This window comes from Cyprinodon tularosa, unplaced genomic scaffold (assembly GCF_016077235.1).
Source record: "Cyprinodon tularosa strain WSP-4 unplaced genomic scaffold, ASM1607723v1 ctg118, whole genome shotgun sequence".
Classification (NCBI taxonomy): Eukaryota; Metazoa; Chordata; class Actinopteri; order Cyprinodontiformes; family Cyprinodontidae; genus Cyprinodon; species Cyprinodon tularosa.
The window spans coordinates 632999-705087 of record NW_024037981.1 but is presented as its reverse complement, the minus strand read 5'-3'; the positions used below and the strand labels follow the sequence as shown (position 1 = coordinate 705087).

Here is a 72089-nt window from a genome sequence, read left to right as displayed (position 1 = left end):
GAAAGGATTATCAGCTGGAAGGAATGGAATTTATTTAACGTGCCAGAGAGAAAATATTAGCCCGACTCTTCAGACGGCTGTCTGCAAAGCAACAAATTGTAAAAAGGAAAAAAAAAGTTCAAATAGTTTGGTAATATGCTGCAGGTTGCTGCCTGAAACAAGCATCAATAGAGCTTAAAGACTAGTTTACATGAACCTGCAGAGGCCATTCTGGGCCGATGACTTCTGTTTTTTCAGCATTTACATTTCTAAACAGTTTATTTAAGACAAGAGGCTCTAAAAAAAAGAAACTCTCTGCATTTATTGGGATGTTAGATGCTTCATAAAGCCTTCAGCAATCAGTCAGAGATGTGATGTCTGTTTCTAATCTCTAAGACCGGATGGAGGATGGAGGACACCTGTGGACATCAATTCTCAGGTCTTAAAGCTGATTCTTAATAAAGATCAGGCCTAAACTTTAACTAGACAATTCCAGCATATTAATCTGCTTTAATTTAATCACAGCATTGAAACTGGTTGGATTTTATCTTCCGTAGGAATGTGAGCCTTTAACATTGCCTCACGTCTTTCCCCTAGCTTCTTTAATAAAAGCGGTTGAGTGTTCAGTGGGATGTCAAATCAAAGCAACAGCCAAAAATGGCAGTTATTACACATTCGGTGTGGATTGGGAACCTTTGGGAAAAGCTGGTTTCTGCTACGACCGGTCCCTGATGGTGTATTGCAGGCATCCCCAAAGTCGGTCCTTGAGGGCCGCTGTCCTGCAGGTTTTAGAGGTATCCCTGCTCCAGCACAGCTGATTTTAATTGAAAGCTGATTAACAGGCTTTTGCTGAACTGCAATCATTATAATCAGCTGTGCTAAAGCAGGCAAACCTCTAAAACCTGCAGGACAGCGGCCCTCGAGGACCGACTTTGGGGATGCCTTGTGTATTGTATTATTGACTGTTATGGCTGTTGCTACAAATTTGCAACGTACCTTAATTTCTATTTATAGGAACACACTGAAATGAGTACAAATATACATAGAATGTATAGATTTAGGCATCAAGGGGTTCATTCTCTCCCACTCTAATTTACTTACCTAAAGGTAAAAATGTCACAAAAATGTAACATGCATTTTTATTAAGCACTGAAAAAAAACTTAAACCATGTGTAATAACTATATATACAAATACCTATTTATATAAATACCCATTTATTACCCTGTGCAGTAACCCTGTGCAATAATAACCCTGTTAAATAAGAGACTTCAGCTGTTATATATATAAATATATGAAAATGCACTCTATATATTGCATATACCCCATGTACCTTTTCCTCCTTTTAGCACCTTCTTGCTAGCCTGTGTGCCTTTCCGAATTTAGTCCCGCCCACAACATTTGAGGTCGGGAAGTTCGGTCTGGCATTGCTCAATAGTAGCGCGAGTATGCTCGCACAATATCTGGCGGGCCAATCAGATGATCAACAGTAACGTAATCAACCACGTCACCAAAGCGCGCTTGGGTGAAAACAACAATGGCTGCCGCTGGAGAGTTTAGGTGAGTAGATTCTGCTATTAGGTCTGTTCTAGAAGATATCGACAGCAAGTTAATTTTAAAAGAGGAACAGAGAAACGCGATCAAGGCTCATCTTCTTATTCTTGGCGTGCAACTGCACGCTTTGATTTTTGTTGACAACAACTATGCGTCGCTTAACATACGTCACGCACTCCATTGCTCTAATTGGTTGTAGGTCTAACTCAGGAGAATCCTTCTGGCGTATAGCAAAGGTGTTCTTAAAGTGGGGGCTGGGACCCAATGGAGGGTCTCAAGATACCAAGTGGTAAGGTCACGAGATAGTTTTCACAATCACCTTGATGTGATCCTTAAAGGTATATGCAGAGGTGGGTGGTAGGTAAATACATTTACAAAGTTACACTTTGCAGCCGAGTGTGAAGCAACCGGGATGAGGATCAGTGCCTACAAATCTGAGACCATGGTCTTGAGACGGAAAAAGGTTAGAATGCCTTCCCCGTGTTGGGGAGGATGTTCTGCCCCTAGTGGAGGAGTTTAAGTATCTTGGGGTCTTGTTGACGAATGAGGGGAAGATGGAGCGTGAGATCAACAGGCGGATTGGTGCGGCGTCTGCTGTAAACCGGCACTCTGCCGGTCCGTTGTGGTAAAGAGAGAGTTAAGCCAAAAGTTCACGATTTACTGGTCGATCTACTTTCCTACCCTCACATGAGCTTTTGATCATGACCAAAAGAATGAGATCCTGGATAAAATCGGCCAAAATGAGTTTTCTCCATACTGTGTCTGGATCTCTCTTCAAGATAAAATGAGAAGCTCTTTCATCCAGGGAGGACTCAGAGTAGAGCCGCTGCTCCTCCACATCGAGAGGAGCCATTTGAGATGGCTCAGACATCTGGTTAGGATGCCTCCCTGGACGTCTCCCTGGTGAGGTGTTCCAGGTACGTTCCAACCGGGAGGAGACCCAGAAGGAGACCCAGGACACGCTGGAGGGACTATGTTTCTCGCTGGCCTGTGAACGCCTTGGGATTCCCCCGGAAGAGCTGGGCCAAGTGCCAGGGGAGAGGGACGTCTGGGCCTCCCTACTGAAGCTGGTACCCACGCGACCCGACCCCGGATGGATGGATGGATGGATGGATGGATGGATGGATGGATGGATGGATGGATGGATGGATGGATGGATGGATGGATGGATGGATGGATGGATGGATGGATGGATGGTTACACCTAAAATGTTTTAGGAGTAGTTGTACTTTTTCTCTATGCTTTTTCCTTGTACTTAAATAGTACTCTTGTGATAATATCACTAATCTTACTTGAGTAAATTTTCTGGTTACTCTACTCACCTCGAGTAAAAATACAGTAAACAGTTTCTTGACATATATACCTTACATAATATAAATATTAGTTATGTAAGTTGATGTTCATAAAATGATGTACTGTAGAATATATTCCTTCTAAACAACATCAGAAGAATAATGTTATTTGTATTTTATTTATTTTATACTATTAAATACCAGAATTTGCACATAATTCTGTCTGATTAAATAATTTTTAACATAAATTTTAATTTAAGTTAAGCTACCAGCTATTCAGTACCAATTTTTCCAAGTGTTTTTTAAATTTTGCTTGGGAACATTTTTGTGTGATTACATTCCACTTTTACTTGAGTAAAAAAAAAAAAGCTAAAGTAGTGCTACTCTTACTTGAGTATAATTTGTGGTTACTTGTTTAAGTCACAGGTATAGCACACGTGACCTACTTTATGATATTATGTTGATATGTTTTTAAGTAAGGCAAATTTTTCTTTAAAATCTTCTATTTATTCTTGATGATATTCAAATTTTCAGAAAAATTGAGGTGTACATTTTTATTAGTAGTAATCTAACCATTAAAATAAACAGAGATAAAAGCTGCGTTCTGTATCTGACTTACTCAAATAAATATTTTTTTTGGTGGCATTCCAACATAGATGGCACATATTTTCCATGGGCGTATGCATGAACAGTACTAACTGTGTTTTTATTATTTCCCTTAGCTAAACATCCCATAACCACAAATGTCATAGAAGCCATAGTGATCTCATTGTGTGGTGAGAAGTGGAAAAAAAACATGTATGAAACTAGATTTTGTCAGCAGTCGTGTCATCTAAACGCTCTGCATGCAGCTGCATGCCCGTCTAAAGCCAGCTGCTTGTCCTCTTGCCCAAAGCTCTCCCTCTTCAGCACACAAGTGCTCCATCATAAAAAAAAATACCCTGCATGGCTCTGTCTAATGACTGGCAGGTATCCTCCTGAGAGCTGTGTCGCTACGTGTGTGTGTGTGTACTCGGTGGGGGTTGGTGTGTCAGATAGTATTAGCCACATCACTTGTTTTTTTTTTCTTCTTTTTGGATCATTGTTTTTTTTTTCTAAACCTTTATTTGCTTCTTCAGGCATTTGCACAGGTGCGTCTGACACATGACGGTGCAGCTAGCTTTTATCACAGACGTTTATTGCTGTTGTTGCAGTGACTGTGCAGAGCTTGCACAGACAACATGAGATGTGGCATGGTGAATAATTTAGCCCGGAGGGCAGGTAGACGCGCTCTGCTGTGCGTGGCAGAAAAACACACGGGAAGGGTCACTTACATGAGCTCTGAGAAATGCACACATTGTATTATTGTTTCATTCAATTGGACAACACAGACACTTTAATGCAACACAAAGTAGATAGTGTACAGCTAGTACAACTGGGGCCCCTGAAAGCTATTAAATAGTCATTAACATCTGATAAAAAGTCAACATACTCCAAAGAAAAATGTTGTTATTGTGTCCAGTTATCTGCTTTTCTCTCTAGTGTAATGTGACTTGTTAATATTACCAGGTATAAGGTGTGAATGGAGCAGTTGTGTTTAACAGGACAACAGGCTGTGCTGTGGATTATGTAAACACATCTTGCTTGTATCTAGAGGTTAAAGAGTTAGAGTCAGCATGCCAGTGCACAAGAAAGTCTGCAAGCAGTTTGCTGAAGACAAGCATAGTAAGAAAGTAGACTACTGGAACTACCTCCTCAGGTCTGATGCGACCAAGATAAACTTTTTCGGTTGCGATGATGTCAAGCAGGTTTGGTGGAAACCAGGTGAGAAGTACAGGGACAATTGTTTCTTTCCTTAAAGGTCCCATATTATGCTAAATTTGAAAGTAAAAAGAGATGTTTTTGCAGCTTGTACAAGGATATTACTCTCAGATTAGGCAGGGAGCCTTCACCAAAAATCCCCTCATTCAGCCCTCTTTTAAATGAGGTGATTCTTTGCTTTCCACACCACAATCTGCAACCATGACAACCAGTCAGAGTTCATAAAGATTGACTAGGAGCGTGGAATAATACATAAAATGCAGGCGGGAGTTTGACCACTGGGCTGCTACAGACCACTTTAGACAATGTTTGTCCCCATATGACATCATAAAGGGCAGTATTTTCAAACAGAGAGAACACATTACCTAAGAGGTGGAGAATGGCAACGATAGAGGTGAAATTATTTTTTTCAGGACACATATGGCAGTTAAAAAATGTTTACAATTTCGCACATTATGGAACCTTTACGAACATGATGGTGGTGATGAAGGCGATGGTTTGGGAATGCATGAGTTCTACCTGCTGTAAGGAGCTACAGTTCATGGAGGGAATGTGGAATGCTGAGATGTATATGATGGCAGAACAGTTTCTGACATGGAGTCGAAATCAATGATAATAAATTAACTTAATTGATCTCACATTGTTGAAATTTACCTCTGCTTTTAACCCATCCCCTTGGGGAGCAGTGGGCTGCCATTGTTAGGGGCCCAGGGAGCACTGTGGAGTTAATGGTCCTGCTCAAAGACCCAGAGTGGCAGTCTGTGGGAGTGGGGCTTGAACTCAGAACCTCAGGATTCCAAGCTCTATGCCCTAATCACTAGGCTGCCACTCCCCACAAGGCCACCACTCCTCACTAGGCCATCACTCACCACAAACACGCCTACGAGACAATGTTGCCAAAAGACAAAGGGTGAGGGTCTGGACCGACCAAGCACGATTCACGATATAAATCCTTTATGAGCTTAAAGTTTGGTCTACAGAATGAGGTTGCTGTACAGAAGCCCTTTCTTCCAAAGGCATAACTAAAATAGTTTTATACATTTTGACACAACAGTGAAACAGAGCAGTGGCTGCATCATGCTGTGGTGTCCAGTTTCTTCAGGTGGAACTGGTGTGTTCATCAAAGCTGACCAATTTAAAAACAGTTCTAAATACCAATAAATTCTGACCTGAGGTCTCTCATAGAACAATAAAGACAAAGATGACTTATTTCTTGCATTCACAGAAAGTCTAACTCATTTGTCCAAGTCACCACCAGATAGGCCTCATGTGAAGAAAATTGACATTTTTGTCTGGCTTAGCTGGAGTCCTGTAAAAGACATGATTACTGCATAGCCAGAGCTCACCGGATCCTCACTGCCCCCACCCACCTTGGAATTTTCTCCAAGTCGGACAGTAGGTTCTGCAGCATCTGGTGCTGCAATTACACTTAGAAACATTTAGTTCCATTTAGCCATTAGACCTCCCAGTGATAATTAAATGTACTTGCAATGAAGAGCAGGAAAATGTTGCCTTGTTAAGATGTGAGATAGACTCCTACCAACTTTCTGTTATAATTATGGAGCTATTAAAAAAAAAACATAAGGATAAAGAGAAGTATGAAATATATACATGGGGATGTAGGGTGATGAATTTACACGAAGTGCAGCTCATGCTAGAGCAGCCTATGAACAGACATTGGTCATATTGATTTTCCTCAAGGTGATCGATTGCCTTCACAGCTTGGGGAAAGAAACTGTTTCCTGAGTCTGTTTGTTCTGGATTTAATGCAGCTGAATTGTCTTCTAGGCAGTAATGGGAATAAAAGCTCCTATCCTGGGTGGATGGGATTTGTTTTTCAGACTCATGTAGCACAAACCGATAGATCAGGCAGATCTTCCTCTGCAGAGCCATGCAGCAACCATACCACACTGTCATGCTGAGACACAGTAGGGTTTCTGCTCTGTTAGCTGAGCAGAATTGGTTTAACTTCCTGAGAAGGAAGAGCCATTTGTGGGCCTTTCTTCACCAGGTGGGACAAGTCTGTTTGCTGAAATTAGGTCGACATATTTACCCCAGATAGTAGATTTTATATTTTACAGCTGAGATGTACATGTATTTACAGATTCCTGCATTGCAGTATGCATGGTTGTAAGAGGACATCTTTATTTAGTATGAACCATTTTTTATCCCCAGGGAAAAGGTGAGCCGGCCCCCGGCTGAATTAATGAATGCTGCCCCCCCCTCCCCAACATGTTGCCCCACGTGAGTTAATGCATCCACACGACTGTGGGGTGGGGGGGGGGGGGGGGGGTGGGGGGGGGTGGGTGAATTCAATAGCCTATCCGCCTAATCAAATCATTTCCCTGATTCTTTGGCTGATAAGATGCAATTACCCTAAAGAGGGGCCTGCGCTTCTATTCGGCAAGCCGCGGAGCTGAAGGTTGATGTGAGATACGGTGTTCACCTGAAGATAAGGAAAAAACAAGTCAGGTGAACCACTGCTCACAGTCAGCACAAATACAAATCCTTTTGATGGAATTTAGTTTTAAAATGATTGCCTCAGCAGCGCTGTGGGTCTAAAACTGATGGTCTGTCATAGGATCCGCTCATGTGGTTAAACTGCGAGCAACCTTGTGTATAAATGAAAGAAAACGTAGCCTACTGTAACGCCATGTGACTGGTTATAAACCAGGGGGAGATTTGTCTGTGAGTTTATCCTGCACTTTTATTGTCTCCATGCCGAGCGATAAACCCTTGCTTTGTACTTTACTCCCTCATCCTGAGCGACCCAATGACTGAAATTACATTTCACGAGCTTCAATGAAATGACTTTACAGTCAATGGTTCCTGGAGACATGGACTGATAAGCATTTTTTTATTAGATTATCATAATGACACATTCAAATCAAATCAGTTTATTGTCCTTTTATATAGCCTAACACAAAAGGAGGACCTGTTTTTTTTTTTTTTTAGAATATTAAACAGTGCAGAGTAAAAAATGAAAGAAAAATATATTTGGGCAGGATGTAGGAATAGAAAGCTCTGGTTTCCTGATATATCATATTTATACATTCATGTATTCTGATTCAGATAATCTGCTCTGAGAGAATGTCGATGCAAACTCTGAATTATAGATGAGTGAGATTATGACTCAGATGTAAACTAATTAGTTCAACAGGTCCAGCCCAAGGTTAGGTAGACCAAGCAGCTTAAAAGTTGTAGCAGATTAAAAAAGCAGTCAGATTAAAAATGTATTTTTGGGGTGGTCTTCTTATTTTTTTGTTTTTGTGAGTACCAGTTAAATGTTAATTGTAGCCCTGCTGGTTTTAAGCTCCATTAAATGATCGGGAATCCAACACAGACATGCAATCTATTTATTTAATCTAACCCTCTGCTAAACCAGTAATAATCTCAGATTTTTATAAGAAAACAATATATTAAAATTTAAAATTTAAAAACACCATTACCATTTATTGGTAAATCATTCAGCGCATAAACTAGAATGTCATTAAAAATGCCAAATAAAGTGGAAATGTGTAAAGTAGAAAATTACAGACATTAAAAATAAAAACCAGTAAAAAGTAAAAAAAATAAAATAAAATAATAAAGATTTTAAACATATTGTTGGGAGGTTTCATTCATGATCCCCCATGGTTTTACAGCTTATCCATGACAGTTTTTCCACCCACTCAACTTTCCAATAATATGGCTTTCATACAGACTTCTATTTCCTTAGCTTCTTCAGCAGTGACCTTTTGTGGCTTACAGTTCATGCAGAGAATGTTGACGACTGTCTGCTTGACATTAAAGATGTAGTCTGCTGACCACCACATGTGTAGGTCATGATGTAAGCACAACATTTTATTTTTAAGTGTTTTTTTCCTACCCTTATCTTATTTTATCAAAAACTGAATTTGGAGTTTCGTTAGCTCAAAACCTGTCAATGATTTGTTTTATAATAGGTATGTATATTTTAATTGAAGTATCTAAATGATTTTTAGATATTTAAATGTATTGCGATGGACCTGTAGAAACCTGTACCCCCCTCACTATCTTCTGCAGGGCTTTATGGAATTATAAAGGTTAATGAAACGCTTGTAAAGATGGCATATTTCAATCTGCAGCCTCAAATGAACGCTGCGTGTTTCACATGACAAGAAAAAAAAAACATTAACAGAAAACGAAAGGGGTGAAAGCTCCCCCATCTATCAAATAGGGAGGAAAGAGATCAACAATGTGGCACTAATTTGAAGGCATTGTTTGAATTCGCAGTCCAAACGATTTAGGGGACAAAAGGCCAGCTTGACCCCCCTCTCTTTGGCACCAGCCGGGGACATCACTCTGATCTCCGCCTGGTAATTCCCTCCTCTGGTCCCATCAGGGGTGAGAGGGGCGGCAGACAGGTCAAGCGACCAATCATCGGAGCTTGTATCGGTGCTCCGCTCTGATCTTTGCATAAAGTGAATTTTTTTTTGTTTGTTTTTGCAGTGCGTTTGCAGCAGTACCGTCCTGCAGTGCTACTTCACTGATCTGCTGTGCTCTGCTAAAGCACCTCCTGTCTTCTATCAGGGGGTCGCCTTGAAACAGGCAGGCTGCATAAGGAGGGACCTGCAAAGGAGGGGGCGTCTTGAAACAGCCTCAAATTTTTTTAATCTGCATTTTGTAAGAATGTAATGTGGTGTGGTGAAGTTCTGATGGATTATAAAAACTCCTCTGACCATGCAGTCAACAGTGAGGTCATGTAGGGGGAATTTAGGACCCCCAGTCCTACACCCAATGATTCCTCCCTCCTTTCAACCCAACCATGAATTTTAACATAATGCTTTTAAATGAGTAGGCTACAGCAGTTTTACTCCTCTTCTTATGCAAATGTCCGTGTGTTTGTTCCCCCTGAGGACTTGGACCCGGGGCTGGAGGTGCCCAGCCTTGTGTCATCTACAGCTTGCAGGGTATTATTTTTCTTCTTTTTGCATTTGCATACTCAAAGCCAGGCTTTATTCCACCCTGAGAGACAAGTTCAGGGAACCAGAGAGAAGCCTTGACTATTAAAGTTTCTTCTCAATTCCACCGATCATCTTCTGAGACTTTTTCGTTGTGCTGTCAGTAAGGGGGTGCAACTTAGCAAAACAGTTTTAATAAAAGAGCTGTTCAAAAGAACAAATAATTGTGTATGAGTTATCTGAATAGATTCACTTTCCTTAACCAATTCCTTATGTTTCAGGGTAAGATGAAGACAGTTTAAGACAGTAGTAGGGGGACTTCCTCCAGGTACTGATGCTGCCTCCATGTGGTGTGGTAAAGATGATCCTTAACACTTGTAAAGTAGAAATTATCAGCACATTATCAGCAACTGCTTTTGTTGTGGTAGAGAACAGAAACATGTTGGATACATGATTATTCTGGGCAAAACAGTTAGACTTCCTAGTTTGATGCATCCTCTTCCTAGAAGAAGAGGATGCATCAAATGCATGGACCAAATGCTAGAGAGCATCTGATTAAATCAAACAATAACAGGCATTTCAAAATGACGAGTGTAAATGGTGATATATATATATATATATATATATATATATATATATATATATATATATATATATATATATATACACTATATTGCCAAAAGTATTTGCTCACCCATCCAAATTATTGGAATCAGGTGTTCCAATCACTTCCATGGCCACAGGTGTATAAATTCAAGCACCTAGGCATGCAGACTGTTTTTACAAACATTTGTGAAAGAATGGGTCGCTCTCAGGAGCTCAGTGAATTCCAGCGTGGAACTGTGATAGGATGCCACCTGTGCAACAAATCCAGTCGTGAAATTTCCTCGCTCCTAAATATTCCACAGTCAACTGTCAGCTGTATTATAAGAAAATGGAAGTGTTTGGGAACGACAGCAACTCAGCCACGAAGTGGTAGGCCACGTAAACTGACGGAGCGGGGTCAGCGGATGCTGACGCGCATAGTGCGAAGAGGTCGCCAACTTTCTGCAGAGTCAATCACTACAGACCTCCAAACTTCATGTGGCCTTCAGATTAGCTCAAGAACAGTGCGCAGAGAGCTTCATGGAATGGGTTTCCATGGTCGAGCAGCTGCATCCAAGCCATACATCACCAAGTGCAATGCAAAGCGTCGGATGCGGTGGTGTAAAGCACGCCGCCACTGGACTCTAGAGCAGTGGAGACGCGTTCTCTGGAGTGACGAATCGCGCTTCTCCATCTGGCAATCTGATGGACGGGTCTGGGTTTGGCGGTTGCCAGGAGAACGGTACTTGTCTGACTGCATTGTGCCAAGTGTAAAGTTTGGTGGAGGGGGGATTATGGTGTGGGGTTGTTTTTCAGGAGCTGGGCTTGGCCCCTTAGTTCCAGTGAAAGGAACTCTGAATGCTTCAGCATACCAAGACATCTTGGACAATTCCATGCTCCCAACTTATTGGGAACAGTTTGGAGCTGGCCCCTTCCTCTTCCAACATGACTGTGCACCAGTGCACAAAGCAAGGTCCATAAAGACATGGATGACAGAGTCTGGTGTGGATGAACTTGACTGGCCTGCACAGAGTCCTGACCTAAACCCGATAGAACACCTTTGGGATGAATTAGAGCGGAGACTGAGAGCCAGGCCTTCTCGTCCAACATCAATGTGCGACCTCACAAATGCGCTTCTGGAAGAATGGTCAAAAATTCCCATAAACACACTCCTAAACCTTGTGGACAGCCTTCCCAGAAGAGTTGAAGCTGTTCTAGCTGCAAAGGGTGGACCGACGTCATATTGAACCCTATGGATTAGGAACGGGATGTCACTTAAGCTCATATGTGAGTCAAGGCAGGTGAGCAAATACTTTTGGCAATATAGTGTATATATATTAAATGTATGTCTCGGTATTGTGTAGGCTATAAACTTTACAGGAGAGAAGGCCTAATGATGCAGTATTCACCATACAGAATCATTTCGGCCACTCAGCTGAAGTTAGTTTAAATGTAATGTCAAACTAACAGATAATGTTAGCTTAATCAAACTGCAGGCTAAAAGATAAAGTTAGTTTAATGTAACTGCAAGGTGACATAAAGTTAGCTTAATGTAACTGCAGGCCAAGGGCTAAAGTTATCCTTAATGTAACTGCAAGCTAACAGCTAAAGTTAGCTTAATGTAGCTGCAGGCTAAGAGCTAAAGTTAGCTTAAAGTAACTGCAAGCTAACAGCTAAAGTTAGCTTAATGTAACTACAAGCTAAGGGCTAAAGTTAGCTTAATGCAACTGCAAGCTAACAGCTAAAGTTAGCATAATGTAATTGCAGGCTAAGGGCAAAATTAGCTTAAAGTAACTGCAAGACAGCTATCGTTAGCTTAATGTAACCGCAGGCTAAGCGTAAAGTTAGCCTTAATGTAACTGCAAGCTAACAGTTAAATTTAGCATAATGTAACTGCAGGCTAAGGGCTAAAGTTGGCTTAAAGTAACTGCAAGCTAACAGCTAAAGTGGGCTTAATGTAACTACAGGCTAAGGGCTAAAGTTAGCTTAATGCAACTGCAAGCTAACAGCTAAAGTTAGCTTAATGTAACTAGAAGCTAAGGGCTAAAGTTAGCTTAAAGTAACTGCAAGCTAACAGCTAAAGTTACAGGGGCTAAAGTTAGCTTGGAAAAACTGAAAAATTCCCAGCCAACCTACTGTGTGTCCACAGTAGGTTGGCTGAACCTACTAATACTGAAAGTAAGTGTTTCTCAGAGAGCTTTCTCTCCTGTGCTTCACAATCAGTGAGTAGTTTGGGACTGTGATGGCAAAGATTTGCTAATATGCCAACTGCAGGATCCAGCCCAGTAGTTGTTTTTGATCTCTCAGACAATGTTGCTATGGTAACAGATCAGCGTGTAAACAAGTTACAAGTTAATTCTTTGGAATTGGTGCAGTATTCTAATACTACCGATGTAGTCACTTATTTACATTATATACAACTGATTTATGACAAAGGAAGCAGGCGATCAATTATGTCAAGCAGTGATTTTACATAAAATATATATTTTTTCAGTCATATTTTAGAAATCGATTTTTTCCCCACATGTAGTAATTCTTTTGATCTAAAATTTGTCACAGTGTGGTAATTTTTTCATTTGTGCTGACTGGTTTCCTGTGGCCAGAACTTCAAAATAAGGCAAGGGAGCTGCCAAAAACTGTTCAATCAACCATAAAGGTACATAAAATATACTTAAAGCTCTTTAAATTGTACACTAAATATAACTCAGTCAATACTATGGGGTAATATCACTATCAAAATAAAGTTGTACATAAAAGCACAGTTGTGTACATATTAGTCAGAAGTTGTGCAAACAAACATATGTGAACTCAGAATATTTCAAATCTCTTGCAAAACTATTTAAACGATATGTTTTGCATGATATTTCAAATATTATGAGTTTACAAATGTCTGTTTGCACAATTCTTTTCAGGGTTTTAACTGTAACACAATAAATGTATTCCAATGAACTGAGGGGAGGGGGCAGCAGAATGTCCAAGGTGTGGTTATTGCTATTGAATGTCAGGACTGCTCCGGACGCGTGAAAAGTTTTTGTCTAAAAGGGAAATGAAAAGCAAAGAAAGTCATGCATTAATCAGGTTAATCATTAATTATTCACTCTCCTATGATGAGAACTGAGCGCTCCCCCCCCCGTAAAGACCCTCTCCTTGTTTTGGTCGCTCAGTCTTGAAGGGAGAGGGGACCTTGAAACTGCACTGCCTCCTTGCTCCATAATTGGTTTTATAGAGCTGGCGAACAGCAAGGGTGCTTTTTTTTAATGCACCAGGGACATTGATTGACATCCACTGTGGCCAATGAGAAGGCAGCTTTTAGAAACGTAGAGCGCCGCGCGGCGGTGAAGGAGGTGGGCGGGGCTTGTAAAAACAATGCTGTGTTTCATTGCTGAGGAGGACGCGTCAGGGGCTTTCTCTCCCCCCCAGTTTACCTTCGGACCAGCTTGTAATGGACTACTCCAGTTTTTCCAGCAGCCTGGATGAATTTTGAGAAAGGTTTGCTTTTTATTCACCTCTCTTCCCCTTTAATCGTCCACACAGATATAAGCGCTCGCGCTGTCTTTTTTTTTTTAAGTTTGTTTTTAGTTTTTCTGCTTTTTCTTCCTTTGGGAAAAAAAACGTTTTAAAACCGTTGTTTTTTAATTAAAAAGGCGCGGAGGAAGGGTGGTGTTGTTATTGCGCTCGAAGTGTTTTCTCCCCCCTTCTCCTCCTTTGAAGACGGCACCTCCCTGGAAGTTTCCCTGAGTGTTTAATGGAAGCGTGAAAAGTTTGAAACGTGGCTGAAACGCAGAGCTCCTCCGCCCGCTGCCGCTGCCTTCGCCGCCGCCGCAGTGCATCCACCCGGAGCTGGAAACGAGCTAACCCACCTTCACAGGCATTTCCAGTGACATTAAAAACAAAGTTTGTACCTTATGTGTTTCCTTAAAAACGTAAAAATACAGATTACTCTCTTTTTTATCTTTTATTTGATGTTTTTTTCGTCTCGGCGAGGCGCTCTTCTGATCCCACCCGCCTGGATATCACGAGTCGCTGCTATATATATATTATTTTTCGCAATTTTGCAACCTTTAAAGGTGAATTTAGTTACATTTTAAATTAAAACCTACCAAATAATTATTCGTTTGAACTTTTTAATGGTGATTAAAATGGTAACATTGCAGCACAGTGTTTGGAAAGCTTTATTTCAACATTTTAAAAGCCAAAAAATATAAATATTTATAAATGGAAATAATTTTGAATAAAATCAGATCCTACAAAAATTTCGCTATCACTTTACATCTTTAAATCCCATCATCAGGGTCCGTTTATTGCTTCAGAGTGTAAATAAAGTAACATAAATGTTATATTTAGATTTCATTTCCAGTGATAAAAGCAAATCGTACTAAATCTACATGCCTCCGCGAGCAACAAAACACCACCTAACCCCTGGCTTATTAAAGATGCATGCGTTTTTTTTAACCTTATTTATTTTTAAACCGTTTGAAATGTATATTTGAAGCGCCCTTCAGTATTTATGGGGAGTTTTTTTTGTTTATTTATTCATCGCTCTCTCTCTCCCGATACTTGTGCGTTTCTTTAAAACAGTCGGATCGATGTAAAAAAAAAAAGCTTATTTGTTGGTGTAAATAAAAGGTTTTGCGTTTCTTCATCGGGATCCGATGTTTTTTTCCCCCTCCGCGGTGAGCGCAGAGCAGCTGGCCGCTCCTGCAGAGCTCCAGCTCGGCATGCTCGGCGGTGGGGGGGGGGGGGGGGGGGGGGTGGAGCACCGTTTAAAGCATCGAAACGTTAAAATTACACGTACATGTTGAAGTGCTTTTCTAATGTGTAATTAGAGCACAGCCGGGGCAGCTTGTTCGGTCATGCTTTGGGGTCCAGCTGTTATTGTGAATGTAGTTTTTGAAATGTTTTTCTAAACTGCGTCATCGCTGCTATGGGCCGCCTTTTCACAGGAAAAAGGAAAGAAATCCTGAATCTAAATCAGGGCTCTGCATCGAGTGATGTTTACCTTGTTGTGTTTTATAGGTCAACAGAATGGCTCAAAAGGAGTCCGAATCGCCTGGGAAACTAAAGACACTATTATAGCCAGAATTGGCTCTATTACCTTTTTTTTATTTCCTCCCGGGGATTTATCCGAACGGACGCATTGTATTTTTATTTTTTTCTGTAACAACTTTCCCATCTGTGGATAATGGATGGCAGAGATTTCGGTCCTCCTCGATCCGTCCACGTCCCCCCGCCGCTGTTGGCGGGGCTCGCCATGGAGCCTCACCGGATCAGAGCGGTGGCCGCGGCCGGGAGGCTCCCTCCCTCGCCCGGCCATCCGCCCCCTCTGCACTCCGGCAAATTTCTGCCATCGGCCATTAACCTACATCCACATCACAGTAAGTGCTCCATTTAAATTAGTAATCAATATAAACAGTGAGTTAGGATGAAGGCTGATGAAACTGTGGCAAGTTTGGATGTAAACAGACCATGTGAAGGATCGTCAGCCGCTGCAGCGGAAAATTACTACAGTGAGCAGCTGTCCTTGCAGACACAGATAGGAGTGTTTTGGTTTGGCTGCGGGTGAGGTGGGCTTCTGATTGCCTGTGGATCATTAGGCTGTTATTGCTCAGAGAGAGAGGGATGTTGCGCATAGTGCTCTGCAGAGAGTGGGAATGGTGAAGTGGTGTTACCTTATAGAGAAGGATGATGGAGCACTGCTGACTGAAATGGCCTGAGTGTTTGTGTGAAGGGAGGAATGATTGTTCTTATGCTTTTTTTTTTTTTCCTTCTGCTTATTCAAAATCCCAGAGGAATCTTTGAAGAAAGAGTAGGGATACTGTGTTGTTGACTGTAAATCAAATCCTGTTGATGTTTCTCTGGTGATTTTCTTCTCTGACTTTCACTAACCAGAGCTGTCATTTCTATTCCTGATATCAGTGCTGGGTGCCGTTTGAAGGAAGAGAGCATAAAGGGACTGCATGTTTGCGCAGTTTTGTGAATGCATAATGAAAGTGAGGGTTACAGTAGAGTAAATATATGTTAGGCAGATTGAAGGGACAGCTTTTGGGAAAAGAAAAAAGAAAAGGAAAAAAAAGTCCTGAGTCATAAAGCTAAACAGGAAGGAGACTTGGGTTTGGGTTTGAACTTTGGGTTTGGGTTTGCAAAACAGCCAAAATTGTAAGTCATAAGAGACTAACAAGAAATGCACCATTCAGCAGAGATCATAAGTGGCAGTTTATACACGTTTATGTTATTGTTGTCTGTTCTTTTCCCCTTAAAAGCTCTCAAGTTTAATATTGAAGTGCTCAAAGCTAAGAACTTCAACTGCTTTCAGTCTATAAATGCATCAACCTGCAGCATGTGCTTTAAATGCATTTTCTGGGTTTAATAAAGCTCTCGTAGCTCCTCCATATCTCTTCCCCACTTTTTATTTTTCACCCTGCACTGCTGGTCAGCTGGCTGAAAAACCTCTACTATGCTTATTGCTCAGAGGACAGATTCAGCAGTTTGGAAATATTTCAAGGGGTAATATTTAATGCATCTACGTCAAAAAACCTACTACTTTTTCATCTTTTCTGTAAAGAAAAGTAAAGAAAATAATGTGTATTTTTAAGTAACATTTAATAAGTTAAAATGTTTAAGGTCCAGCAGCAGTTATTGTTGCTTTTCTGTTTCTAGATCGGAGCAATTGATTTTTAAATTCTTTTCTGAATAAATCAGACCTCCAAATTGTAGCATTTTAGGTCACAGTGCTTCTGAAAATCGAAAGAAACTTTGGTTTTCTAAATATTTAATGAACCCCAAACTATAGTCATTTGAAATCACAGTTAGGACATTAAGATCAGAGTGTGAGAACACCAGGTTTTGTTTTTATCAGATTTTTTATCAGATCTTGAACTGTTTTCTCCCGGAATACGATGACTGTGGAGCGAGAGTGAGGCTTCCACTAAAGTCAAGCAGAGCTCGGAGGGCACGGCTCTGATGAAGCATTAATTAGACGCCCTGACAAAGCCCACACACTCGACTCACACACAAACAACAAAAAGGTGTCAGAGATGAAATCATCTCACACTGAGGGGTGTTACGATGATTGATGGCCGCATTGTTGCAAAGAGCAGAACCAGAGTGGGGCGTTTTGCAGTTTCCACCAATGAATCTTAGCAGTCCTCCATGAAAATGTAATATTTGCCGTCAGAGGAACACACATGCCACGTCTATTTAGAAAAACAAAACGCTGTCCTGTAGAAGCCTGTTTCAGTTCGGTTGAATCCATGTTCGCCCTTTTTATTTTCTTCTCCCGTGGCTCTGAAACGAGCTGAAAACTGCTTGTGGTGTGTGTGCAGACATGCTTTTGCAGAACAAGCTTGAAGCGCAGCCAGTGGTGGTGGATGTGGGGGGGGGGGGTGTCTGCATGATGGAATGGACCCAAACCGGCGTTCCAGATCGGATTGCTAGTTTAAGCACTCCTTTTTACTGGTACATAGTTTTTTTTTAATTCTGCCCACACAGTGACCTTCTCCCTCTATGTCTTTGGTTCCCCCCCCCCCCACTCACACATACTGCACGGGTCATTTAGTTTTATGGTGCTGCTCACTGTCAAATCCCCACACATTACATTGACTAAAAGAAAAAAAAAAAAAACGAATGAATTCCCTGTCCCACGTTTGTAATAACACTATGTAAGCTTATTACATAATAATTACCCAGTAACTGGAAATGTGCATAATGTGCCAGTTGAAATGCTGCTGCAGAGATCGACATGGAATCAAAGGAGTCTAGGGATTCCTTTTGCTGCTCTTGTTTACACGTTATTGGAAGTGGGGCTAATTTGTTCCTTTTTGTATTATTATTATTATTTTTTTTTTAGAGCTGAGATCTTGATAAAGGATTTGACTGTTTACATCTTCTGTTTTGTCTCTCTGCCCCCCCGGACGGATATTCCTAATTTCAACAAAAAAACGTTTTCAACGTTTCCTCTGATTATTTCTTTTATCTTCACATCCCATTTGAATACAGTAGAGCTTTTGGTGTGAATTTCATGTTTTTCATTAATGAAAAATCCAAACTAGAACAAACAGAGGGGTTCATATTTTATTTTATACAGACTAGCAGACATCAGTTTTTTTTTAAGATTTCAGACCTTGAATAATTGTGTAGTTTATGCTCGTCAGATATGTATGTGTCCACCTCTGCCTTTTCTGTAACAAACTATATATGCATGTAACAAAAAATATAGGGCTGGAACAATTAATCAGATTAATCATGATTAATTAATCATAAAAAATTCATTTAGTAATCTATTAATCACTAGCTGGAGTATAGAGACTGTAAAACATGCCTTTAACTGACAAAGCGACCCATTTAGAGCAGTAATTATACTAAAATTGTGAAAAAAATGTAAATATTTTGCATTTAAGATTTAAAAAATGTTTTTTGTCTGTCACTATGCTCTATCCAGAACTCCTCAAGTGAAAAAGTTTTATGTTCCTCTGGTTTAATTTTGTAAAAAGTCTTCTATTAGGAACCTTTGGCTATCTGATTATAAATCAATTAATTGAATAAGTAATTGACAAATTCATCCATTTGCAAAACAATCGTTAGTTGCAGCCCTAAAAATTATAAATCCGGCATATTTTATTATAGACTAAAGAGAATATGACCTGGCTTTAACTCATCGAGCCTTCATGTTATCTGTTGAGAGTCTTGCTTTCTTTCTTTACTCTATGATCTACTTTAATTTTCCATTCAACACATTTCTGTATTCCTACTCCACTCTGGGAATAGACTGTTTATGGACATAGGACTCCTCCTTCCACTGGAGCTCTGCCGGTGTTTCTGTCACCAGATTTAGGCCATCTGTCGTCTTCCTCTAGTTCCCATCGCCGTAGAGGCTGAGAGAAGCAGCGGTAAGACGTGCCGCAACGTAAATGCAGACATGAGACCTGGCCGGGGACGGTTTTATTTCTGTGTTGCAGCCGTGCCTCTCTTGATGCACGCCATGCATCAGGAATCTGAAAGCATCCTGTGGGGGTGGTTAGTTTAAATATTTATGATAATTAGAGCTGCTGTTTTTCTAATGTAGATAATTTCTCTCCTAACTGTCTGTTTCGTATTTCTGTTTTAAGCTGCAGTAGAATCACTTCTTTCTCAAAGATCAGGACATGACTGGGAATGAAATAAGAAATGGACAGATGCAAGTGAATTTTTTTTTACATTAAGGCTGATTTGTATTAACATTGGCCTGATTCTTGGAGCGAAATTTGACTAAAATCACACAGTGATGGCAAATGTTACAAAATAGAAACTTTTCTTTTCAAATCAAACAGAACATCAACAATGAATAGTAAATGGAGGGAGTGTCTGCATGCGCTTTCTGATCTCAAGGCATTGCTCCTGAATGCTCCAATGAATCGGGCAACGCGTGCACGTATCGGCTGTCCGATGTATCGCCTTTCTCTAAATAAGACGCATGTAGCAGCTGCTGGAGACCTACGTGGAAGAGGAGCTGTCTCTAAGGATGAAGGCAGTGTTTTGGTCTCTTTAGACTCGCTGTTTGTGCGTCTGAGAGTGACTGTGTGCAGATGAAAGCGACCAGGCCTTGTGTTTGTGGGGACATGTGATTCTGCTTACCGCGGTCATGGCCGGGGGTTTCCCCCTGGGACTCCAGAAAGAAAAGAAGGTGATTTATCTGTGCCGCAAAGTATTCATACAGCTAGATAAATGCGGTAACCCTTCTCCTGGTCTCTCAGCCTGTTTCACACACAAACACAAAGGGCACATGCATGCTGTAATTCATGGCGGTTGCAGCACAGACCAGGGAAATCTGGACTAGTTTGTCTTTCACTGTGCTCCTATTTCACCTTCCTGTTTGAATTAATGTGACAACTCTCCGCTTATATGCATTCAAAGCGCAGTCCTGCGTGTGTTGGAAGATGCAGGTCGGACCCTTCCTTGCCCAGATTAATTGAATCCTTCAGTGATAATAATAATAAAAAAAGCCTCCTTAAGAGAATGCACAAGGCAGCATTGCCCTTCTTATATAAACCCGTCACACACAGACATACTATACTCCACAAGCACACACACACAGATCCAGGAGGCCAACACACACCTGTCAGACATGAGTGATTGGATGCTGTGTGTGTATAAGCGGGAGAACAAGCAAGCCGTGGCATGCCGAAATACCCAAAGCATTAGCTAAGTCGTTCACTGGGCCGGACCCCTCCCTTCAACGCAAACAACAACCTCAAACACACAAAGGTCACACACTACACCGTCTGTCTGTTTGGCTACATGACTCCGTTTCATAAGTAAATGAGTGGTGGCTATACGGAAAACACAGGTTCGCTCCCAAGCTGATGAAATGAATCCACCTATCTCAGACCAAACAAGAACTGGGAGGGAAGTTTGATCACATTTCAACACTCTGTCTGGATCAGTCTCTTAATTATTTCAGCATCGTGGCATTCCGGCAGTCGGGGCTAGAAGCAAGACGGTTATCCATGTTAAGGTCTGATATTAGGAGCTGCTGTGACTAAAATTACAGAAACGGCAATCTTTGTGTTTTTCTTACGGTAATAGATGATTACCTGAAGTGTAAGATAAATTAGATGGCTGCTAATATTTCCTAAATGTTTCACAACTAACCAGGACTGAAAGCTTTGATTAAAAATGGATGTTGCTATAAATGATTGAGTGTTTTTCTTATCAGTTGCTTGTTCTGCTCTCTCTCGCTCTCTCACAGCTGCCTGCATGAGAGTCAAACTAGATTGCTAAGAAATTTTTTCTTACATTTCTGGATCTTCAGATTTTTTTTTTATTCTGAACAGGGCGCTGTCCTACCTTCACTTGGTGTAGTTGCTGCATACTGCTGATCAGCTGGCTTACAGACTGCTCATTTCCCCTCACTTGTTTCCCTAAACTTGCTTATATTGATGTTTGATCCTCATCTATTGATTTTTTTTCAATCTACACACAGAGGTAGGCAAGAATGACCTTATAAATTCACCAAAAGATTTAGAGATCATTACTAGAACGATAAGGGGCCATAAAATGCTCTAAAAATACATCACTTTGATTAAACATTACACATGTTCTTTTAAGAGCCCAGTAGTTGCTTTAGTACAACATTTCTGTGTTTACTGAGGCTCTGGTAGAGCATCAGGAGGTAGAAACAATAGTTTAATCAAACAGGCGTAACTCTACCAGCCTTACCACCAGGCTTTAGGGTTTGCAAACACCATCAGTTTTATCTCTGCCACAATAAATCCTTCTGATAACGATAAAACAATAACGACCAATCCCTACTATAAAATAAGATGATGTAATAAATGTTTTCAAACTACAGTACTGTTATCAGCAAGCAATACGTATACTGGGAGGCAAAGCAACGTCATAGCGTCTGATATTAGGAGTTGCTGTGACTAAAATGGCATAAACGGCATTCTCCCTATGTATTTCTTAGATAAAGGGTGATTATCTGAAGTGTGAGATAATCTAAATGTTTCATGACTAACCAGGGCTTAAAAAAACTTATACAAAAGGGAAGGTGCTGCAAATCATTCAGTGAACGCTGCACGTTCTGCTCTCTCTCGCCGCCTCGCAGCCTCGGTGAGCTGCATGTTGGAGAACCTGGTTTACCTCAAATGGATTCTTACTTCTCTGTGGTTCATCTGATTTCATTCCTTAACTATTCACCAGCACTAAACTGTAGCCATAAGTGGTTCTTCTCCGTAGCAGCGCGTAAATCCAAGGGGGTGTTGATTATGATGCGTTCACTGAATCAGAAATGAGATTAGAATTAGGAAGATTAGAACCCATCCATCCATTTTCTTTACACGCTTGTCCCGATTGGGGTCGCGAGGGGTGCTGGTGCCTATCTCCAGCTGTCAATGGGCAAGAGGCGGGGTACACCCTGGACAGGTCGCCAGTCCATCGCAGGGCAACACAGAGACACACAGGACAAACAACCATTCATGCGCACACTCACACCTAAGGACAATTTAGAGAAGCCAATTTACCTAACAGTCATGTTTTTGGACTGTGGGAGGAAGCCAGAGTACCCGGAGAGAACCCACACATGCTCAGGGAGAACATGCAAACTCCATGCAGAAAGACCCTGGGTTGGCAATCAAACCCAGAACCTTCTTGCTGCAAGGCAGCAGTGCTACCCACTGTGCCACTGAGCAGCCCAAGATTAGAACCCTAATCTTGGGGTTTTTAATTCTGTAAATAAATTGGATCAGGTTACGTGTTTGAAATGACGTTTTCATTTTAATCCAAAGGGGTAAAGCCATGTTTTTTGTTTTTGTTCACAAAGGATCTTTCTTTTACATAACCAGCAGAGATTGAACGTCTTTATATTTATGAACGTGAGCGTTGCTCTGAGTCGCCACCCAGCTGTGCTTGTCATTCATGGCGACGTTTCGCCGTATGGTGGGCGAACACCTGTCAGGGGCGCATAGCGTTTGCCAGAATGGCTGCTGCTGCCTTCTAGGAGGTTTGAGGGCCTGAGCCTTGTAGAGTTGAGCTCTGCGGCTGTTCCAGCCTCTACGGTTGGAGACGGTTTTGGTGGCTCTACATCTTGTGTGACTTTCTGCGCCAGCGATAATGGTATTGGTAACACCAATGCTTTTGCCACTAATAGCAGGCCCAGACTTCTTGTGATTGATTAAGAGGAGAGCTTCAAACGGTGCAGATTCTTTGGACCTTTTCTTCCTGTACATTAGATTTGTTAAAATATAACCAATTAATTAGAAGCTTTTGCTTTTTATCCTTTTATATCACTTTAACTGCTCATCTTGGCATGTTAAGCCAAATACAGCTTTATGATTTTGTGAAATTAAAATAAGAATTTGGGGAAAAAAAACTTCCATCGAAATTCTCATCCATGCATTCATGCATAGGGTTTTTCTTTTTTACAGTATATTTGCGTTTTGTTTGCATAAATCGGGATCCAATTTATGCTTCCTGGGAACGCTATATTTAACACAAAATAACACTAGGAAAAATTCAAATGAATGCCTGGTCTCTTAACACAATAATGTTTATCTTTTGAACATATGAAACTGTGAAATGAGTCATGGAGGGAGGAGGAGGAGGAGGGAGGGGGGATGTTAGGAAATGTGTTTTCCAAACATCAGAAAGTCCAACCCTCCAGATATTCATGCCTCTCTTTTCTTTTTCCTGCTCCCAGTTTTCATTTCATCTCTTCATGTCTTTTGAAAGCTTGTAAATTTTTATCTCTTTTATCCAAAAGGACACATTCTTTTGTCCCCCAGATGTAGTCATGTAACGAAGCAGAAGCATTATGTCACACATATTCTGTTGAGTCACATCTTGGGAGGCATTTCTTTCGCTGTTCAGCTTCCTGTTTTCTTCTTCCCGTCTTCTTTTAATGCAACTGATAAAAGTTACTACATGGATCATTTCATCTGTGTTGTCTCATCCTATCAGCTTAGAAACACAGCTGGCAAAGGGGGGCTTTTTTCCCCCTGCATATGTATGGATGTTTATCTGGGTGAAGTCGTCCAGCTCCACCTGCTGCCTTCGCTCTCGCCGCCTGCAGCAAACCAATCCACTCCTTTGAGCTGCCCCGGCTTGTCTGTTTAACTAGTTAGCAGCCTGTTAGAATGATGGAACAAGGAGCGTCTAGATAACCGTCTGCTCACCCTGTAGTTTGGCTTCGGATAAAAGTTGCTTCGTTTACTGTTAGCTAACCGATGAGCCGCCACATGCAGAATTTATTATTACGTTTGCTGCAACAGCTGCTGCATTACAACCAGCTTTGAAATGCTCTCTAGTTGCTTTCATCTTGGTCTTTAAATGCTGTTCTTGATGTGGTCTCAGGTTAGACCAGATGCCCCCTCCCCCGTCTGGAAGGTGGAGTATCTCAGTCACTGACAGCGAATAACAGGGGTGGGCATTAAGGGCAGCAAGCAAACCTATTCCTGACATGCAGAAGGTCAGCCTCCTACCAAACTTTACATTCAAGAAGGTCCCTTTAACACGGCACACACTGATATCCTAATGGGTGTTAAGACTAATTTTATGCAGCTCCATTTTCTACTTTTTACTCAACTTTGCTCTTATAATAGAGACGACGGATGGAACACATAACACTTCACATATTCCTGAACACAGACTTCCTTAGTGAAACACGGTGGAGGAAGCATTATGCTGTGGAGCTGGTTGGAGTTTATTAGTAAGATTAAGTAAGTTCTGATTTAAAACTGAGGTAATAGATTCAGCTTCCAGCAGAACCTTTGAACCCACAGGCTGTGCTCCATTAAAACGATGTGAATCATTGGTTAGAACTTTTCCACAAAACGGCAACGGTGAATTCCTGCAACAATCTCTTGACCAGCAGGCTTTGAAGGTCATTAAAGAGATGAAACCCTGGAGGGAAACATCTGCATACATGTGGTAACTGCAAATAAAAGAGAAAATTAAGGTTAAATTGCAATATTGGTTGAAAAGGGTAGAATTTAAGATTGTTCGGGCCAAAAAAGGGCCAATATTTCAGTCTACAGATGTGTGAAGATGGTAGAGGGCATAAATGGATCAATGTGTCGTCTGGATCATTTTAATGGCCTCAGCTGATACGTGCAAACCTGACTTATCAATGTAATCAGCTGCCATGCCTTCAGAATACGTCACCTGCATTGCCTCTTACTCCATTTGTTAATCTTTTTTTTTTTTATTCATTCAATTTATTTCAACTTGTTAAACTCTTCCTTTTTATTAACTAATTTTTTTCATGTAAACGGGGAAAGAAGAGGAGACATCGGCTTAAAGAATCAGCTCCAGAAACCGGTTGGGCTAATGTCAAAGTAATGGCCATCAGTCTGTCTGGGTCTATCTTAAGTTTTGTTTTACCAAAAATCAATATAATTGTTCTTTTTTCCCCCTTTTGATTCACTTTCTTTTGCAATAACTAAAAGAGAGGCACAATACTGTCGTCACGCTAGACTTGAAACTAATTGTTGGACATTTGCCGTTCCATCAGTGTAATCCGGGAACATAAAAGTCTCTGTTTTTGCAACAAACAAACGATTATATGCCTCCAAGTGCCTGCGGGTCACATTCACCCAACTGCTGCATGATTCTGCAACATGCTGAAGTAAAAAGTCGGAGATATAGACTGATAGCCAAGCTGCTATTTGGCATAACTCCACTGGACAGGAAAGAGAAAACTACATGGATGCATAAATCCAGCTTTCTGTGTGTGGCAGCAAACCAGATTTAATACAAAAAAGGTCTGGAATTAGAAGGTTAGCGTCTTTCTTTCATGAAATGGAACAATTTGAGAAGTTGAGTGCCTCTGCCATTTGGAAAAAACAAATGTATCATATAGTGCACATGCAGTGAATCATCCAGCCCTATCAGAGACGTGTGTCAAAAGACTTGCAGCTGTAACCACCACTAAAGGTCGTTCTACAAAGTTCTCCCCCTCAGGCTAAACGCTAATGCACGCTCTGTTTTTCTGATCAGCATTTGCAAATACTTAAACATGAATAAGATTAGTAGGTCAATCAAATTGAGGTTTGTGGTTGTAGTGTGGCTATATGAATAAAAAGTCAGTGGTATATATATTTTTAAGGTTCTCTCTCTCTCTCTCTATATATATATATATATGAGGGCTACAAATCACCCGACTTCTAGCCTTGGAAAGAAAAACAGATTTCTGGCCAAATCTCAAAAAGAAGGAACATTGGACCAGTTTCCATCTCAGTGTGAGTGAATATAAGCCCCGTGTGTGTTTCAGGTCCTGTTCTCCGTCTCTGCAGTCAGGATTAATGGCTATCAGTTGTAGCGTCCTGGTTAGTTGATCCAGAGATGGATAGAACAGCAGAGTTTTACGTTTATTTGCTGGGAATAAAACCAGGAGATCGATAGAGATTCCCCCCCAGCTAACCCCGCTCCGAGTCCCACTGATGGATAACAGATGGGTTCACAGAGTGTGTGTAGGTGTTTGTGGTGTGTGTGTGTGTGTAGAGATTTTCTCTCTCTCATTTCGTTTGTTTTTGGATGTTCCCCAATGTTGTCTTTTTATTTTTTAATTTTTTTTCGTTGGGTTTCAATGCTTCTTATATTGATTTAGGTACCAGGATCTCTGTTCTGATTTTCTGGGTTTTTCTCCATCATGTGGGCGTCCGAAACGCTTCAGATCTGCGGCTTCCCATCGCGTCTTTGTTGCTGACATTTTCTTCTTCTGACGAGGATCTGAAAATGGACTCTGAGAGAGCGCTGTGGAGTCAGAGAGCACGCCTCTCTTGGCAACACGCCTATCCTGGTGTGGTAAACTAGCTGTCGTTTGAACTGGGAGCCAAATGAAGCTTGTGTTTATGGGTGTGTGGTGAGGAGTGGGAGGGGAAGAAAGGAAAGAGAGAGGAGGAGGAATGAAGAGTCATTCCAAAACATTTCCCTCTCAGCTTACATTTGGATGTTGTTACTGGAACAAGGAGAGCAAATGTTTGCCTCGTTCCAGCTCTTCCCTTCTTTCCCCTCCTCTAAACTGATCAGGAAGGGAAAGAAGGGGGGGTTGTTGTGTGTTTGCATGCTGTGCACACAAGGAATAAAGAGCCTGTAGGTAGCTGGGATTGATCCGTGCTCCGGTGAGGCATCTGTGCCTCTGATGCGTTTGTTAAAGAGCCCTCTGTGTTTGGCCTGAAGAGCAGAAAGCTGCTGACATAAAAACAGCCGTGAAACAACTTCAACATGTGGAGGCTGGAAATGACTACTGTTTGGGTTTGTTGGACGGTTGTTACTATGTTTGCTTCCCTAAACATACCAGGTAACTATTAGAAAGTGAGAATAATTAGTTAACAATAACATCAGTTATGCACCCTACCTAATGTGGGAGGAGACGCACACTTGGTCACATTGAAACCAAACACTAATGGATGTTATTGGGAATTTATGGAAAGGTTAAAAGAAAATCTATATATAAACTTTTTTTTTTATCTTTTATTTTTTTATTTATATGTTTTTATATAAATGTATATATAGAGATTTTTTAAAAAAAAACTTTATTTTTCTTTTCATGTATTTAAGTTTGATATTGTTTTTTTTTTTTTTTATCCATCTTCTCCATTGTTACCTTTATTATGAAACAGGGGAGACTGAATGGTGTTAATTAAATCCAAAGGTCAAGTATTGCATAAAAAAAATGCTGAAACAACTAAAACGCATCACTTCAACAGGTGAAAATAGCTGTTTTGATGCGCTCTGAAATAATAAACTCCAGAAAGAAACGACAAGGATCCAGCAGAAGATGACTCTTAATGAGAGGAAATCCTCTTTGCTATCTGGGCACTCAGTCAGAAATCCTTAACTATGTTTGCCAATCAGCAGCCAGTTTCACGCACCTGCTCCATAGACCTAAGAGGTTTTGCCTCACTGAAGGTGACGTATTTTAGTGTTTTATCCAGTCGGGGTTCTACTTTCTCACTGTTTACCTCAACGGACAGAGGCTCAAACCTTAACAAGGATTTCTAATAGAGACTGACATGCAGCGTCCTGCTGCTCCAGAGCGGAGGGGAGATTGCTTCAAAGAGTAGAATACATTGATTAATGTGCAACATATTCATGAAATCATAATAATGTTAGCAAATATTTAATGCACTTTTATAAGGTTTGACAATGGATATTTTACCAATGATTTTACAAAACTTAGATAGGAGGTTTAGCCTTTCTAGTATTCAATGAGAAAATCTCCATGAAACAGATCCTAAGATTGCTCTATATTATGCAGCCCCATTTAAACCTTTTAAGACATGGCTGCCCATCTAAGCTAACAGGATGGGCAGAGAAAGAATTGATCACAGGCAGCCATGGGGGGACAGTTATTCGTCATGTCCTCCACAGATAGCGGCTATTAGGTAGAGATGGAATAACTCTGTTTGAAGTTTACCCAAAGCCATTAAAGGGACACAGCAAACATGCAAAAAAAGGAGCTCCTGTCAGATGAGACCAAATGTAAGCAATACACATCAGTCAGGAAATAATCTGGCAGTAATCCATGGTGGTGGGAGCATCATACTGTGGGGAAGCTTTTATTTGATAAACTTAAGGAAGCCATTAAAAAAAAATAGTTTTTTGTCAAAAACTATATGATTGCACTTCTAAGTTAATTTAGCAGGGTTCTGGAAACATTTGGAAAAGTCTGCAATTTTTACTTTGATTAAATTCCAGGTTTGGATAATTGTGTGGGCGAAATACCAACATGAAACCAATCGACAAATGTTTCCAGTCTGTATTTATTATGATTTAGTTTAGAAAATGTAATCCTCAGAGAATAATAATTTTAACTTATCTTCTGTCTTTAAATCATCACATCTGAACTCCAAGATAAACTCTCATTAAAGGGGTCTTTCACCTTCATATCATCTAGGCCCTATCAGACATTTAGACTGGACCTATTGGTAGATTTTAAACTGGGTCTGTTTAGTCATGGGGTGTGAATACTTTTGTTAACAAACTCCGAGTTCTCATAGTAAGTTATGATCTATTGCCGCTGGCATGTTGACAAAGCTCTATTACATAATAGTGTTGTCTATTGTGAAGCAGGCTGAGGGATGCACACCTATTCATGCTGGCATTCAGAATGTGAATGTCTTGTAATTACCTCTTTGTTGGCCTCCTTAATGTTTCCTGCAGAACTTGCTCTTCCAGCTTCAGTTCTGAATCACCTCAAACAAAATCAGTTTCTATGAGAACAATAGTATGATACTCTGGCTCTGGCTCCTGTTTTTTTTTTTCTTAAATCTAACAGGATTGTGGGTCACATATAAACCGTCTCAGTCACTCTGGATGGAATATGTTGTGAAATCGAACAAATCATCAGCTAGGTGAAGGCGACGCAGTTTGCACATGCAGGATCATTTATAAACCGCTGCAGCCGCAAACACAACACATGCGCGCATGCACACATGCATGCAGGGGGACTTTAATAAATCTCTAACTAAAGGTTCCACCTACACAGTATGTTCAGAGCGTAAAGCCAAAGTGCATCACTGCTGTGTGTGTGTGTGTACATCTCTGATTAATTGGAAAGCTGCATTTGGTATTGATTTGGAATGTTAGGTGTGTGACAGAGAGAGTGCGGAGGCGCTGACGGACTGGAGCTTTAATGTACTGATTTAGATGCAGGGGGGAACTCGGCAGGCGCAGCGCATTTCAGAGATTCCCAGCGGAGTAATACAGAAACACACACACATGCATGCGTTTGGTCCCCACCCCCTCTTCCCCTACACACATGGTTAGGTTTATCGGGGTAATGGCTGTGCAGTAATGGGCCTGGACGAGGAGGATGGTGTTGGTGGGGGTTGGCCAAACCATGAAACTCCTTGGAGGTTGTGATTACGGATAGCAAACATGGAAAAAGCAGAGTGGAATAAAAGCAATCGATAAGTGCATCATGTTCAGATATGGGATTTGTTTTACGAGGACTGGATGGAGGAACCGGGTTTGATGGTTTGATGTCGGTGGGCTTTGATCGGGGAGGTTTCTGATTCCTCCTCTGTGCTTGAGTTACATTAAAGTCTGCAAAACAAATCAGATTGGTGTTTCTGCTGCGTGTGCAACAAGTAAAATCTGGCAGCTCCTCACAGAATTTTGGATGCGGTTCCTCTAAAGTAGTAGATATTTATGTTTTATCGTAATTTAAACGATGAGCTAATGCAAACAAGTGATTAATTAAGAAGTAGATGGGGTCCATGTTTGTTTTCAATTTCTGAAGCAATCAGAAATTTGTGGATTGGGGGTGTATTCTGCTGCCCAGAGTTCAAACTAATTGTCTTGTGGGATATATGTTTGTCCTCGTTTTGTGCATTTTTATTTTCAATCTTCAGAAGAAAAGCACAAGCTCAGTCAGTCTGGCTTTAAATATCAGTCCCAGTGTGACAGATTCTTATCTATGTTTAGGTCAGGACTTTGACTAGGCCACTCTAACACATTGAATCGGAACCCTAAATTTCTAGCTCTGGCAGCCTTTCCAGCACTGTTCTCAACTCTAACCCTAACACATCATATGTTCCCTGGTAAAGATACTATTCCAGTCACTATGATGGTTGTAGATGAGCAGAGTTTTGCGTTTTTCTTAAACAATTTTTCTTGTTCACCAGAATGTTTATTTCGGTCTCATCCTATCAGAGGACCCTTCTCCAGATGTTTTCAGAATCAGTTACATGATTTATGTTTATTTTGCTGTTTATTGAGATGAAAGGACATGCAGTTAGACCTGTTTTTATTTCGAAAAGTACAATTTGTCTACATATTTGTCCTAGTTCAGGTTTTGATCCAATATGTGAAATCTCAGTTCAATATATTAAGTTTGCAGGTCTAATATATGACAGCGTTTCCAAGACAGTGATGGTTGTGATGGCCTGTGAATGTGTGCCAGCTTTATCTAATACCCTGGTTTTGTTAAGTAACCTGTTTTGATGACTGTGGGTTTTCACCCTGCGGTTTGCTGAACCGCTCCTGTCTCCTTGGGCCGTCTGCCTGTGGACGGTGGCTGAGTGCTGATGTGATTACAGCACATTGAGAAACATCAGCGTATATATTGACTGAGCTCCCCACATCCAGTCAGAAAAGCAGAGGCTTCTACTGTATGAAAATATTATATATATATATATATATATATATATATATATATATATATATATATATATATATATATATATATATATATATATATATATATATATGTCATTTTATTTCCAGATGACTGACAATCTCTGTTCTTCTTCCAGGCGATGCCTTCCCGCCAGGCTCGAGTCCGTTCCTGTCAGGTTATCCAGGCCCCTCCTCGTTGACCTCTGACCCCACCTACAGGTCGAGCAATCCCAGCAGCCTGCAGATGGCTCAGCTCTGGGCATCACATGCTCATGAAGGTAAACAACATTTGCCTCTCTGGCTGTCAGTCTCAGGAACATAATTCAAAATGTCGTTACACTTTCAGGACGTTTTCCCCTTCGCGCGCTGGAGCTCAATCCCCAGAAGGCCCGTTCTTCTTCTGTTTCTGCTCTCACCAGCAGGGTCCTGTCCCATTTCTATGTTACGCCTGGCGGCTCTACCCTCAGCTCTGGCCTAAATGTGTCTTACTTCCTACGTCCTCAACCAGTCCTCTGCCTTCGCCCGTCCCCTCATACTGTAATCTATCTTTTCTCTCTCTCCATTCAGTGTTTCTCTGTCCCCCTCTGTAGCTCTCCCGTCCCACTTTTCCTTGACATCTTTTTCCGTACTCTTTTCGTGCCTTTGTTTGGGACTGGTCGGCAGGCGATTAAATCTCTCCTCTCTTTTCGTTCCCTTGTGTTTTTTTTTCTTTTTGTGACTGCTTATCGCGTCACATCAGGGTGGAAGGTCAGATAGTAGGAAAGGCATCTAACTCTGTGTGCTGACAAAGTAAAGAGAGAAGGACAAATGGATTCCAGTTAAGATTTCCTTTAAAGCAGATTGCATTATCTTAGACCTCTTCTTAGATGATGTGGTCTGGTTTTTTTTTGTTTTTTTTTTCCCCCAGACTTTCTTGGGCTACTTTCTCTAAACCAAGGACCTGTCAAGGGTACAGCACAGGCATGTGATCACATCTGTGTTTTTAACTCGCTCGCTGACCTTTAGCTTCCTGCAGAACAGCAACAACTCTGACCTCCATAAAGCAATTAATTTTTTTATGATTTTTCTCCTGCGCTGCTTCACCTTTTTACAATGAAAACAAGCAATCACAGATTAAGGTTTGAGATAAATGGATGAATTGGTTCCATGCCGGCATATTTGATGCCTTCAGATACCTTTAGGATCGTAATATGAATAAAAAAAAAAAGAAATGCAATTTTTTTTTTTTTTTTTTATCAGGTATGTAAACATCTTATTTATTTAGGTGGAGGCTTGGTAGTTTTACTGTGTTGTTTAGATTATATTTTGGGATATTGCTTCATTGCCAAAACCAGCTTTCATTCTCTTGTGTACAAATGCACGCCACACTTTTCAGACTTCTCTTTATTCCTTCCTCTTTTTTTCAGGCTGTTCGTCACATAAAATCCCAGTGAAATTCACCCTCGTTTTGTTGTTGTAATGTGTCAAAATGTGGAAAAGTTCCAGTAGTGTCAAAGTTTGAGTGAAGCGGCAGTCTTACAAAGGAGGAAATATCAGATGAATGACTGGACTTGGACTCTTGATCTGAGTTTAGCTCTCACTGATGCTTTAGTATCTTAAGCTAGAGGAACTAAATTCTGCCCACAGGCTGCAAAAGCCACGTAACTCACTTGCTTTGATATGAAAGAAATCCATCACAGGCTGAGAGAGCTACCTAAGAGCTGGTGGCTGACTGTAGGAGCAGTTAATGTTTTTTATAAGCTGCCGACATTTCCAGCCTGGGATGCTCAGGAGCTGTGAGACTTAGCTGCTGGAGTTCATGTTCAGCTGTTATCTGCGGTTAAAGGAAGCTTTACAAGACACCCCTCCTGCATGCCTTTAGGTTCTTTCTCAGCCCCCTCTTCTCCATCCAAAAACAATCCTGTTCTACTTTGAATTTTCCATGTAAGCAGACAGATTTGTTTAGTTTTATTTCCAGCACTTTGTGTCAGAGTATTAACAGTATTTGAATGGAGAACACCACACCCTTATATCTGGTTTTCTTCAACCGTGTGTTAAGTAAACAAAAGTGCTTTCTGTTATTTTGCTGATCCAAATTTAACATTAAACTTTGATCTTTTATTAGTTCCTTCCTTTGGTATTGTTAGTCTTTGTTTAGTTTTTTAAAAGGTACTGCAGGGGAGGGTTTAAAAGTTTCCAAGCCTGAGATCTATATTAAGATCTGGTCTCTGAGAGCAGCAGCTGCAGATGGGCAACCTAGAACCACATGCAGTGGACTATAGAATCAGCTGGTAATGTTTTTACCGAAACAAGGTCACATTTCTCACAGTTTGGAACATCTTTAATTGAAAAGATGAGACTTCTTTTCTTATATTTGTTATATTTATATTTGCTTTACAGAGAGGATTAATGAGCTTTTAAAAATGAAAAAAATATTTCTTTATTTCTCTCTGCAAACTTAATTTTCTTATCGTGATTGTAAATAAATAGTAGATCGATATCTCCAGATTGCACTATTAGCTCACAACTGTGAGCTATTTGCTCACAGTTCTTAACGGGGTTATTCGCTGAATCAAATAACAGCATACTGAGGTAAGCCAGTCGGTTGTTTGCCTTGTTTAAGATGAAAAGTTTTGGATTTTTAGTGCCAAGTAAAGACAAAAGACGGATAAACAGTTATAAAAAGTTGATTAAAAGAAATCTCTTCTGTTCCGATGGTAACAAAAAAACGTAACATCTGAATTGACTTATCATGGTACAAAAATGGCTACGATTTCTCATCATAGTGTTTATCACTTACCCAGCAAGTTATCTCATCTTATCTTCTATAGTTTGTCTGTTTTAAATGGATAAAACTTCACGAAAAACCAGAAAAATGAAATAATAAGTGAATTAATATTTTCTATAAACTTTTTTGTCCTTCCAGGCTACCCTCCGCTTCCAAGCAGCCTGTACTCAAGTCCTTACCTGTCCCTGAGTCGCCTGGAGACCTCCTCACTCCCCCAGCATCCTCTCTATGACCCTCACAAAGGTCAGTCATCATTTAGTGCCAGTATCACTGAGACCAATATCTCTAAATTAGGGTTACATCCTCCGTCAATCCTTTCTGCACTGGCAATGCCATCCTGGAATATATCTGGAGCATCGATATATTCAGGAAGTAAGCTGAATAAAAATACCAATGCTCCTTCTGTATTCGTAGAACATTTTTTCCCTTCCAAACTGTAATTATGTACAACTTTCTGTTGGTTTACCACATTATATTTTTATCTAGTATCTTTCAATATTAGATATTAACCCTAATGTGTTTGTCCAGATGGATACTTCATGTCGTCATCGCTGAGCCAGTCGCCTCTTCCCCCTCCATCTGCAACGTCCACCACCCCGTCCCGCTCCACGCCTCCTCAGAGGACATCCCGGGATGGGGGCAGAGACCGGACCTATCGGACAGAGAGGGAGCGGGACAGGGAGAGAGAGAGGCTGCGTGAAGAGACACGGCCGCACAGCGTGGTAGATCTGACTCTGGAAGGGCGAGGCGAGGACGACCGCAGAGCGAGCAGAGATCGGGATCGAGACAAAGACAAGGACCATGATGCGGACAGAGACAGGGACAGTTGGTCCTTCCATCCTCACCAGCACAAGTCAGCGGTGGAGTCCAGATCCAGACTGTCGCCTCCACAGCCCTCGTTCCCTCCTGGGGGAGGCGAGGGCAGGCTTCATGGATCAGAAAAAGACAGACGGGGTCGGGAAGAGGAAGGCGGTTCTCGATCCCACCACAGCCAGAACTCTAACGCCAATAACTCCAACTCTCACTCAGAGCGACAGAGAAGGAACGAGTCTATGGCCACATCAGCCGGGACCCTGCACTTCTCCTACGTCCTCCCTCCTCCTCTGCAGCAGTCCGGCACTGGCCTTCCTCACATTTCCACACCCAGAGAGCAGCGAGTCAGTGCGCCAACATATGTGCCTTCTGTGGAGGTTTACGACGAGCGGGTAGGGCCCATCCAGATAGCCTCTCAGGCCCGCGACAACAAACACAGAGACAGAGAAAGGGACCGAGACAGAGAGCTGGAACGAGACGGACACAGGGAGAGGGAGAGCTACAGGTTTCATGAGAAAAGCCTCATGGAGTCTCATCCACGGCTCTCCCAGTCTAGCGATGTGAGCAATCAGAGGGAAGAAGGTTCTGTCATTTGTTCCAATGGTTCTCTTGGTAAACGAAGTCAGGATACGTCTTTCTCAAGTCAATCGCGCTTCAGCCCAGAAACCAGAGACCTCTCTAAACACTCCCTCAGAGCCGGCAACGACCGGATCGGGGCAGAGCCGAAGTGGAGCGCCATGAGCCCCTCGGGCAACTACGCCACCAATCACATGGCTGCTCTGGCAGCTCAGCACGGACACAATCTCTCCACTCCTCACAGCCAGCCGCCACAAACACAGAAGTCCAGTTCCCCTCAGATATCGCATCGGCCCAACAGCTCACATTCCTCCCACAGTCACTCCCCACAAATACACGGACACGGGTGCACGGCAGAGGAGGGGAGTCAGAGGCGCTACCTGGACCAGTCGGGGCTCTATCGCCCGGGGTTGGTTGGATCATCCAGCGCTGCAGAACATCCTGATCATTCTGAGGTTTCTGCCATGCAGAGTTTGATCAAATACAGCGGCAACTTTGCCGCCGAAGGGCCTGCCTCCTCCAGGCACATCATCGACGGGCGGGGGCCTTTCGGCGGTCTGGGTAACATCGCATCGGGTGGCGAAAGGGAAAAGGGCAGAGAGAGGGATCGGGACAAGGACAGAGGAGCCATGAGGGTCCCTCCTCAGCTGAAGAGGGAACAGGAGCGGCCGGACAGCGCCCGCTCCTTCGGCAGAGAAGGAGAGGGCGAGGTGCGACATCCTCCTGTGGGGATTGCCGTGGCTGTAGCCCGGCAGAGAGACAGTGGAAGTAGCAGTAAACAGACCAGCGGAGGCTCAGACTCACAGAGGCCGCTGCTGCAGCCCGCCATTAAAGGTAACGCCCTTCATTCATCTTTAACCGGTTTGCTGATCCTGCTTTAAACTGTGTGGTGCTTTGTCTAACTTACCGATCCGCTGGCAGGCTAAACTGAGACCAACTCATGTTAAAACATTTTGCAGAACCTTATTTTAGGATGTTAAAATTCAAGGAATTGGTTGGACATATAATTTTATTGGAATGAAACGGTTTGTCATCAGACGTCTTCCTGCCGGCTTCTGCTTTCCAGCTCAGTGTAGATCCTCCTCATTCCCTGAACCAGACTCAGAAAATTCCCCTATTTGCTTTTTGAGAATACCATGGGATTAAGTTAACTTTCTAGAGAGGTTGCGTAGTATTTAAGCGAGAATAGCACTAATTTAATATATTTACACTAACAAAAGAAAGAGGTACCCAGAGTAGCTTTTTAAATAACAAAAAGTAACTTAAATAAATATAATTAGTAACTACCTGCCTCTGCTTGCTAGGGTATAGAGGATATATATCCTTACCCTAACTCTGATATTTCCAAAATGCTGCCAACATTTTCCAAATCCAACTTAGTCCATAACAGAAAGATTGACTTTTACTGTTATCCATTCAGCCTTCCTGTTATCTGCAGAAGTTCGTGCTCCCTTTTGCTCTCTGCAGCCTGAACGAACAGCAGAATTTTAGATTTCTGTGGAAAGACTCCTTTTATTTCTCTGCTTCATTTTAAAATACCTCAGTGATACTGACGTCCATCTTTGGATGGTTTAGACTTGGTTACAACTTTAGCATTGATCATTTTGTCTGTACAACCTGTTAGTTTTTTTTCAGTTAGAATAAGTTAAGATCTACGGTTTCTATTCGGCTGATTTCAATTAAGGTTTGGTAGATTCTGGAGCCTGGCTCATCTCCTGAGCCGTTTGTGCGAACCTGTCGTCCCTCCTGCTGCATGGCAGCGATGCGTGCTATTCTTGGACCCCAAGGTCACGCAGCTATAAGGTTCCTGCTCGGTGTCTTGTCTTTGTCTCGTTTTGGTCTCCGCTCAGCGTGCCTTTGAGTTCCTTCTGTCCTCGCGCCATTCAGCACCTCTCCCTCTGTCTCTTGCTCTTTTCATGGGCCGGGTCTCCACCCTTCCCTCCATTCTAAGGAAGCCTTTGTGGAGGTGCTCCTCGTCCCACCTCAGCCCCCCTTTACTTTCTCCACTCTCTTCTTTCTACTCTTTCTGTGTTCAACTTGTCATTCCAGAGTGCTGCGGAGAGCTACAAGCAGGCTTTGAATTACAATAAGACCCTGGTGGTGTTGCTAAGCGATGGCTCAATCTGGAGTAACTCCATGTTGTGTGTACAGCAGTAACTATAAATGTTTGCTGGTTTTTATTTCCACACCCGGGCGTCCTGTTTGAGGAGCTCTTCTTGGGCTGAGTCCTCTTACCCGGGGCTTCTCCTCCCTCTTTCTCTTGGGACTTATTTTGGGAATGGGACACTCCTTTAACAAGTCGTATGGGATCAGCGCTCGCTGATTCCCCGTGCTTTAACACGTGTTAAGGTAGGCTTGTATGTGTGGTGCAGACTAGAATGCAGCAAACCCCTATAAATCATGAAACAAAACTGATTTTTGCTCCAAAATAAAATAAAAAAAGACTATCTACAAAAAGTGTGAAAACGTTGCTGCATTCAGCTCTGCAGGTATTCTGTCATTCTGTGCAGTAGCTTCATTGTGTTTCAGTGTCTCATCATAGTAGAGCTGAGCAGAACATACGTCTGTTGTATTTCTGTGATGGCTGCGGTTAACCCACATTCTCCTCACTGTGCTCTTTTCCTTTCTATCCTCACAATGTCGCAGCCCCTCAATGTCTCCACGTATCGGATGATCTGTTATGCAGCTTTTATTTTGAGTATTTCAAATTGTTAAAATGAGATGCAAAGAGTGGATGAGGAAGATCAGTGGATTTGAGGCTAATAAATTAGACCAGAATGCCGCCTCCTCCCTTCACTGTAATGTTTTTTTTTGAATCGACTAGGACTGATTATGAACTCCTACCATTTTCCTTGCTCTGGCTCTACATAAACGGAGGCATCATAACAAAGCCCTGATGTCATGTAAAGTGGTTTGCTGGTGATATCAGTTTTAAATGCTCGTAAAGAAGCAGTCATGCTCTAATACTAAACATAAAAGGTTAGATTTCATCAGTGAGAGTAATAAATGGTTATCTGCCTGGTAGGAAAATAGTAAAATAAAAAGAATACACCACCTTGGTATACATGAGAGAAATACAATTTCAGTTATAAAAACATTTCAAACTGTTATCATCAGCATCTGTATGGATCACAGAGAAAGCAGAGATTTTTCTCTCAGATTTCTAATAGGCTGCCATCATTTCCAAAGCCGGCGCCTCCCATAGCAGAACTCAGAGGAGGAAAAGGAGGATAGCTCTCATTGGTTCAGCCCCCCTGGTGTTTGGTACTGGTCTCCTCTGTGAGATTTTTCTCCGTTATCAAATCCCAGGCAGGTGGAAACAAACTTCCTGTTACGGGAAGCTAATGTAGGTTGTGCAGAACTTTTTCTCCCCATACTTTCCTTTCCTTCCTATCTTTCTTCACTTCCTTCTCTGTCGATTCCTTTATTTTCCTTTATTATCTTCCTTCCTTGTATCTCTCTATCTCTTCCATTTGGCATCTCTTTTTCTTTTCCATCCTACATTGTTTCCTTCCATCTTTCCTTTCTCCACTCAGCACCCTTCTTTCTGCCCTTTACTACTTCCTTATTCAGGTCTTTCTTCCATATGTCAATCCTGTTATCCATAATTTCTTCTTTTCTCTCCTTGCTTGTATCCTAATCCCTTCATTGTTGATCACTCCTTCCTTGTGTCCTTTCTTTTCCTTTCTCCCCTCAGCTCTTGTGCCTCTTTCCTCGTTCTTTTCCCTTTCCTACTTTTGTAGATTCTTTGTTTCCTTATTTGAGACCTAATATTAATAATTTCTTCTTTTTTCTTTCCTTGTATCCTAATCTCTTCATTCATGTTTCATTTAACTTCCTTCCTTCCTTCCTTCCTTCCTTCCTTCCTTCCTTCCTTCCTTCCTTCCTTCCTTCCTTCCTTCCTTCCTTCCTTCCTTCCTTCCTTCCTTCCTTCCTTCCTTCCTTCCTTCCTTCCTTCCTTCCTTCCTTCCTTCCTTCCTTCGCCGTAAAGTTTTCATTTTGAGCCTTAAGTCTGGATCTGTAGCGTGGCAGGATGAGGAGAGGGAGTGAAGAACAGCTTACTGCTCATGACGGCGATCCAGCAGCTAGCATGTGGGCCGGACTCTGTGTAGCCTTGGTAACAGAAGCCTTTCCTACAGAGCATATAGGGCATTGTTAAAGTATCCTGTCCCTTTGGAGGCTCCAGTCACACACAGAGAGCAGACCTGAAGGGTTCAGCAGCACATGTATTAAACCCTTCTGCTGCCGGGGGACCTTCAGTCTGCACTGATGAGGTGGAGGAGGGTTCATGGGGGGATGTGGGTTGGAGAGCCTCATGTTTATTTTGCACAGCATGGTTGAGCACGGCTGTCAGGTTTTTTTCTTCTCTCCAACCATTGGCCCTGACAATCAGTGGGATTCTGGGCCTCTCTGTGTATTAATGCAGTAATGAGGCGGCGGTGGCATGTTCACACTTCTCTACAGTATGAACTGATGGGAGCTGACTGGAGGAGCTGAAACTGTCACTCTGTTTCTCATGTTTCAGGGTTTTTTTATGTTTTTTTTAACAGTATGTATGCATGCACCGTTTGTGTTCAGGCTGACGTTTTTTCAGCTTCTCATCTTGTTTTGACAGGCTGTGTCACGCACCCTATTATCCCACTGGTGTTACCTCATCCTCTCCACCTCTCTCTGGGTCACACACAAGCTTTTTTTTTTTTCTATTTCCATCGCAGATCGTTTGCTCATTTTTCTCCTTTCCCTCGTTCACATAAGCAGATTGTAATTTTGAAGTGGGTTTAAAAAAAACAAAAGACAAAAAAAGCTAAAAATTAGGTTCTGTTTGCAGATGAGGACCGAGGGGAGGAGCGCGCTCGCCATCATGAGGAGCGACTGCTGGCTGGCCGGCTGGAGCGCGAGCAAGAGAAAGTCATCAGGTGAAACTGTTGGGCTGTTTTTCCACTGATTTATTTTAATTTTCTCTATGAGTTATGTTGTATTTATTTTAATGGACATGAAGTTTTATTACTTCCACCAACTTCAGTGCATTTCTTTTGGATTTTATGTGGTACACAAACTAAAAGTTGTGGGCAGTTATCAAATCTAAAGAGTATTATTTTATTTTTTTTTACTTTTTAAAAAGAAATAAAAGGTTTACTTTGCTTTTTTGAGAATGCCTCATAGATCCACCTCCCCACTAAAGGTCAAACACCCGAAGATTAGACATTTTCCTCTTTTCTTCTCTTCAAAGCATCTCAAGATCAGTCAGATTTTATGGACCATATCCTTGATAAATAATTTTCAGCTTCTGCCACAGTTTTCATGTTGGATTTACTTTGACTAGGACATTTAGCTAAAAGGTGTACGCCGGTTGTTGGGTTTGGTTGTATCCTCCTTTGCAGCATGATGCTGCCAGCACCATGTTCCACTGTGTGATGGTGCGTTCAGGGAGCTGATCGGTGTGGTTATTTTTGCCACCCATTGCGTTTTTGTTAAATGTACGTAACTGAGATCTGTGTTTTGAAAGCTTTCTTTTTGTTGCTGCTATCAAATAAAATCCCACTAGTTTGTAGTCTTTGGTTATATTGTGCAGAAATGCGACCAGCACACTCCATACCCTTTATTATTGCTTGTAAAGCGAGTATCTGACACTGTATCTCCTTTCAGAGAGACCAAGAATCTTCCTGAGTTCTCGCCAATGCACCCCGCCCCTCTGTCAAGTGGCTTGACACCTAGCATGATGACGTCCAGCCTCATGACCCCCAACCTCATGGTCACAGGAGGAGCTGCTCTGGCAGGGGCAGGGCGGTGGCCTCCTGACCCCTCAACCCTGACCTCTCACCCCTGGATGCCCCGGCCTGGAGCCCCCCCAGTCTGGCTGTCCGGCTCTCCATACGGTGTGTGAACGGGAATTTCTCTGATGACATTTGCAAACTGTTGCATTCAAACATTGTTGATGGTTTTTTTTTTTTTGGTTTTTTTTCTGTGTCAGTATTCTAAAGCATATAATTTGAATTAATTTATTGATTCCTACAGAGATTCTTATTTTTTTTAAATCAAATTGCACTTTGATTTGTACATTTTACTCATCATCACTTTGGGTTTTAATTTAATTGTCAGACACCAATTCAAGGCTATTTTTCTTACATTTTGGATTTAAATCAACATCACATTTATTGGAGCTTGTTGTAAACTTAGAATCTCAAAATAAAATTTAATGAATGAGGGTTATGGAAAAGAAAAAGGTACCGATGCTAACGCTAGGCTAAATGTTCTCTCTTATATAGGATAATCGTAAAACACTACTAACTACAGGCTGTTTTAAGCAATGGGAATTTATTTTTTTGGTGAAGTCAAGTTTTAGTAATTTTTTTCTACTTGAATATCTAAAATGATGTAAGGAAAATAGAAAAAGAGTTTAGATAAAATGTTGAGTTTTTCAAATAAATAAAATTGAGGACCTTTGCTTTTCCTTTATAGCTTTAAGCAGTATAACATACCGACAATTTTATTACACCTGCCGTTACTGTATTTTACCATAAAAACCAATAACTTTTTTATGGAAGTATGACTTTTTATGGTCTATATTTTTGAAACGAGAGTGGCAGGAGAGAGGCTAGTATTGGTACAACATAACTTTGTATTTCAGATCATCGGCCTTTGACCTTTTCAAACAGCCTCTCCATCTTTGCGCCTGTCATAGTGCCTCCAAACATGCTCTTCACTGCACATGTGGCTGGCTGTAATTGGTCCTGTAGAAAAGGGAGGCGTTGTCCTCTCGGGGGTCAGTTGCCTCAGACATTCCTGGTCTTTTCTGGACATTCCAGTCTTGCTTCTCCTACGCTCTCCATCCTGAAATAACAGCACCAGCACACACAATCACTAACTTATGTAAGCACCATCTGATAACGCTAAACAGAGAGCCACATGCTTGTGCAGAAGTCCCTCAGGGTTCTTCTGTCTAGACGTGGAGTCTAAAAACAACAAGATGTGGCTCAGTGTGGCTGAAATCTGGATGGAGGGGAAAATACTCTAAATGCTTTAGATTCAGTTCTGTTTTTGTTTGTTTTTAACCATCTGTTTTTTCTTTTTGTTTTGTTTTTTTATCCTCCTCTGTCATCCAGGCCTGGGTCCCTCCCCTCTCCACCAGTCACTCCCCCCTGGCTATCCCCCCTCTCTGCCGGGCTCCCTCCCCCCTCCCTACCAGTTCGCCAGGGACCCGCAGTCTGGACAGCTGATCGTCATCCCTGCTGAACACCTGCCACATTACGGTACGGGAGCTGCTGTCTGTCTCTCTGCGTGTAGACGTATGAAGCTTCATGACGGCCTGATTGCACACCTCATGACTGCTCCTCAATTGGGACCCGATATCAGTGAGATGCATTTGAAACATGAGGGTTTTCCCTCCTGGGACAGAAGTCATGCATACTTCTCCAATCAAGGAAAGATACATTTATCACTTTTTTCTGGTCTTTAAGTGCCCTAGTTTAATTTATGCTCTTTGGACCATTCAGATGTGTGAATATTTAGGTCTTTCATAAAGGGCTTTGACGTCACATATTAAAAGATTTGATTCTTTGTGAAATATTTCACCTTTTCTCAAAGGTTTTATTGAGAGATAAAAAGATGAAGTCTTAATTTCATTATAGAATGAATCAATGTTAGGTTTATTTAATACTCTATTGCCTTAAAAGTTTCTTCTTCTATGGTTCGTCCCTTTGTTTCTTGTCTTAAAAAGGAGAAAACCCTTTTATCTCCTTTTATCCTTATTCCCCTATATTCTAATTTCTTTCTTTTGGCCTGTCTATCTCTTTTTTTTTTATCTATTTATGTGATTGTAGGTTTTTATTTAAAGCCTCAGCTTATGATGAACTATATAACCTTGTTTTTTTTAATTGGTCCTAAATGCGACTCTGGCACTTCTTTATTTATTTTTTATTTTATTGGTGCTCAGCTGAACTTTTCTTTCCTCCTACCTCCATACCTTCCAGACTCGATGATTAATCTATTCCACCAAAATGCAGGAAACATGTCCTCTCTTTAACAGGGTCAAATTAGAACATCAGTCTTTATATTGAATCATACCTCATGTCTTATAGAGAAGAACCAAATCTATTTCTCTGTAGAACTGTGTGTTAATCTGAGCTGCTTCTCCTAGAAGAACTGAATGCTTGGCTGTTTTAAAGTCTGCAGAACCCTGTAGTAACGCTCAGCATGTCTCACTACAAGTTTCAAAGTTTCTCTTGAACAAGTGTTTCTGCTTCTGTTCAGCTTTCGCCCGTTTAGCTCACAGCATATTTGTTTAAAGTTTGCTGCCTTGCTCCTTCCTGTGGTGCAGGAGGCGACGTTCTGGAGCGTGGAGCCCCGTTGTGGTCCAGTGTGTACGGCACAGGCCGCTCTCTGCAGCACGCTGCCCAGCTGCAGCTCCTCTCTCAGCATCAGATCCTCCGGCAGCAGGAGCTGTTCATGATCCAGCAGCAAACAGCGCAGTTCTTCGAGCTTCAGAGGAATGCTCAGATCGTCGTAAGTACATCTAATCTGAAACAGTTTGAAACCACACAAACGTTTCTATTGGTCAGAAACATCTCCTCTGCTCGGTTGCAGGAGCGCCTGAAGGCCGGAGAGCACCGGTCCGACATCGATGACAAAGTAGACAAGCGGAGCGCCGACCCAAAAACCAGAGCCTCTTCCATATCTTCTCCGTCGCCCTCACCGGTGCTGCACCCCCGCAAACCTCTCCGCCCCTCCCCATCTCCGACCCCGTCCACGTCCTCCCTCACCCCCCTGCCTCCGACGCCCTCTCCGGTGGCCACGCTGAAATCGGAGGAGGGAGGGCACAGAGTCCTTCCTCACGCACCGAAGCTCCTACCGGCATCTCCACCCTCTGCCTCCCCGCCGCCTTCCTCGCCGCGGCGGCCCAAACAGGAGGAGGGGGAGGAGGGAGCCAGAGAGCAGAGGAAAAAGTCGGCGGCCGTGCCCTTTCAGGGCATCTACTCCGGTGAGTTGCGTTCACTGAACTGCCGGGTCATACAGCTCCCGTCAGGTATTTAAAAACTCAGCTTGATTTTATTCCAGAGCACAACAAATGAACAGTTTACAAGTTAAAGATGGAGATGATGTCATTTTGTTTTACCTCTGCTGCAGACCTGCCTCCAGGTTACCCTTACCAATCCATCACTGCGCCGTATGGCTCCTTCCCCCCTTATACCATCCCGCCATCGGCCACTGAGAACACAGACGTACATCGGTCCTGTTCCGCAGCCGCGCCGCTAACTTCAACTCACCACCATGAACAGCTTTTGGATGCAGAAATCAAGTCCCATAATCTGGAGCCACCGAAGGCAGAGTCTTTCCAGCTCCCTCAGCCTGACCTGACACCAGAACCTCTAGGTTCCATCCAGCTGAGCTGCAGCGCTGACCAGGCTAGCAAAGATAACGAGGTGGATGTACGAGCCTCTGAAACCTCCAGTCCTCCATCTCCACAGGCTGAGAGCCTGACAGAAGTGGGGGAGGAAGAGGAAAAGGAAAGCGTGATAAAAACAGAGTTATCATCCAACTCTTGTCAGGCGGTTAAGATCCTCCCTGCTGAACCTGCAGCAGACGAGCCTAAACCAGAACCCCTGAAAGAGGCAGAGCTGCCACCGTATCACCCGTCCATCTCTGATGATGCAGGTGACCAGGAAAGACCTCAGGTGTGCGCGTTGTCGGAGCAGACGGCTGTGTGTGACCTGGAGCAGGCCGACTCTCCATCTGATTCCTTCCCTCCCTGTTTGGAGGAGAGTTCCTGTGAGCCCCCCATCCTCGGCTCTCCCCTCCCTCTTATCCGCGCAGAGGACCCCATGGGGGGGATGCTCGCCCTTCTAACAGCCAGCGAGATGGCCAGAGCCCGGCCTGGAACGCCACCTATCCCCACTCTGGAATCCCAGCTGGTCGATCCTCCCTTTACCTCCGACTGCAGCGGCCCAGCAGCCTTGGAGATGGTGGCTCTTGAGGGGATGGCCCTCCTCAGTCAGATGGCTAAAAACGAGACGGACCTCATTTTCCAGGCGCAAGGCAAGTGATCACCATCATCACACTTAAACTAGAGACGCACCAATCAGAGCTCTAGAAATTCATCGATCGCCTCTGATTGGCACATTACACGTCAAAAATGTAACTTAGGAACTTTCATATATTCAAACTAAGTGGTAGGAAAGCACAACTAAGCCTGTAAGTCTATGCTCATACATCACAACTATAATTCAGAAAAACTTATAATTGACTCCCTGAGTCATATGTTGTGATTTTCAACTGCCTGATGTAATATAGATCTTTCAGTTCCTGATATGGATTTTACAAAAACAAAACAATTTTATCTAAAACGATGAGGCAAAATGAGCTACCTCTGCACCGCCACTCTGGCAGACAGCGCCGTGGAGCCCTTATGCTGTATAGCTCATCACCATATCTGTAGTTGAGGCTGTCACAGAGGAAGACGTGGACTGACTCAAACCAGAAACAACACGGATACAAAAATAATTAAATGATCTTTTAATGAACACATATATAAATATACAGCACTTGCTTTTTTATCTATACATTTAATTTGATAGCTGGGAAAAATATCGCAATATATAGGGACTTTGCAATATCGTGATAATATCGAATTGTGACCCATAGGGCTGGGTATTTTCGCCAAAGTCCTGAATCGATTCGGTTTTGATTAATAAAGTTCTAAATTGATTAATTTCAATTCCATCTGTTTTTACAATGATGAAAGTGGTTTCTGCGTTTCAAAATAATCATGTAATTTATTTTTTTTCCTGTCATATTAAACACAAAGTGCAAACTTGTGAATCAGATAATTTAAACTTGGGATGTGAACAAAACTGTCTCATAAGTGCAAACTTGTTTGTGAAAAGTGAAAAAGGGAAGCCTCACTCACTCTGACATGCATGAGCTGCATTATCTTCACTGCATAAATCATATTAACAGCGTTTTCTGTAACAACTACAGGGTGTTTGCTGGTCAGCCCCCATTTGTTAATGTCTTCAGTCAACCTATTGGCTATATTAGCAGCTGTCTGGATTGAAGTTATCTTGAGTGCATCTTTCCTGCTCATTTGAATGTGAACGTCATGTACTAATTGATCTCATTTCCTAGACATCGATTTTGCAAAAATATAAAGGAATCGATTTTTTTACCCAGCCCTACTGACCCAAGTATCTTGACACGTGTCGTATAGCAACACCTATGCCAATACTCACCCCTACGCCTCACAGGAGTTTTCATGTGGTCTTGTCTTACTTTTTTTTTTTTTTTATTAACTTAAATTCATTTTGGGTAATCATCTTTTGGAAAACAAAACACATCGAAGCCATATTTGTTTAACCTGGGCACAAACCAAACATTATTCACAAGCATCAGCCCAATCTTAATTAAGTAGATCGATTAAAACACTGCTGCTACCCATCCACTGCAGCCGGTTGTGACGGCTAATTTCTGTTTAAAAGTGTTGCGCTTTGTTCCTCATCTTTACATCAGTGCAACAAGCTACTGTAACAGCTGTTTCTGAGCGCAACATGCTCACACGCTATCTTTACATAAGAACAATCTACACGCTAAATTTTCCCTCTCGTTCATAAAACGGTAAAACCGTGGACATTTCCGGGGACAGGTGGTCCAAAACAGGGAAGGTCGCTGGAAATGCATTTAGGAACAATTCAAACACCTGTTTATTGAGATATTTCTTTATCCTTAGAGACTCTCTTTTTAAATGAATAGGTATTTAAATACAAAAAAAAAAAACACACAAAACACTGGATTACTTAAATAATAGAAAAATCAATAGCTGAAATCCTTCAAAGATTTTTTGTTTTAAATTTTGTGTGAATAATTGCTAGTGCATCCTCAGCAACAGACTTTATTCAGCCATGTTTGATTAAAATATCCTTTAATAAATCGATGGCTGTTCTTTTGTCTTTTAAATTATTTCATAGTGTCCTTGAGTGGTTTTGAAAAGTGCTTTTGAATAAAATGCATTATTATTTCAACAAAAACCTGGATTTATATATGCTGAATGTTTGTCTTTTTCCCATCTTTCTTTGGGAACACTCACTTTGACGAGGTTCGCCCTTTAAGGTTTAGTAAAGTCTGGTTTTCATGCTTAAGGGACTGTAAATATATAAACGGATTCATATGATTGAATAGGAACATTTTTATGTTTTTTTAAACCTACCCCCTTTTATTTAAAGAAAAAAAAATTTGAAAAATAAAAGATTTAATAATTATCAATAATCATATCCATAACTGCTACCTGTATCAAAGTACTTGCAGCACATTGTTTGTATTAAAAAGAAAAGAAAATGTGGATCAGCAGGTCAGACTTAAAGGGAGGAAAAAAGAAATCAGAAATCTCAATCTTCCAGGAAAAGCCTGATCAGTGCATCTCTACTTTCTCTTTGTTTTCCTTCACTACTCCTCTGATCTTCTTTGCCGTTTCTCCTTTCAGATCTGACGTTAGACGGTCTGGACTGTCTCCTCGAAGCAAGCAGACAGATTTTACTGGAGGCTATCGAGAAGCAGTCCCACATCGATCTTCCGAGAACTCTGGACCCCGACAAGAAGTACAGCTGGAGGCACAGGAAGGAGGAGCCGGTAAGAAGAAGAAACGGGAGGGAACCACCATCGGTTCATGAAACCCGGTCCGGCGGGACGCTCATGTTTGTGTTTTGCTGCAGCTGTACAGTAAAATGTCTGTGGACATGTTGGACGCCGTGGAGGTGGAGTATCGCGTTCGCCTGGCTGAGCTGCAGAAGACGTATAAGGAGAAGCAGAGGGAGCTGAGCAAGCTGCAGCGGCGCAGGGACAAGAGGTTGGCGCTCCCGCATGACGCTGTGAGCAAGAAACCAATCTTACCTGCACTGTAACTCACATCTGATTATTTGTCAGAGAGAGGCAGCAGGAGGACGAGAGGCGGAGTCTGACCAGACGGGGCAGAGGGAGACCAAGGAAGAGGAAACATTTGCCTACACCTACCAAACTGGACGGCAGGCCTGGAAAGTGAGTGCCTGCTTTCATATTGGAAGTTTCATATCTGTTTATTTATTTTTTTTATCTATACATTCAATTACAAACATGTCCTCCTGTCAGGCTGGGTCGGACAGTGCAATACTCGGAGGACTCTGAAGCCGGAGAAGGACAGAGGAAAAGGTTCTGTTTGTCCAGAGATGAAGAGGACACGGAAACCGGAACTGGAGGGGTGAAGAAGAAGAAGAAAAAGAAGAAGAAGAGCTGGAGCGACCAGGAGCCGTCCAGCACTCACGCTCTAGAGGTAGGCAGCTTGTTCGTGGACTTTTGAATTGCCTCGTGTCCTCGTTAGTGATTCACCCGCTGGTGTTTGTAGGCTCTGAAGGCGAAGCGCGGCCACGTGTGTGAGCAGGAGCAGCTGGCTTCGGACCTGGACAGGGCGCTCTCGCTCTCCCAGCTCGGCTCCCTCGGCGCCTCTCGCAAACTGGCCGCCAGGTTGGAGAAGTCGAAGGGCAGACCGTGTGAAAGCGGGCTGAAGGAGCGAGGCGTTCACTCCTCAGTCAAAGGCGCGAAGCTCAAGCTGGGGACCAAAGCTTCAGCTGCAGAGACGATCCGGAAGGTTAAAGGTCAGAAGAAGGCCGTGTTCTCGCCCATGAGATCTGAGCTCAGCAGTTGCTCGAACAGTGAGTACCCAGAGAGAAAACCTCTTCAGTTTCCTAAACTACCTGATCAAGTCTGCTTCCTGAGCTTTTATTAGTCCAGTCAATTAAAGTCCTGAATCCAATTCAGGCAGACAAGCCTCTATGTGAGACTTCTTGTCCTCACCCATCATCAACTGCTCTCTCTCTGCACCAGATACAGATTCAGAGGAACACGTTTCTCCCGGAGGAGGCTGGCCTCCTCACTCAAAGACTCATCCCCGCGATGGTTCTACCAGGAAGAGGCGCTCTGCGTCGTCGCCTACCTCCCTGCTGCCCAGTCAGAAACCTTCCAGGAAGAAGCACAAGCACTTATCGCTGCTGCTGGAGGAGGCGGGCCTCAGCTCCTCTGACGACTCCTTTGATCAAGGTTACTGAGCCTTTTCCTGCCAAATCAGGCAGTTCTGTGTCTGTGAGGCTAGGGTCGCCCCTGTCAGACTGTGCGTTAGCTTCATCATCCCTACCTCTTTTTGCTGCTGGCTTTTTTCTGCAAAGTCGCTGCTTTTGATTTTCTGTTATTTTGGTTTTTGTTTTGTTTTTCCAGAGTTTACCTATTTCTATGGAGATTTTTTATTGCCTGGATTGCAAAGTTGTTTGTTTTTTTTTCTTTGTTTTTGTAGCATTTGTACAAATGTGAAATGTGAGATCTTTTTCCACAAAGCTGTATCGCAGTTTGGTATTTCTAAGCTTTATTAAAGGTGTTGATCTGATTGGTACAGATTGCAAACTGCTGTGGTCCTTGTGTCTGCTTCATCTTGTTGTGTCTGTTTCCGTCAGTCTGTCTGTCCAGCTGCCACTGCTCCTCACACATCCTTTAAAAAGGCTCTGCTTGTCAAATATCCCACTTTTTCTCCTGGGGAAGTGGAGAAGGCGTTAGCTAGGTGAGCGTAGGGTTACCGTAGCGCTTATTTGGACAGGTCAGTGTTATTTTATGCTACATGTTGTGACAGCGTTGAGATTAAAGGGATATTTGGACAACAATGAGCTCCTCTTGTGTGTCTACTAAACCTTCAGATAACCCTTCTCCCTGCTCTCTCTCAGAAACCTCGCTCTGTCCTTTCATCCCCCCTCCTCCCCCCACTTTATTTCCCTTCCCATAATGCTTTGAGTGTCTCTCAGCCTGTTCAATGTGCTTGTGCTGCTGCGACTTTACAGAAGCTTGGTCTGGACTAGCGCAGCCTTGAGCCTACACTTCCTCGCTACAGCGACCCCCCCCCCCCCCCCCCCCCACGCTGTGGCTAAGGCTCTGCTTTTAAAGCTAGTCTGCGCTAAGGCTAGGCTGCGCTCCGTCGCTGCGCTGCCCCGCCCTGCCTGAGGCCACACCCCTGTCACCTGCTCTGTAAGTAGGAAGTGCCCCTCCCTCAATTTTTTTTTTATAATCACTGAACACTAACATGAAACGTGCAGAAATTAAACTACATTTACAGAACATTAACTTTTATCATTTTTTTTGTATATTTTCTCACGAATTTGGAGCTCTTCAAAGCTAGCCATGGTTACCCCCACCATCCTGCTTCCGACGACCGAAAAAGTTTAAAGGAGGGCGTTTCCTGTTGGACGGGAACGGAGGACGTAACCATGGTGGCTCGAATCATAAAGCATATTGTTGCCAAAGGGGCCTCACAGGGCTGTCCTCTCAGTGCCTGCTTGTTTTAAACACCTGTCTGCTGCTGTTAACACATGGATTCACAGTACAGCGTGAGAATTGAGTTACTCTCTCCAACTTTTTTGACATTTTGTCACATTAAAACCATAAACATCAGTTTGATTTAATTTAAATTAAGATGTAAATACTAAAAGCTCCTTAAAATTCAACTCTTGAACACAGAGTGGAAGAAAACTGACACCGCTCTTCACCCTTGTCACATTGTTACTGTATAGCATGGTGGGGGAAGCGTCATGATGGGGGAATAGTGGAGCACAATTGGATAAATCAGTAATATTAAACTCTTTAAGGATACTTCCATTCAGTGAATTGATATTTTGCAGAAAGTTACATTTTTTGCAGCTGCAGAACAAATTTTTATGCAGGTTTAAGTCTACCAGCTTTGAACATCTTCAGATATTTTTAGTCATATTTCTTTTACAAACAGCAATAAGTTTGATCAGATTGGATAGGAAGCTTCTTTAAATTGGAATGTTTAACAATATTTACCCTTAGACCTAATCCTGGACTTTGGTCCGTTTTAAGACGAGGTTATCCTTTAAATTTAACCATCCCACTGATGGTTGTGCTGCTGAAAGAAAAGCTTCCTCCCCCAGTTTGAATCTTTTTTTCTCTTCTAACAGATTCCTTGTCCCATTTGAATAAAGGCGTTTCCTTAGCATGATGCTATCACTGCCATGCTTTACTGTCTTTTTTTTCTTTTTGCCTCTCCTTGTTAATAACCACAAATTTTTACTCATAACAACCGTTTTTATTTTTATTCTTTTTCATTGTAGTTATGGATCTCCCTGTTTTTGACTTCTCTTGCTCAGCCTTCTGTGTCTCTTTTATATCTTGATAATTAGAGATCTGAAGGAGTTTGCTTGTTCTTTTTTTAATTCAGGCATATCAGAGTAAATTCCAATAAGATTAAAGTTTCTGGTTGTAAGGTGGCAATATGTACAAAAGGGATTTCGAGCAGAAGGAAAAAATATATATTTTTTTAGTCAGAAAATGGCAGTTTCAGCATTAAGTCCTCCTGTACTGTGAATCCAGCCTCACTGTTAACACTCTAACCCCTGAGGAGGAGATCCTCATCCTCATCTGCTGCTCTGGACCTTCCTGGTAACTTCCAGCGTCACACAGCTTCCCCAGCAGTTCACCACGGTGTGTGTTTGTCTCTACCTCTCTGTAAACTCTGCTGGTTTGTTCAGATTTAAACCGAGCATTTTAGTTTTCTTTCCTTCATCTTTTTTCTGTGCCATTAATACTAAACGTCTGAGGCCAGGGTTTTGACTCACCCCAGTCTGGTGTTGCTTGCATCTCATGCATGGTCGTTGTAATTCTTGGAGGTCCGCTGCTCTGCATTTCTGTGCAGCTTTACGGTGTGAAGGGACGCTGCAGTGGTTTTGGACCTTGTATCTTCTCGCTCCACCGTTATTTACTTAATAACCCTCACCTCCAGGAGTGTGTCTGTGTTTGACTGCATAGAAGCTTTTTTTTTTTTTCTTGAGATCCCATTCAGTAAAAATTTCTTATTTTATTATGTTGTTAGAAGCTATATAAATTGAGACATGAATCCCATACCTGCAGCTTGTCTCTGCTCCCGTGCTCACAGTTTTCTCTCCCACACAGAGACCTCTGAGGATGAAGAAGAGGATGAGTCCGGTTCAGATGGTGACGATGACGACGATGACGAGGAGGAGAGCGGGTTGGGTCTGCTGGCCAGGTTTGCGGCCAGCGCCCTCCCTGTCAGCCCACCACCTCTGAGTTTGCTCCATGACGGCAAACACAGCAGCAGCCGACAGAGCGCTCTGGGTAAACACAAACAGACACAAACCTGTCCATCATTTGACTTTGAAATTCCCTTTGGTCAAAGTTACAAACTTTTTTGTATTTCACTGGAATTTTAGGAGATGGATCAATAAAGAGAAAGGAAAACTGAAGTATCATTGAAATTTAAAGAAATAAAAGCCTAAAATTGAGGTGTACAGTAATTTTTTAGATTCTTCTACCGTGATTCTGCAAGTTTTTTTTTTTTTTCATAAAAAAAAATTTAATCTTCAAAATGTCAGATTTAAAGATCTAGGAAGCTCATTATAGTGCATGGTGGTGCCGGTATCATGCTGTAGGAATTGCTTTTGTCAGCCTGAATAAGGATTTGAGGATTTGAATGGTGGCTTTCTGCAGAAAGCCTGTCAGACACAGCAGAAGACATCCAAAAACATGGAGCCAGAGCTGCAATGAAGATGTCTAGTTAAAAACATAATGGTCTGGCCAAAGTCAAATCCTTATGTGAAAAAAAAAATCTGTCTTAGATAAAATGTGAATCACTTGACATTTGCTTTTAGTCTGTTTATGTATTTCTAGCAATTTTTACAGAGCATCTACTTTGGAAGGGTGCAAAGACACTCCACACTTTTCAATGTTTTTGTTGTTGAAATGTTTTAAAAACCATAAAATTTTTTGGTCAAATTAAAACCTGATTAGCATTAAAGTCTATGGATGTGACATGAATTTGGAAATGCTGTGAATCTGGCCAAGCACTGCATTCATGTTCAGTTACACTTTCTGTCCTGCACTATTAGGGTTCATCATAAAGCTCTTCTGCATTATTTGATCACAGTCTCTCTCCTCTCAGGTTCACCCGAGTGTGACTGGTCCGACTCCGGCTCGGATCTGAGGCAGAGGAAGTTCCCTTCCCTGCTGCATGGGAGGCGCTCGGCCCCTGAGCTCCCCCATTTGCCTCCCGCCACCCGCAGAAGTGATCAGCCCAGCCCCGCCAAGCACGATGAAACGATGCCGGTGAAGCGGAAGCCTCTAACCAAAACCCGGCCTTCGCCTCGATCTCCGCGGAGATTCAGCTTCGACCTGTCCACCGGTGTGGGGGGCTTCAGCGAGGACGAGGGCTGGAACCGGCGACGCAGTGAGCGGATCTTCCTCCACGACGCCACCGCCACCACTTCCAATCAGATGTCTGTGTCCACCTCCTCCTCCACCAGTCAGAGCTCCTCATCCTCCGTCTCAGCCCCACCTCTCACCCCGAAGCCTTCCTCCAAACCAAAACCCACTCCAGCAGCCAGAGAGGGAAAAGATGTGATAAAAGTACGTCAGTGATTTATCTCTGACAGGATGCATGTCTTCCCTCCTCTTTTCCTCATGCTCCTTCTCTCCAGCTTCCATCTCTGCATCCTTTTTTTTCCTCTTCAGAAATTCTTCTGCCTGCGTGTTTCAGTGCCACCAGTAAAACTGCTGTATTTTATGCATCTTCAGGCCTCAGTTTCTTTTGTTTTCTACCTTGAAACACAGAAAAAGAAGCAGAAGGAGGCCCCTGCGCCGGTCGGCCCCTCCACTCTGTGTAGTCCGGTCTCTGATGGGGCGCCCCCTCTGAGCCCCGCCCACAAAAGCCAATCCAAAGGCAAAAGCAAAGTAAGAGAGGTCTGTAGGACGGATTGCTGTTCATTTAAAAACGCATCTGAAAAATGGAATAGGAAATCCCTTTATTATACCGATTTTTCCAAGTGCTCTCTAATCTCTGGGTTTTCTTGTAGCCGTCCAGGGGCGCTGTGAGCCGGCTGATGGAGAGCATGGCGGCAGACGAAGACTTCGAGCCAAACCAGGACAGCAGCTTCAGTGAAGACGAGCTTCTCCCGCTGCGAAACAGCAGCGTGTCGGAACGGTCCTCCACACCTGGTCAGCATCTCTAGAAACACACAACAATCGTCTGCAGAACTTGGATGACGATGTAATAATGTGTGGAATGTGTTGTGTGTTCAGCTCCAGTGCAGTGTGTGTTGGATAAGGACTCTCTGGTGGATGGGCTCAGAGTTTTGATCCCGATGGACGACCAGCTTCTCTATGCTGGACATGTAAACACGGTGCATTCCCCGGACATGTGAGTATACACCAGCTGCCTTCTCTAACACAGAGGGCTACGAATACACCAATAAGCTCAAAATTAATGTTGCTTGGCCAACATTTTGAATTTTCTCCCCTTTCTCTGATGCCAATCGCTAACTGCATGTATATTAATCAAACTTTTTGGGTTAAGGTGTGGATAAAGTGACGGACAAATCAACTATATCAAGAAAAGGCAGAGAGGACTTAAAGTTGAGGGTTGAACTAACAAATTCTGCAGAATGGAAGAATAGAGACAGAATGAAATGGAATGATGAAAAGGGGTCCCTATGTCCTCCAGCAATCTAAGCTTATAGCAGCATAACTGTAGAGATAGCTCAGGATAACCTTAGCCGCTCTAACTATAAGCTTTATGTCTTAAATTTAGTTTATTTGTGTAGCAAATTTTCAAAGCTCATGTCATCTAAAGGCACTTTACAGAAACAAGTCAACCAGATCATACAGTTAAATTGATTCAAAGTTTTCTATGTAAGGAAAACCAGCTGATTGCATCGACTCATTGACTTGAAGGCAATCCCTCACACCAAACATGCTTGTAGCGACAGTGGAGAGGAAAAACTCCCTTTTAACAGGAAGAAACCTCCAGCGGAACCAGGCTCAGTGTGAACGGCCATCTGCTGAGGCCAACTGAAAATGACTAAAAGATCTGCCTCCCATTCTACTTTTAGAAATTCTAGGAACCACTAGTAAACCTTCAGATTGAGAGTGATATGCTCTGTTAAATATGTTATCTGGACACAAAACATTTGTTTGAAAAACTTACAGCTCAGTTACAGTCAGTTTGGACAAAGATAATCTGTGAACAGTTTTCAGCCTTTGCAACCCATTCTTACATCTGGGCTTTGACTAGGCCATTCCACTGTAGCTCTGACTCTTTGTTCAGGCTGGTTTTTCTCACTAGAAGGTGAATCTCCACCTTGCCCCTAAGCCTTTTACAGCCTTCCAAATCCGCTCTGCATTTACCTCCAGCTATCATCCGATTGACACAAACCTGCTGAACAAAATCAACCCCACAGCATACTTCCACCACTTCCATGTTCCACCATTGGGATGATGTAAATGTTTAGCTGCCACTGGAGGGAGCTGGTTACATCAGAGTTTATTTAGAGAAGGGATGTCAGACTAAATTCTATATGGGCCGACTTCTGCATCATCAAGTCTTTAAAAGCTCCATTTTGGGCTGTATAAATTAAACTGGATTTCATGAAGTTACAAACTCTCACCGCTTTGGTTTTATGCTTTGTTCCCATTTATTTTTTTGCATTTTTAGTCACCTTTTACATTTTAAAGGAACATATGTCTTTACTTTATGGCTGCAGGCCTTGAGTTTGACATGTGGTTAAGAGGTATGAGAGTAAATGGGTGCTTAATACAAATGCCAGCCACACTTTTCAGATTTCCTTCATTTTTAAAATTACGTACAACCTTTATTAATGTATCAGATTAAACGACAATAAATTAAACATTTTTTTGTAACATGAAGATATTTTTAAACTGCACTGTTTCATAATTCTGTTGCTTCTGCTTAATAAAAAAAGATGGGAGATTTAAAAAAATGAAATCAGAAAAATGTTCCACATTATTTTATTTGGCTAAACTTGTCAGCTGCTGTCCTGCGGATGCTTCCTCCAGACCAGATGTATTTATAGCCCAATTTAAATATAAAAAAAACAGCACCCTTTGCTGCCTGGTACCCATTAGAACCGTCAGAACTGACGGAACACATTGACCCTAAGCTTTCTGAACCTCCCTTATTTTTTCCTACATTTTCTCCCTTCAGATACAGCGTGGTGGTGGAGGGGGAGAGAGGCAACCGGCCGCACATCTACTGCTTGGAACAACTGCTCCAGGAGGCTGTAAGTTACCTGCTACTCCTTTACACACTTCTGTCTTGAAAATAAGAGAGTGTTTGAGAATAATTGATTGTCTATTAACAGATAATCGATGTGAAGCCTCCATCGGTGCGTTATCTCCCTGAGGGCACCCGGATTGCCGCCTACTGGAGTCAGCAGTACCGCTGCCTTTACCCAGGAACTGTCGTTAACGGTGCGACAGTAAAGCACACACAGCCTGTATTTCCAACAGACGGTTCATGGAGCTGAAATCGACCATCAATGATGCGCCAAAATGTTTAAAATTTGGAATTTTCATGTTCTCTCAAACAGGAAGCGCAGATATCGACGAGAACGACGATCTGATCACGGTGGAGTTTGACGACGGTGACACCGGACGCATCCCTCTGTCCCACATCAGGCTGCTGCCACCGGATTACAAGATCCACTGTGAGCAAAACACTCAGTAATCGGCAGAAAACACAAATATGCTCCTAAAACCCAAACTGACTCGCCTCTCGCTGAGTTTCCACACTCTGATGTTGATCTCGGATTTTAGATTGTGCTCACTACCCAGATATTCAAAGGCAGCATTGATCCTGCTGCTGGGGTCTGCACACATTTTCCTAGCAGCTACACCCTGAAGAAATGATGAGGTTTAGAGGCTGTTAATATCTACTGAGGACATTTTTCTTTTTTTACATCTAAGTTGTTGGTTTCCTCCCATCAGAGGCTGAATTACTCTTAAATCTTAAAATCAAAGTGTTTCCAACATGTTTTCATGGGAGAACAAGCTCTACATAAAATTTTGAAAACATATCGACTCAGTCACGGGGCTGAACGTTGCAGATTGAAACACAACATCATGCTGTTTTTATCCAGGGGTGCTTTTTATTTCTTAGTTTAACTGTACATACTGCAAGAAGTGCTCACTTTGAATTGTTGAACTCAGAAGGAATAATTCTGTTTTTGTTGTTTTTTGTTCAGGCGCAGAGCCCTCCCCGGCGCTGCTGGTGGCTGGGCCCTCCAGAAGGAGGGTGCGCAAATGCAGCAAAGAGGCAGGAGCGAAGCCAGAGGAGACCACACCAAGGATCAAAGGGAAACCGGGTCGCAAGCCCAAACCAAAACCAGGTAAGATTTGGAGCTTTCGGTGTTATATGGGGGGTCGTTTGATCTGTGACCAGATCCCATTTTCATAAAAAAAAAGACCCAGTTCCTTTTAGGTCAGTCTCACAATAACACCCTTCATCATGGAAGTAGTTACTGAAGGAAGAAGTCAGCTAAGCTTTAAAAACTAAAGTCTTAAAGTGTCACAACAAAGATGCTAATTTTTTATTCCTTTGAGCTTTTAGCACCCGGACTGAGTTAAGGTGCAACACTGAAATAGGTTTAAGCTGCTCACTCTATAATAAATCCCTTTTTCTTGGTAAAATCTAATATTAAAATCTTTGTTTAACATCGATTGCTTTTTTTTTTCTACTCAAAACACAGAAATGAATACATTTCAAATAGACAACAGAAGAACTGGATGTTCTAAATAATTCTTGCTTAAATATTTATCAAAATAAATCAGAATGAGCTAAAATAATTATTATTGATCTGTCAGGTCGCAAAGCACAAAGGCGCAGGAAAGACATGAACATGACGCAAAATTTAAAAGGAAAACAAACAAAGGAATATAAAGGAAAAATACTGCAAAGGAGAAATTTTGCCAGTACAGAAAACGAGAGATGCAAAGTGCAAATGCGCTGCAAATAACTGGGCCTGGTGAGCTAGACTGACTATGGCAGTTTACTCCACATATCAGTCGGGAAAGAAGCTGGTAGAGCCTGATTTCAGAGGCGGGACTAACAGAGTCAGTAGAAACAGTTTAGAGTCAATCAGATAAAGTCTTTTAAAAATAAAAAAAGCTCTTACAGCACCCAGTTGTTAAAATGTAACTATGTAAATGGGCATTATCTGGGCATAATAAAGGGCCTCATTAAAGCATCCCTCTGTTTGAGCTACAATCTTGACTGTTAAGCCTAAAGAAGAGCGTTGTTGTATTATGGGCCCCTTTTCCTACGCTGTGATTGGTCCGATCAGTTTTAGTCTGGAGAGTGTTGAGCCTTAGCAGCCTGACTTGCGCCCTCTGTAGCTCAGTCTGGCCGGCCAAGCTAACACATACATAGACCATGCTAACAGGCAAAAAGCTGCTCCAGACCACTAGGGGCTGTTGACCACCACCATCTCTTTTTCTGTCTTTTAGAGCACAGCACTTGTAAATACTTGTCACTATCAGATACGTCCCAGAGGCATGATCCATACAATCTGCTCATTTGCGTATTCGCAATCAGATATACATCCAGGTCGCCCCCGATTTTATTTTGTAAAAAAAGACTTAAATTACGTTTTTCCCTCCCTGAAAATAGAAAGCGCAATAAAATATAATGTATTTAAGGTTAATAATGTATTTGCTGAGAAAATAACTGCCTTAAAATCCTTTCTATTTTATCACCTAAAATCAAAGGAGCCACTTTTATGCACCGGAAATGGGATCTATGCTACTTCCGGGAGCTAAATTTTTGGATTTAATCATAAATCTAGTCTTTTTGAGTTTTATGTTTTCCTTTTGTGTTAAACTTATGGTATATAGTGCGTAACTAAAGAAAGAAACAACTAAAATGCAGATAAACATGGTTGAATCATATTTTGGCGGACCTCTCTGAGCATGTCAGACGATGACGTCAGACAAGCAGTTTAACAGAGAAATTGTAAAAAGCATCAAATTGTCTCAAAAGAAATCATTAACCATTTTTCAAAGATGTGTATTAGCATTCTTTACTGAATGAATGTTATAAATAAGTAATTTTAGTACTATAACTACATTATTTTGGGAAACATGGATGTACATCTGGTTGCACATGCGCAATTGAGCTGATGGGAAGGATCGGGTAGTGACGATGTTCCAAAAAATCCTTTTCAATGACATCATCAAACCAGAATAAAAAGTGAGCAAGTTGCATATATGCATGATGTATCAGCTTCTATATTTGTCGGTCATTTTTTGTTTACATATTATTATTTATCCAGTAAGTAAAATGAATAATGAGCATTTTTTCCCACCTTGCTGCACCAGGAGGGGAGTAGGTATTGGTGTTCATAAAACCTTAACTGAAGTGTTGTTTTGTATTTCATATAATTCCCAAACTCTAGCCATAAAAATCTCCAGTATCAGACGTCTCATATTTCATCCCGACTGTCCGTCACATTTGATTTCAGTTCATTCTTGCTTTGTTGTTCTGTGAAGCTCAAAGTCTAAACCAGAAGCTGTAATCTGGGACACATTGCTTGTACGAATTTGCTGACCCTGGTCATTATTGGGCCGAGTAAGCACTTCTGCAATGTAATGTTTTCATTTCAGAGATGGTTTCTTGCTGATTTGTCTTCCTTGAACTGCGGTGGAAAAAAAAACAAAAAAAAAAAACGCTCATGAAGCCACAGAAATAAAATGTCAGCACATCAAGGAAATGGGTCTGTGCAAAAATATTCATACAGCTAAAAAAACTTTTGATCTTTTGATACATTAGAACCTTTAAAATCCAAGGAGCCACTTTGTCCTGGATGCAGCTAAGAGCATTTGTTGCCTTTTTTAACAAACCAAACCAACATTTACTTTTTAGGTGAGAAAGCATGGATTATGTTCTATTGGGTGTTACACTTGTGGAAAATTATCTATAGAAGCACATAGTTCCTAAACTAAGGACTAGAAAAAGTCAAACTAATACATCACTGGTTCTTCTGTTGTCCTTCTTTCTAATTAGATTAGATTCAACTTTATTGTCATTACACAGGTACAGGTACAAGGCAACGAAATGCAGTTTAGGTCTAACCAGAAGTGCAATAGCAGCAAGTACAGGATAAATAATGATTCCATAAATACAGGACATGGGTTTCTACTGAATAAGTATAGAGATGAATACCATTATAAACAACGAATATAATATATAGATCACTAGTCTTATGAACTTAATTTACAGCTGGATATGTACTGAATATAATATACAGGTGAATATTACTATAAAACATGTTTTTACAGTTATGTACAATAGCATATATACAGATGGGTTTTACTATAAGATGAATAAATAAAGTTTGGACAGAAGCTATCTAAATTAAAGTGCAGTGGATGTTTAAAATGCATTTATTTACTGAAAACAACTGCTAAAGCTTCTAAAACTGGTATTTCTTTATCATGTTTATCATTTTAGCCTACGTTAGCAACACTGTAGAAGGTCCGTAGAACCCTGAAAATAGAATCACAGACTTCAATATGGGAACAGAACAGTATCGGCTCTTATGGTAAAGTGGACGAAATAAAAAAAGGTTTATAAAATTTAAAGGAATGGAAAAGCTGAACATTTGTGCTTCCATTGTGTTTTACATGTAAACCAAAAGCAGCAACAAAAAGCATATATTGCTAGTCTGCCAAAAAAAAGAGGTCCAGATACAATTTTAGGTATGTAGACATGCAGCTGTGTTTATAGCAGAGGTTGGTTCTAGAAGAGAGGTTCAAAACTTTTAGCAACAAGGCCACACATTTATCCATTTTAAAGTACATTTGTGGGTTTTTTTGTGGTTGGAGATTTCTTTTTAAGATGCTTTTCAGAGTTATGTAGAAAAGAATCTGTAAATAGAAAAAGCCTTGATTCATAAAATAACCTTCATTTTTGGGAGTTTCTGTTTTGGTCTAAAACAGTTCTTTTTTTCTCTTTCATCTCTTAACATTAATGGAACATGAGATACTCTTTGTTTGATAAAAAGCTTCCGGTTTGATGAATGAATTAATTTATTTGTTTATTTTTTCAGTAAAATTTGCTGGATGATTGCATATGGCGACAAAAGTGAACCAGAACCATATAGTATGCTCCACAGGTGCATTTTTGTCACCTATTGTCATGTACCATGACCTTATGTAGCTAAAGGAGGCTATTTTGCACTATGCGCTAACATGTAGTGTAAATATTATGTGTCACGTCCCACGCGCACAATTCAGTGAGCGTGAAGCTGACGCCCCACCCACTTTGAAAAAAGTGGTTTCGTTAAAACAAATGTTTGTGATACTTTTGATTCAGAGATTTTTAAGATAATTTTTAGGTCATTCAGAGGCCAACCATCCTAATTAAATTTAACCAAAGTATTTAACTTTTTTAGTCCTTTGTGCAAATTTGTCCTTTTTTTTTTTTTTTTTTTTTTGTGGGATGAGAATTTTTGTGGGATGTTTAGTGTCTGCATGTAGTGTAAAATTTTGTCCTTTAAACTTGTATAACCTTATGGTGAATGAAAATATCTGACCTCAATGTGCCGTGGAGCATAATAAATGCTTCTGATTCACTTTTGTATCATATTTGATACATGAGTTTTTGAGATCTCTACATCATCAGTGTGACATTTTTGTACTTGAAAATCCTGATACGATCAGACACCTGTACTGAACAAAAAATGCATAGTAAATTGTGCAATAATGTCTAATTGATCACAAAAAATAAAGATTATTTGATTAAAAACTCCTTTTTCTTTCCTGCATCTCAGAGACATCCGTTAATCAGGAAGTACGGGAGAAAGCCGATCTTCTTCCTTCTCCCTCCCAGTCCACTGAGCGACCTAAAGCTCCAGCTAAACCTGCCCAGGACCGGACCTCCTCTGTCCAGAAACCTGCTCAGGAAAAGCCCCGCCCTGCGTCTCGGCCGACAATTGGGACGCAGGAGAAATCTGAACGGAAGAACTCTAGCACTTCCTCCTCAAGCAGCCCCACACTTCCCAGTACGGTGCCCCGAAAGAGCAGCTCTGCCCAGTCTCCTGTTTCTAAAACATCCCGAGCCCTCCCCTCCTCCCTCTATCCCTCCACCTATGGGAAGGTTCTGACTGTGGACCTGTACAGTGAGCCCAACCTTTGCTCTTATAACAGCCAGCGCAGAGAGCGGGAGAGCAGCAGCTCCATCAGTCCCACCAGCAGGTCTGTGCCCAGGCCTGCGTTGAGCGTTTCGTCCTCTGCACCCAAACCCAACGCTGCCTCCACACCCAGACCTGCCTCCTCATCCAAAATGATATCCTCCTCAGATCATCAGAGCAGCTCCAGATCTGGCCTCGGCTCCGGACTGCTGCCCAGCCCCATCTCCAGGGTAACGAGCGGCAAATCAGGCTCTTCCCTCACCGCCAGGCCGTCGTCCTCGCTGTCACCCACAGCTGCCTCCAAACCCAAGCTGAAGATCCCATCAGAGCAGATGTCCTCCAGACCCCTCCCAAGGCCCAAGTCCATCTCTGGACAGAGGAAGTGTTTGTCTGCAGAGCCGCTCGTGAAGCTCGACCACGAAGGCGTCACCTCGCCAAAAACCAAAAAAACCAAGGCTTTAATGTTACTGGAGGGGCGGGGAATCAGACGAGACCACACCCCTATTACCACTTCCACAGCGAATCAGAAGCTACTCAAAGCTAAAATGAGAGCCCCTGAGAGGGCGACCAGTCTGCCAGAGAGGGAGTCTACCTACAAGACCCCGATCCTGGCTAAGGAGAAGCTGGAGAGTCGGGGAAGTGGCATCAGAGGCAAAGAGACGGACGGGCGGGAAAAGGCTAAGAAAGAAGAACGAAAGGAGCTGGAGAAGAGGGAGGAGAGGAAGGTGAAAGAGGAATCTCAGAGCAGCAGCAGCTCTGATTCAGATGAAGAAGGTGAAAACGGAAAGGTGAAGAAGAAATGCACCTCTAGCTGCTCCTCTTCTTCTTCATCCTGCTCCGGTTCGTCCTCATCATCATCATCTTCATCCTCCTCATCATCGTCGTCATCTACTGACGACTCATCCTGCAGCTCGGATGAGGAGAGGACCCCTACGCCTCCACCCGGCCCCGCCCAGAAAACTCCAACCCAGGACCAGCAGAAAGAAGATGTGAAAGAGGAGGAAGAGGAGGTGAAGAAGGAGGTGGAAGTGAAAGTAGAGGAGGAACAATCATCCTCCCGCTCCAACTCCCCCTCCCCATCAACTCCACCGGTTACCCCCGTTCCTGCTCCCAGTACGCCAGCCAAACCGGCCACAGGGAAGGGCTCTGGGCAGAGGGGCCGTCCGCCGAAACCCAAACCGAGCGGCGGGGAGGGGAAGGCAGGGAGGCCCAAGAGGAGGGAGGGAGTCCACCTCCCCACCACCAAGGAGCTGGCTAAACGTCAACGGCTTCCCAGTGTGGAGAACAGGCCCAAGATTTCTGCTTTCCTTCCAGCCAGACAGCTGTGGAAGTGGTTTGGGAAACCCACTCAGGTGAGAAGGGGAAACCTCACAGACTTGACCAGGTGACCCTTCCTGCCGGATTCACGCAAATGTCGCCTTTTACTTTGGTTCTCCAGAGACGCGGCATGAAGGGGAAGGCCAAGAAGCTCTTCTACAAGGCCATCATGCGCGGCCGAGAGATGATCCGCATCGGGGACTGCGCCGTGTTTCTGTCTGCCGGACGACCCAACCTGCCGTTCATTGGGCGCATCCAGAGCATGTGGGAGTCCTGGGGAAGCAACATGGTGGTCCGGGTCAACTGGTTCTACCATCCAGAGGAGACCAACCCCGGCAAGAAACTCACCGATAAGAAGGTTTTTGTCCTTTTAAAACTATTTAAAGATCAGACTTATAAATAAGTGATCTGATATTAAAAGTTTGTTTTTTGCCTCCAGAACTGGGATCAGATGTGTGGTCAGTCTTTACCAGCAGCTCTGCACTCGTCCATCCAGAGGAAAGACTTCATGGAGGTGAGAGGGACATGAACACGTGTAGCTCTTGTTGTGGTATTTCATTTTTATGGTATGGTGTTACCAAAAGAAAAAAGGTAGCAGTCGTATGGCTAAAGCTAAAATAACCAACTTAAAACACCAAAAGAAACAAATGTAACACCTGAATGGAAATGGAATTTTTTTTTTCAGCTAGGCATTTCAATTAATTTTAAAGTGTTCATAAAGACAATTGAGATCAGGTTAAGAAAATTGACTAGATCAAACATGTATCATTAACAAACAGGAAGTATTATCCATACTATAACCCATCATTTAAGAATAAACAATTACTAAAGCCTATTCCCAATCCAGTATTAGTCAGTATGCATATAAATATTGAAATACTAGGCTTGATCAGTGTTACATTATCTTAAAAAAATATAATCCAAACACAAATAGCTACATTCTTCATTAAACTCTAATCTCTCTCATTTATTTGAATGCAAGGCAGTTAGCTCAAGAGCTAGGTCAATGCTAGCTTGTTTTAATCATTGTTTTCATGAAGGTTAAGTACGGTATTTGTCTCATGATGCACTTTTGCAGGTTTGTGAATTAAAGGTTTCAGAAAAGTTTTTTTTTTTTTTTTTTGATACAAGGGCTCCGAAACCTACAGCAAATTAAACATCAGATACTAACGGCTGCTGTTTCAGCTGCTCTGCTAGGGGAGGTGAGGGTTTATAACCGGTCAGGATAGACAGACTGGAAGCAGCCTGTATAGTGTTTCTTTGACTGCAACAGTTATAGTAAGGGTGACAAAAAGGTAAGCCAACCTGGCTGCTTCTTGGTTTAGTTTGACAAAGAAAAAGTCAAAGCTTCAAGAAATTAGACTAAAGAAATTATATAAAATAAAGGAACATAAAAAGTAGGAAGCCAAACTAAAGTTTTCTTCCTTAACCTCCATAGTTTTTTTTTTTTGTCCTTCTGATGTGATGGGACGACACATCTCACAATGAGCTGCTTTCTTTCTTTTGTCTTTTCCATTTTTTCAGCTGACATCAGATTTATTAAGTATTCTTGAGTTTAGCGTTATTAATGTACAAAAGCAGCTGACCAAGTACCATGTGAGACTGGTGGCCAAAAAAATACACAAGTAACACATTTATTTGTTATGGCATCTCTCTGTAATGGCATTTTACGTAATCTAATAATTATATCTCCCTTTTCAGTTTTGGATTTGCGGTGCCATATATGTTGAATAATGTATGGAGCCAAATTGTGTCCATAATGACAACCCCCCCCCCCTATTCAAAATAGAAACGGCAAATAGACATGTCCTCAATTAGGGGAATATTTAATATTCTCATAAGCAAGAAAACAACTACTCCCTAGTACTAGTTGCTCATAGAGGTAAACCTAAACTTTTCAATTATTTTAAAGCAGTTTTTAAAAGCTGGAAACATTAAAAAAACAAAAAGTTAAGTTTAAAATTTGCCAAACTCGACAGGGATTAAGACCTGAAGCTTTATGCCTCCAGGTTGGTTACTGAAAAATAGATTAGAATGTGGAAGAAACCCTTCTAACAGTTAAGTATAATGGTGGACCTGTGATGCTTTGGGCCTAATTCACTTCCAAAGGCATCCAGGAACTTGATAACTGTGAAACGCCAGATTTTAAATAAAATTCAGGCTTAATTAATCCGTGATTGGTGGGTGACGATAATGATCTAGAAAGTTCTGAAGGGTCTAATCATAACCACAAAGGGGATCTGTTTAAACTAAAAACTATTAGAGGTTTAATGATTTTCCTAAATGATGGAAATTAAGAACTTAGTGTGTATAAATGTGGGCTGAACTGCACCGGATGAGCAACAGATAGATGCCTCATATTTTCCTGTCCCATCCACCTCAATAAAAAGCCTCTTTCTGTACCACAGCGCGCCCTCTACCAGTCGTCTCACAGCGACGAGAACGACGTGCAGACCATCAGTCACAAGTGTCTGGTTGTGAGCGTGGAGGAGTACGAGCAGATGATCCACACCCGCCGCTACGCCGACAGCGAGGACCTCTACTACCTGGCCGGCACCTACGAACCCACGACCGGAATGATCTTCAACACGGACGGCGTTCCGGTCATCTGCTAACCGAGCTACTGAAACCAAATCATGACACGACCTCACGAGGAGTTCCGACCAATCTGTGGTCTGATCACTGATTTTAATATTCCTGATTTAGAACCGTGACATGAACTGCTCACAAACCCTGATACACTTCAAAGAGACTGTCGAGGACAGCGCTAACTATGGAGACGGGAGACACTACAGACAGTATTAAAAAACAAAATCAGCTGTCTCCAGAAGCATTTGCACACACAGATTTTATTTCCTTCTCTACTCACAGGGAAAAGACATAAATACTTCCTATTGCGTGTAAATATCTCCCCTGCAGAAACAGACACATACAGTATGTATGCTCACGTGTGCACAACCACAATGTAAATACTTACCCTAATGTAAGAGACACAGGTATCTAGAGGAAAATCTAAGTGTTTTATTTTCATGTGATAGATTTATGTCAAGAGTACTTTTTTCTGAAGAGGTAAACAGCAAAGAAGCTTTAACGAACTGTGAATGATGAAACAGGAAGGGCACATGCCTGTTCGCCCTACAGCTGCGGGGAAAAGCTGGTGTGATGTTGTGATTATGATTTTCCCGTGGTGATGTTACAGTCCTGTTACAGTCCTATGAATTTGTGTACAGAACAGCAGGAGCAACAGACGCAAAGAAAGAAATGCACCGAAAGACGGAGGTAGACTCCTACCAGCGCAATCCAACAGAAAGCACTTAGAAACACTTGTGTTATTTAAACTTAGCAATCCCCGCCACCCCTGACAATCGGAACTCAGGGCAAAGCGTCCCTGTGTTGTTGAAATTCGACTCCCTCGTTTAACTCAGGCTAAAGAGAGAGGAAGAAATGTATCTATGAAAAGCACTTCTCGTTTTCTAAAGTTCTCAGTTTGGAGGACAAATCCGCACCAGAAACACACTATGACAGACATGCAGCTGCAGTCTGAGGATCTTCTGTCACGTTTAGCCATTTCTTTAGCTCCCACATTCAGCAAGAATTTCCCACACAGCCATCAGATAGTAGGCACTGGCTGGTATCAGATTCTCCTGGTTTAACCTTGAAGATAAACACCAAGGTTTCTCTTCAAAAACCCCAAACATGAACTAAGATGTGTGTAACACAAACAGAAAATAATCAATGTTTCCAACCATTGCAGAAATATGTCCAATTGTAACTTTTTCTGTAACGCCAAAAGATAAGATCAGCTCCTCTAAATTTAGCCTTTTAGTTGTAATTGCATGCCGCTCCGTTAAGCTGATTGGACACTAGCCTGCAGTTTGCTGCTTTACAGTATCGGCTTGCAAACCGTGGCATTGCCTTTAAAGAGATGGGTGACCATCTTTTTAGTTTTTAAAAACTATCTATCTGTAGGAATAGCTTAACTGAAAAGTCATTTTAAAACCATATTTTGAATTAGCTTTATATCTTTTGGCGCAGGTATGTTTTGGCAAATGGATGTTAACCTAAACAAATAGGATAAAACACAAAAACACTTTTTTAATAAGTCTTAAAGCATAAAAAACATTTTATGTTTAAATTATATTTTTATACAGGCACCTAATTTGCTTGCCCTTTTCCATTGCAAATTAGATAATTATATTTGATTAAATTATTAATAAAAGTTTTATTTCAGTAACTTGATTCTCTAGATTAATACACAGAATGTGGATGTTTCTGCCGTATAGCTGGTAAAAAATGTCAAAAGATTAGAATATTAAATCATTTCAATACAGAAATGTGGGAGTAAAAAGTATGTTTCAATTCTAAAGAATATTTGATAATTTTTTTAGTTTTAATCTAACAAATGAGCCTTATAGTAAAGTAGATTATATATTATTAAATTAGACAGCACTTGTACAGAGTCTATTTTAGGTTTTTGTTGAGATGCAAAGAAAAGGAATCAAATTTAAAATTTTTATTTGTATTTTAAAATGTGAAACAATTGAACTTTCCCCTCTTGCTTACTTGTCCTATGAACCAGCCAATGCCTACAGGATGGGGGGGCATCCTGATCTCACTGTATGTGTGGGAATGTTGGGATCAGGAATGCCAGCCGATGGGAATATTTCTGTTAAACACTGCAGTCAGTGCGAGCCTCATCAAGGTCACGGCGCTGATATCCTCCACGCAGCTGTTGAAACCGATTCGATCAGCATAACCCCATTTTAAACACTCATTCTCCACAGCTTGCCTTCCTTCATTCTCTCATTTTGTCTGCAACCTTCAGATGTCCTGTGTTTAGTGTTTAATTTATTTCTTTAAAAAAAAAAAATCCCCTTCTTGATGTTTTGTGGGAAAGTTTCTCTTCAATCACATGCTTTCCTCTAAACTACCACCCGTTTCCACATGAGCGCACTTTGAATAAGGAGACTCTAAGCCTGGGAGTCTTGCATTGTCTTCCTCCAGTATTTACTCCCATCAATCACTCCCCTTTTTCTAACCTGTTGATGCAGGTAAACAAACGCAGCCACGTCTGTCAGGTTGCTGGTTCTTACAGCAGCTCATTATTTTAGTTTTTTCTTTGTGCCTAAGTTTTTCTTTTGTCCTTTTTATTTCTCAGTGAGGCTGTTGAATGTCGTGCTCAATGATCGCCAGTGCTTAAGCGGCCTTTCTCTCCCAGGCCTTATAATGATTGTTTGCCAAACTCCTCTTTTTGCTTCCCTCCAGAGAAATAATCCCATTTTCTCTCTTTTTGCCTTCGTTAAGATGTAGTTTACTAAAAACTATCAGATGTATCCGTAAATACTAGCAGCAGGTCGCTCTATTGAACGGCGTTGTCCGCTGTCTTTGCTGGGATCTGGCTGGCATTAAAAACTGACTTAAAAATGGAAAAAGAAAACATTTCAAACCATTTGTTTTGTTATTTTTAAAGAGAAAATTTAGAATTAGGCGGCCAAATTTGTCTTTCCTGTAAATCAGTCAGAAGACGCTCTTTTACTTTCTTCTGGAAAACTAACCCTAATCACCAACTGTGTGTTATAGCCTTCTTTCAGCCAGCTGACCAGTGGTGTGCAGCTGCCACATAAAGTCAGAAACGACCCAGTCACACCAGCACTTTTTCCTCTCCTTAAAATGACTCTAAACCGTGGTAGGAACTGATTTTTATCTTTTGTAAACCTTTGTATTCCCGGTTACCGTAAAGCGACCCATGCCTACTCCTTACTTTCTCTCTGCGCTGTCAGAGTTTGAAGACTGTCTTGTTGATATTCAATAAGTTTTAATATTTTCTACTCTCTCTTGAGACTTTTACCGTAGTTTTTTTTTTTTTTCTCTACATTCGTCCATTTTATTTTTATTCGCCTTCTCTGGCTGCAGAATGTTCAGAGGAATAACCGCTGTGCTTTTATCTTCCTGTTAAAGCGTTTCACTGCACATTGTTTTTGTTTTTTATAGATAATCCAGACATGACGGCCTCCCCGTAAAGTATTTTAAAATGTGCTGCTAATCTATTTGTGCTTAAAATGGTTAAATCCAGGTACAGAGTGACTCCATTTGCTGTTTTATTTTTAAATGATCATCTAAAGCCCCCCTACTCCCAATTTTTATGCTGCTCTTAAGTCCGTTTGAGCAACAGGCGGCGCAGATGGATCCCATTTATTTCTTATTTTTTGGTATCCAAGCGTCACGGATCCACAGGTCGTTTGCAGGGTGAACAATTATAAAGTGCCCGTTATGAATGTTTGTTCCCACCTGGAGCTGCTGAAGCACTTTTTTCCATATGTCTGTGTGTAAAAAGGCCAATAAGACATCTTTGTCTTATCTCCTGATAACACACATACCTATACAGCCTGGAATTCCCTTTTCCAGGTGTGTTGTTGCCTTTTCAAGCTCATTATTTGCCCTTTTTATCTCCATTTAAAGCCCAGTCTCCAGCCTAAACAGGGTCTGACACTTAAAATACTTTTATTCTCCACTACGCTTGATTTTGTTTCATGTTTTAAGAAACAGATTTATATATATATATATATATGTTATCGTTGCGTTTTAGTTTGTTTTTATAATCTTTTTTTATGTAATTGTTATTTTTGCTGTGCTTAGTTTTGCTTTTTTTTGTCATCCATCCTCCCCGTCTTGCTTCCCCTTTCTGAACAATCGTCCACGCCTCTCAAGCAATACTGCTGACGGGCACAGGGAGCTAGCTGCTAGAAAGAAAGAAATGGAAGAACGAGCAAACAAGAGTATGAGAGAGAAAGAGAGAGAGAGAGGTGGACTGGAGGCTGGTTCTTCGTCTGCTGTTCCTTCAGTATCGTTATTGTCCTGTTACAGAGAAATGATTATTTTGAGAATAAACAGAAGAATCATCTAAGTTTTGTAAATGATCCTTCACTGTCGAGGGAAGAAAACTATCAGAATATACTTTGTCTAATCTTGTAAAAATGCAAAATGAATACATTTTAGAGAGAAATCTGAAGCTACATATATTGTCACTATACTAAGTGTGTAAGGAACTGTTTTTTTTTCTTTTTTTACAGACGGCAACCACATTTATCAGTGTTCCTTTGAAATTGTTTTAGTAAATATTTTATAGTTAATCAATAAACAGATGGAACTGTATACATGTTTTCTGGTTGTTCTTGAGGTATTTAATCTGAAAAGCTGCTTTATCAATGTTATTCTGTTGCTGTTTCACGACGTCATGCAGCTTGAATGCATTTAACTTTTAAGAAATTATCTTTTTTTTTATGGTCTCCTTGAACCCCAGTCAGCAGATGGCCGCTCACACTGAGCCTGTGTCTGCTGGAGGTTTATTCCTGTTAAAAGGGAGTTTTTCCTCTCCACTGTCGCTACAGGCATGCTTAGTGTGAGGGATTTCCTTGGAGTCAATGAGTCGATGCAATCAACTGGTTTTCCTTAGATGGAAAACTTTGAATCAATTTGACTGTATGATCTGGTGAACCATAAAGTACCTTGAGATGACATGTGTTGTGAATTGGCGCTATAGAAACAAACTAAACTAAACTGAACTGGACAAGAATCGAAATATATGATCTAAGCGATGTTTTGAGAAAGGATCTGCGATGACACTCCTTAATGTGCCTGGGGTGCAGCAATCTCATACTGAAGAAGCTCTTCAACAGTTTCTTTCATGCTATAAGACACATTTTACTAGAGCTACTGTGTCCCACAACCTGCAGTGACTCAGGGAGGCGTCCTGGAACACCAATCGCTACAGCCACAAAAGTTAAAGATGAAAAATATGCTGTTGTTACCTTGAGCCAGATAAGACAGTTGTCTAAATAAATTTCGGACACCTCCATCTCTTATCTGGCTTCAGGTAACAAGACTATTCATTTAATTGCTTCTAGGCCCAGTCCCTATACCAACACATCTGCCCTTATGTACTTCAATTGCACGCTCCCACTGAGGGTCCGTGTGCGAAGTTTATCCAAATTCTCCAGATCCGTCTTTGGCCCTACCCCTTATGTACCCTTGATGCACATTTTAGCTAAGCGTGCATCAAAGCCAACTTCAGTGAAGTACATTGTCCACAATTCACTGATGCATGTGACATTTTAAGCAAAAAATAGAAATAAGGTGATGATCAAGCAGCGGTGCTTTGCCATTTGATTTTTATAAACAAAATACCCTGTAAATCATCCACAAATCATAAACCAATAGTTTCTGTTCTCTTATTTGATATAAAATCAATAATTATTCTCCATAAGTCTCTATTTTATTAACATCTGGAGGGTCATTTGCTTTATATTTTGGTGGGTAATTTGAAACAAAAAGTCATTTTCCATTAAAGATCAGTGAGTAAGGGAATAATTTTTATTCAATGTTAATGATACACTTAGAAAATGTAACCAATCTAATTAAACATTACTTTAGGTGTCCAGAATCACAATATAATAAATTAATGTGTATATACCCTTAAAATCATGTAAGCATTGTGTTTTAATTAATCACATTTTTTCTAACCTTTCAAAATAAGGGAAATATTTATGGAATATAAGTGATGATAATTGTATTGCTTAATAATTTCTCAGTTAAGCCTATTAAATGATTATAAATAAGGACCTTCTTTAGAAAAATACACATTTAGGAACAGTGACGCTGCCTCTAAAGTAGAGATGTCTTGGCTGAACATTATTCATTATTCTGCATAACACAAAATTAATCAATAGAAGTCAGTGAGTGGGAAATATTGTTAAACACCAATGTGTAGCAGGTGGTGGTATGCATCTATAAACTGTTTGGAACCTGCCATGATAAAAGAAACTGGACTCAATGGCCGGAACTAAAGAACCTTGTTGTCGACCATTCGATCTCTGTTGG

At 41.7% G+C, this 72089-nt stretch overlaps 1 protein-coding gene across 3 annotated transcripts; it reads left to right on the top strand.

Moving 5' to 3' along the window:
• The first annotated feature begins 13485 nt into the window (after nt 1-13485).
• On the top strand, nt 13486-67120 carry tnrc18 (trinucleotide repeat containing 18). 3 transcript variants are annotated; one of them, XM_038267236.1, is made up of 30 exons: nt 13486-13619; nt 15147-15505; nt 30866-31006; nt 33634-33738; nt 34024-35718; nt 39713-39800; nt 40531-40760; nt 41988-42134; nt 43202-43386; nt 43468-43861; nt 44008-44916; nt 47354-47499; nt 47583-47716; nt 47794-47904; nt 47995-48175; nt 48248-48554; nt 48727-48939; nt 51850-52032; nt 52856-53319; nt 53524-53643; nt 53766-53907; nt 53992-54109; nt 55913-55988; nt 56070-56178; nt 56298-56414; nt 56952-57095; nt 61536-63247; nt 63334-63570; nt 63652-63726; nt 65621-65827. In XM_038267236.1, the coding sequence occupies exons 2-30, from the start codon at nt 15313-15315 to the stop codon at nt 65825-65827; spliced, it is 8883 nt and encodes a 2960-aa protein (XP_038123164.1). In that variant the 5' UTR covers nt 13486-13619; nt 15147-15312. The 3 variants fall into 3 exon arrangements, with proteins under 3 accessions (XP_038123164.1, XP_038123147.1, XP_038123155.1); XM_038267219.1 differs by having other exon boundaries at nt 53524-53652; XM_038267227.1 differs by lacking the exon at nt 13486-13619 and having other exon boundaries at nt 15313-15505; nt 53524-53652; nt 65621-67120.
• Nucleotides 67121-72089: the final 4969 nt, after the last annotated feature.

Coding starts and splice junctions, on each gene's coding strand:
- tnrc18 (XM_038267227.1), top strand. CDS start 15,313: ATGGATGGCAGAGATTTCGGTCCTCCTCGATCCGTCCACGTCCCCCCG. Junction 47,717..47,793: donor CAGCGGCGCAGGGACAAGAG/GTTGGCGCTCCC, acceptor ATTATTTGTCAG/AGAGAGGCAGCAGGAGGACG. Junction 53,320..53,523: donor AGGGAAAAGATGTGATAAAA/GTACGTCAGTGA, acceptor CTTGAAACACAG/AAAAAGAAGCAGAAGGAGGC.